Raw genomic sequence first — 71,752 nt, forward strand, 5'->3', positions numbered from 1 at the left:
CTCTCAGCAGTCATCTGCTTTAGAGCCGGGCTTCCGGTCATCTCAGAGCAGCCGAGAAGGGGAAGGTGTCAGCACGGCACCAACACTTCCTCCAATAGTGGGGCCAGCAGTCACGCCAACAGCGTCCCTGCCCCTGGTCCCAAGTAGAACGGAAAGCTCCAGCTTGGGAGAACTCTGGGATCCCCTAAGGATGTCGTCCTCAAAGCTCATTGACCGAGCCCCTTCAGTAAGATGTGTGTTACAACTAACTGCTGACATTTCCATGATTTTCTATTCTGCCTTTTCCATTAAAAACAAAAGCAGGGGCTCCTGGTTGGTTCAGTGGGTGAAGCCACAGACACCTGATTTCTGCTCAGGTCACGATCTCAGGTGTGCCGTGAGATCAGGCCCCGCCTCCGGGTCTGTGATGATAGTGCAGAGCCTATTTGGGATTCTCTCTCTCTCTCTCTCTCTCTCTGCTCCTCCCCCCACAAATAAATAACAAAAAAGCTTGCCACACTCAATAAGTAGAATTCACAGCTTGTGGATGGGTTATCACCTGCAGTTTGCAAAAACACCGGCTTAAGGCAACCCCTCATTTCAGAGAAGAAACGGAGGGCAGAGAAAGAACAAGCTTGTTTAATAGCAAATCAGGGGTAGATCCCGTTCTAGATCCAGTTCTAGAATTCTCTGGGCTCTTCTGCCATCACTCCAGGGCCTCCTCTGGGCCCTGTCCCAGGGCTCTCTTTGCACTGAAGCCCGGAGGCCTCACTCTTTGTGGCCCTGATCCATTTAGGACAGACTACCAGGATCTGACCGTGGGCTCCTTCCTGCCGCTGAAGTCAAGGGTTGTCAGCTGGTATGTCTCAGATCCTCCCAGATGAACTTCCCCTTTCCCAGCGCAAGGCGGCAGCAAAGAGAAGCAAACAGACTGGCTGGTTGAAAAAGGGTGTGGTAGGTTCCCGACAGGACAGGTGCTTTAACCTAGGAGGTAAGTGAATACCGTCTGCATGTTCGCTTGAAGTCAGAGGCTTGAGGGCAGTATTTTACCAAAGACCTGTGGAATTTACTTACTTACAAAGGTTCAAGGGTGTAGGGGATATGCTTATGACCGAATAATGCCCGATGCAATATTTGTTGAATGAGCGCTTGATGGAAATACCAATCTGTGCAATCTTCCTGAAAAGTATTTTCTCATTATGTTTTCAAAAATTTTTAATATTCAAGCCCACCGATCCAGAAATTGCACCAGTAGGAGTTTAACGCAAGGTGCCAATTATATATATAAAGATGCTTGCTACAAAATGATAGATCTTTAGTGGAAAATATTAAATAACATCAACGTGGAATTTGTTTTTAACTTCTGCTGCAACAAAAAATGTGTACTGTGCAACCATTGAGGCATAGTGGTGCAGAGTGTGGAAAAGGAAGTGTACAAAAGAATATGTGTTCAATGAGCCATTTGTGTTCAGTGTTCAGAGATTCTCTTTGTAGTGGGGTGAAGGTGGGGTGCCTCCCTAAGAAGCGTGGACATTCAGCATCACCTGGGGAGTTTGTCACACCACACAGCCTTCCCCAAGCCCTCACGCCCAGTGGACTGTGATGTGCCCCTCTGCGAGCGACAGCTTCCCTTTGAGAATCATTGCTCGGTGGGGGGTGGGGGGGTGGGGAAATGCTGGAGGTGTACACATCCCTCTTTGTGTGCAGGATGTGTGTTCATGTGGGATGTTGGTGGCGGGGGGTCACTAGTGTGGCAGCAGGAATTGTTTCTGGGTGGTGAGATTTTCAAGTGATTTTCAATAACAAAAACAATACTTTGAATGATCATGGTAAAAATACAGTTTGTTTCATCATTCATCTGTTGAAGGACCTCTGGGCTGCTTCAGGTTTTTTGTTATCACAAAGTTGCCGTGAGTGTTCACATCCAGGTTGTTGTGTGAGCATGCTATCGTATCGTTTCTCTGACATAAATGCCCAAGAGTGCAGTTGAGGCTTGTTTTATGGTCTAGCATATGGTCTATCCTGGAGAGTGCTCTGTGTGCACTGGAGAAGAAAGTATATTCCGTTGTTGGCGAGAGAGTTCCATAGATGCATGTCAGGTCTAGTTGGTTTATAGTGCTGTTGAAGTTTTCATGTCCTAGTTGGTCTTCTGTCTAGTTCTAGCTATTCTTGAAAGCGGGGTATGGAGATCTTCAGTAGTCTCCAGATTGTTGACTTGTCTGTTTCTTCGTTTTTGTTGGATTTTGCTTCATGTATTTGGTGCTCTGTCATCAGGTGCATATATGTTTATAATTGTTATGTCTTCCTGATGGATTGACCCTTTTGTCATTATGAAGTATCCTACTTGATGTCTGTTAACATTTTTTATTTTAAGATCTATTTTGTCTGAGAGGCGTCTGGGTGGCTCCATCAGTTAAGCATCTGACGTCAGCTCCCCTCATGATGTCACAGTTCATGAGTTTGAGCCCCATATCGGACTCTGTGGACAGCATGGAGCCTGCTTTAGATTCTCTCTCTCTCTCTCTGTCTCTCTCTCAAATATAAATAAGTAAACATTAACAAATATAAATATATATCTGGGGCACCTGGGTGGCTCAGTCAGTTAAGCGTCCAACTTCAGCTCAGGTCATGATCTCACGGTTCATGAGTTCGGCTTTCCACCATCAGCTTGGAGCCCACTTTGGATCCTCTGTCTCCCTCTCTCTCTCTCTGCCCCTTCCTGCCTTCACACGTGCACGTGCGCACATGCACTCTCTCTTCCCAAAACAAATATCTTTTCAAAATAAAAAAATTTACTAAAATTAATAAAAGATCTATTTTGCCTCATATCACTCTGCCCGTTCTAGCTTTCACGTGATTGCTGTTTGCATGATGTGTCTGTTTCCTTTCTTCCACCTTCCGTCCGTTTGTACCTTTCAATATGAAGTGGGCCTCCTGTAACCAGAATATAGCTGGATTGTGTGGGGTTTTTTTTTATCCATTCCGACAATCTCTATCTTTATTGAGATTGTTCGATCTACTCGTGTTTAATGGTTCATTAATATTGTTGGAGTTCCATCTGTCATTTTACGTTTCATTTTCTCTATGTTTCATGAATCTGTCTGATGTAGTATTTTAATTTTTTAATGATTTTTCACTGATTTTTTTAGCTATTATTTTAATGGTTTCCCTAGGCCTTACCATATACATCTTAACTCATGAGAATCAGCTTCGGACTTATACTAGCTTAATCCCAGTGATATACAGAAATGTTACTCTCCCGTAGCTCTATTTCATCCTTTCTCCCTTCTTTTTATGGTATTACTGTCATATAAGGAGGTTTTTCTTGAATTTAATTTTTATTTTTTTAATGTTTATTTTTATTTTTGTGAGCAGGGGAAGGGCGGAGAGAGAAGGGGACAGAGGATCCAAAGCAAGCTCCACACTGACAGCAGCAAGCCCAATGCCGGGCTCAAACTCATGAACGGCAAGATCATGACCTGAGCTGAAGTCATATGCTCAACCGACAGTTTCCTAGGCACCCCAGGAGCTTTTTTTAAGGTACAGATTTCTACATCAGATATCACATATCTGATAAGGGGTTAATATCCAAAATATATAAAGAACTCATACAACTCGATAACAAAAACCCCAAACAATTTGATTTAAAAATGGGCAGAGGAGGGGCACCTGGATGGCTCAGTTGGTTAAGCGTCTGACTTCAGCTCAGGTCATGGTCTCATGGTTCGTGGGTTCAAGCCCCGCATTGGGCTCTGTGCTGATAGCTCAGAGCCTGGTGCCTGCTTCGGATTCTGTGTCTCCCTCTCTCTCTCTGTCTCTCCCCGACTGTGCTCTCTCTCTGTCTCTCAAAAGTAAATAAATAAACATTAAAGAGAATGTTTTTAATGGGCAGGGGATCTTCCAGACAGCTTTCCAAAAGATATATAGATGGCCAACAGGTACATGAAATGGTGCTCAACATCACTAATCACCAGGGAAATGCAAGTCAAATCACAATGAAATATCACCTCATACGTGTTTGAATGGCCGTACCAAAAAGACAAGAAATTAACAAGTGTTGGTGAGGATGTGGAGAAAAAGGAACCCTCGTGCACTGTTGGTGGAAACGTAAACTGATGCAGCTGCTGTGGAAAACAGTATGTCAGTTCCTCAAAAAATTAAAAATAGAGCTACTATGTGATCCAGCAATCCCACTTCTGGGTATTTATCTGAAGGAAATGGAAAACTAATTTGAAAAGGTATCTGCAGCCCCGTGTTCACTGCAGCCTTACCTACAATCGCCAGGATATGGAAACTAAGTGCCCATCAGTGGATGAATGGATAAAGAAAATGTGGTGTCTGTATTTAATAGAATATTATTCACCATAAAAAGAAAGGAAATCCTGCCATTTGCAACAACATGGATAGACCTTGAGGGTGTTATGCTGAGGAACTAAGTCAGACAGAAAGATAAATACTATATGATCTCACTTACGTGTGGAAACTCAAATCACGAAAAACAGGAAACAAAAACACTGAACCCACAGATAGAGAAAACAAATTGGTGGTTGCTAGATGCAGGACATGGGAGGGTGGGAGAAATGGGCAAATGTGGTCAAGAGGTACAAGCTTCCAGGGCACCTGGGTGGCTCCGTTGGTTGAGTGTCCAACTTCAGCTCAGATCATGATCTTACAGCTCATGAGTTCGAATCCCGTGTTGGGCTCTGTGCTGACAGTTCAGAGCCTGGAGCCTGCTTCAGATTCTGTGTCTCTCTGCCCCTCCCCTGCTCATGCTCTGTGTCTCTCTCTCAAAAATAAATAAACATTAAAAAAAAAAAAGATGTACAAGCTTCCAATTATAAAATAAATAAGTCCTGGCGATGTAATGTACAACATAGTGACTGAAGTTAATAATACTTTCTTATATATTTGAACTTTGCAGGTGGGTAGATCATAAAAGTTCTTATCCCAAGAAAAATATTTCGTAACATATTTGAAAAATATTTATCTATGGTGATGAACATTAGCTAGACTTGTTGTAGTGATCATTTTGCAATCTATATGTATTTATGTTATATATATGTTATTATATATAATAATTATGTTACACACCTGAAACTAATATAATGCTACATATAAAATATATTTCAATTCTAAAAATTAGAAAACAATAAGGGCTTCTGCCTAGCTCTGTCAATGGAATATGTGACTCTTGGTCTCAGGGCTGTGGGTTCGAGCCCCAAGTTAGGTATAGAGATCACTTAAAAATAAAATCTTTAAAAAATTTAAAAATGGGATGCCTGGGTGGCTCAGTTGGTTGGGAGTCTGACTCTTGATTTCGGCTCAGGTCATGATCTCAGGGTCATGAGATCAAGCCCAAAATCGAGCTCCACACCGGGCATGGAGCCTGCTTAAGATTCTCTCTCTTCCTCTCCCTCTACCCCTTCCCCACTGCCCAGTCCCCACTCACTCTCTCTCCCTAAAAAAAAAAAAAAAAAAAAATTAAAAAACAATAAATAAATGAGTAGTTACACATGAAAAAAAAAACACAAAAAACCAGCCCTATTAACTGTTTTAAAAAGTCAGTGGTAATACAGTAAAACCTTGGTTTGTAAGCATGATTCGTTCCGGAAACATGCTTGTCATCCAAAGCACTTGTATATCAAAGCAAATTTCCCCATAAGAAATAACAGAAACTCAGATGATTCGTTCCACAACCCAAAAATATTCATATAAAAATAATGACAATACTGTAATATACTACAAAATAAAGAAATACAAAAGAACAAAATATAAAGAAAAATAAACAAATTAACCTGCACTTACCTTTGTAAACCTCCGTGAATAAACAAATTAACCTGCACTTACCTTTGTAAACCTCCGTGGCTGGTGTAAGAGAGACAGGAGAGAAGGGGATTATTGTGTAGGACGACTTTCACTAACAGAATCACTGATATCTATTGGCTCAATGGAATCTTTTTCTGCATGGGGGCCATTGTATATGCTCGCATGGATGTTGACTACAGTACAGTATTAATAAACTCTTGTCATATACTGTATTTGATGTAACTGGCAATGAGGCAGCAGAGGAAAGGGTCTGTATCTGCAGGCAGCTTGACCTAGAGTGAAGCAAAACATTCCTAGGCTCACTCTTGTAGGAAAAAGCAAAGGACTGTCCATAGGTGCTTTGAAGTGATGAAAAATACACAAGTGCCAGTTGTGGGCACCTTCCAACATTGTGAAACATCACTGATTTCTGCCGAACACCACGGCCTGAGACCGAGCGTCTGAGCGTGGGAGAGAATAACCCACAATCCAGCAGTGCACGCAAGAGAAGAACCATTGGCTCAGTTGTGATCATGTGACATTCAGCGTCACCTACTACTCGTATTGCAAGACATTGCTCGTTTTAGTTAAATTTAAAATAAATTTAAAATTTATTAGAAATGTTTGCTCGTCTTGTGGAACACTCACAGAAGTTACTCACAATCCAAGGTTTTACTGTATTATTATTAATAGTAGTATTAAAATCTAGTTCATTCTGACCTTCTTCCTTGTTGCCAATAACGTAAAATCTAACATTAAAATGCACGAAGCATAATACCTATATTTCTAAGTATTTATTCTATCACAAACATAGCTATATTCCTCTATTACCTATCACTATCTTGAAAATTCTGAAAATACTTTTTAAATTAAAAAAAATTTTTTAATGTTTATTTATTTTTGAGAGACAGACAGAGACAGAGAGAGAGACAGAGTGTGAGCAGAGGAGGGGCAGAGAGAGAGGGAGACACAGAGACTCCAGGCTCTGCGCTCTCAGCACAGAACCCGATGGGAGGGCTCAAACTCACAAACCGTGAGATCACGACCTGAGCTGAAGTCAGACGCTTAACTGACTGAGCCACCCAGGTGCCCCTGAAAAAATTTTTTTAAAGGTAAGATTTCTGCCCTCCACCCCAGACCTACAGAATCAGAACCTGTATTTTTTTAAAGCTTCCTGGGTGATTATGATGATTGGCAAGTTTGGGGATTACTTTTCTAGCAGGTGGCAAACAGATCCAGACAAAGCAACAGTCAGACACCCAGGGAATGATAGGCCTGTGTGCAGAGCCTACGTCTTACAGCTTCTACCCAGGGCTCTTTCTCACATGTTCTGCTGCTTCCTCAAATGGCCCTCTGTAGAAGTTTCTCTCTCGGTTTGAGGCTTTTAGCTCTTGCTTGCTTTCAGACAAAGAAGAGGAAAAATGTTTGGTAAACCATTGCGACCCCATGGGAATTTGAGGGGACAGTTGGGAGCCCTGCAGATTTGTCTGGGATGTCCAACCAAGAATTGGTCACAAGTCATTCCAGGAAGGGCTTCCTTGCCCTTGGGTTACCCACGAGGAAGTAATCTGGTAAACCAAAGGACATTTTGCCTATTCCTTTAGCATTTATGAAGTGTCCAGTGTGTGCCAGGAACTGGGGTAGGCATTAGGGATAAAAAGATAAGACATCATTCCTGTTCTCAAGGTGCTTATGAAATATATAAAGAATATATGGGAAATCTTTAACTTACTCAAAAAGCTTTATGAAATGATTTTTTTCCATAATTTATATGGTAGCAGCACCTAATTTAACCTGAAATCATTTGGTAGCAAAACCTGACCTGAACTGTCCTAAGGCAATGAATTCATCTCGCTTAGTGTGACTATTCATACACTTCACTGCAGAAGTATCGACGTGGTTTGACTTACAGCATGCTGCCCCAGATGTCACTGGGGTTGTTATATACAGTATCTGCACCAAATTATCTTTCTAAAATTGAAACAATTCTGAATTCTAAAACACATCTGGCCTAAGGGTTTTTACTCTCCCTAGGGCTTCTGATAAGAGATTGTGCACTTGTATTTCTTCAAGTCCTTTTTGTCCAGCAGGAATTCCAGAGATTTGAAGTTCATGGCCATGGTGAAGCCAGAACTCCCCATAAAGAGCCCCTGCTTGACCACGGAGACACAAATGTAAGAGCACCAGCATTTTTATGTGAGGCAGTCTTTGAACTTCTCCTGTTGCAGAGCACTGGACCCAGCTTGGCTGGGGAACCTTCCAGAGCATCATGATATAATCTGGGATATGGTATGACCAACTTTGACAACGGCGGCCAAGGGGGACAATCGGACTGCATTGACCTGCAAAGCAAGACAGTCCTTGTTGCAGCTGCTGGGCTGTGACCCTGAGCCTCTGTCCAGCTGTCAGTGCCCGAGTCAGGTCAGGGTCTGACAGGAGGGAACAATTCTCCCAGCAGCTGGGGGCAACCCAGGAATGGGAAATCCAGGGTGAGGACACGCAGAGTCCAGGCCAAGAGGTGGGCAACAAGGTCCAAACTTTAGCCAGAGGGTTCAGAGCGGGGCCCAGTCCCGGAGAAAGGCACAGGAAAGAGCAAGCACAGTCTCAGTCTGAGAAGCTTCAGGAAGGACATTTCCAGAGGGTTCTGTCCTCACTAGTGCTGGACAGAAGTAACAATTTTTGCGGATGTTTCCCGAGTCTCCACTTTCCTTAGAAAAGAAACATTTTGTCGTTATTTTGTCGTTAAGAAACATTTTGTCATTATTTTGTCGTTAGCAAAGAAACATCTTGAAGAAAGTTTGGAACACAGAATGAATGCTCCACATCATGTGTCATCGGGGAAACGCAAATTAAATCAACAATGAGATACCACTCCCTCCCTACTAGAGTAACCCAAATCCAGAATGCTGTCACCAAACCACTAAACGCCAGGTGCGGGGGACGATGTGGAACAAGAGGGACCCTCACTCGCCGCTGGTGGGAATGCAAAATGGTGCAGCCACTTTGGAAGACCGGTGGCGGTTTCTTAGAAGACTGAACCTACTCTTATCATATGATCCAGCAACTGTGCTTCTTGGTATTTACCCAAAGGAGCGGAAATGCGCGTCCGAACAAAAACTTCCACGCAGACGTTTATAGCAGACTTAGTCATAATTGCCGAAACTCGGAAGGAACCGAGATGGCCTTCGGTAGGCGAATGGACAAACTGTGGTCCAGCCACCCGACGGAATGTTATTCAGCACTAGAAAGAAATGAGCTGGGAAGCCATGAAAAGGCATGGAGGAAACTCAAACGTGAGTCGCTGAGTGGAGCTAGCCAAGCTAAGAAGGCTACGTACTGTGTGGTTCCAACTATATGACATTCTGGAAAAGGCAAAACTGTGGAGATGGTGAAAAGGTCAGTGGTTGCCAAGGGCTGCAGTGGGAGTGGGATAAACTGGTGGAGCACAGAGGATTTGGGGGACAGTGAAGACACTCTGTCAGATACCGTCGTGATGGACACATATCATTATACATTTGTTCAAATCCATACAAATCCACAACGCCATGAGGGAACGGAAATGTAAACTGTAGACTCTGGGTCTATAGACTTAGTGTAGTTTCCTCATTTATAACAAAAGCACCCCTCTGGTGGGGTGGTGATAACGGGCGAGGCTGTGCATGGGTGGAACAGGGCGGTTATGAGAAATCTCTGTATTTTCCTCTCGATTTTGAACCTATAACTTCTCTAAAACATAGCCTTAAATAGAATGTAGGGGTTCCTGGGTGGCTCAGTCAGTTAAGCATCCAGCTCTTGGGCTCTTGATTTTGGCTCAGGTCACGATCTCACGGTTCATGAGTTCAAGCCCCATGTTGGGCTCTGTGCTGACAGCATGGAGCCTGCTTGGGATTCTCTGTCTCTCTCTCTCTCTCTCTCTGCCCCTCCCCCGCATGCATGCACATGCTCTCAAAATAAATAAATAAACAGTAAAAACATAGAATGTGGAGGAACACATGCACTCATACTTTTCTGAGTTCCCTGCCTCTATTTCTTTATAAGCATGTTTTCAATTGGCATAGCATAGAGAAATGCTCTTTTCCCTTCACATTAAACATAACCCACTTCTCTCCTTTTCACCAAAGCAACTCAGGCTTGACCACCGGCTCCACTTTCACTGTGATCCCTGCCCCTTCCCCCATCATTCTAGGGGCTTTCCTGTCCCTTTGTCCCTTTCCGTGGTCACCCCAGCTGATCCCTGCATAGCACAGATACAGCACTCTCATTGGTGGAGGGTTTTTCCAGAACAACCACAGCCCAGGTGGTGAGATAGCCCAGGTGGTGACTGCAGCAGGTGCCCCAGCTTGATCCCCCCGCCCTCAATGTCTCTAATGAGCCGGAAAACAGAGGGAAATTAACTTCACAAAATGCAGATGGCATTCTCCCGATTGGGGTCTGTCCTTATTCTTTCTCAAGACATCCTTAATCCCTCCTCCATTTGTTCCCTCATCTTATTCCACACCCGGCAGAATGGACACCAGAAGGATGAAAAAACCTTTGTGCCTTACCACCCTTAGGTCATAGCAAAGTGACCACATCCCCACACCACCCCACCTTTAGGAAAAGAAGCAGCTCACAAAAAGCTAAAAACCTGAAGTTTTAGCTGAAATAAGCATCAGCTTTTGCTTTCTGCTTTAAAACAAGTCTGCATTTGCTTGAAAACTTCTAGTTTGGGTTAAAGGCACAGGCTCTGGGGGCGCCTGGGTGGGTCAGTCGGTTTAGCGTCTGACTCTTGATTTTGGCTCAAGTCGCGACCTCACAGTTTGAGCCCCTGGTCGGGCTCAGCGCTGACAGCAAGGAGCCTGCTTGGGATTCTTTCTCTCTCCCTCTTTCTCTGCCCCTCCCCCACTTGCACGCTATAAATAAATAAATTAATAAATTAATAAATAAATAAAGTTTATAAAAAAGAGGGTACCTGGGGGGCTCAGTCTGACTTCGGCTCAGGTCATGATCTTGTGGTTTCTAGGTTCAGGCCCTGCGTCAGGCTCTGAGCTGACAGCTTGGAGCCTGGAGCCTGCTTCGAATTCTCTGTCTCCCTCTCTCTCTGTCTCACTCCCACTCGTGCTCCGTCTCTGTCTCTCTCAAAAATAAATAAATATTTAAAAAAAAACCTTAAAAATAAAAAAGGCAGAAGCTTTGGAGCCATAGCACAGGGGTTTGCATCTGGCTCTTCGGTTTGCCAGCTGGGACCCTGGACAAGGTACTTTGCTCGGTTCTCAGCCTTGGTTTCCTCACAGCCTTGATGTAATGATTCCATGCATTTAATAGAAATCAAGTTCTTAGACCAGGGACAGGCACCCAGTAAGCACTACTGTGTTAGCTCTTATTACTTTAATATGAAAATGCATAAAATCACTTTCTTGCTAGGTTACTAAACTTCCTGCATCCCTTGTCTATCCCGATCAGATCCGAGCAAAAGAACGATGATCCCTAGAGATATACCATGTTCTAGAACCCTTCATACAGAACTGATGACTCCATGTTATAGAGCATGGAGGCAGAGGAAAGTTGACCCCAGAGCAGCTCCAGCCCAAATCCCTGCAGCTGGGTGTTCAGTGCCAACCGGCCCTGTTTCCTCCTGCACCCACTGAGGCTGCAACCCTTTTGCCTGGCACCAAAGCCCAGGCCAACCTTGCCTGACTGCGGGTTCTTACCATGGTTTCTCACTGCTCCAAAACACCCTAAGGGTAATCATGCCTTGACTAATCACTAAGGGAGCCTTCCCCAAAACTGATATTTTGAAACCTCCCTTTCAATGCACCATAGTAAAAGGGAAACTTTCCTTTCTTTTGCAAGGTGGGAGGACTATTTTGAAGGCAGGCCCCTTCTTAGACAATTTTAAGAAAGTGCAAATATGGAATTTGAGGACCTAGATACCAGTTCCCCTAAAACTAGGCTTGTGCACATACTTCTTGAAGTCTTCTGCTACCTACAAGGGTAGATATACTCTGTTTTGTTTTGTTTTTAAAATTTTTTAATGTTTATTTATTTTTGAGAGAGACAGACAGACAGACAGAGTGAGAGTAGGGGAGAGGCAGAGAGAGAGGGAGACACAGAATCTGAAGCAGGCTCCAGGCTCTGAGCTGTCAGCATGAGCCATCAGCACAGAGCCCAATGCAGGGATTGAACTACAAACCATGAGATGACCTGGGCTGAAGTTGGACACTTAACTGACTGAGCTACCCAGGCGCCCCAGATATACTCCATTTTGAAGACTGCTGTTCTCGAGTACAATGGCCTGAATTGCAGTAGGCATTTACAACATGTACATTTATTTGTCTTGAAGAAGAAACAACAGAATCAAAAGTTCAGACACAAGAAACCCAGGGCAGGTTTGAGGGACAGAAGGCAGTTGGCTGTGGTTGAAGTCACAGGTATAAGCAGAGAGAATCCTAGGATGCAAGGCTGGAAGAGAAGGGTGGAGGGGGGGCAAAGTGCTAGGGCCCTGAATGCCACACTAGGGTGTTTGGGCGTCAGTCTTTTCATAGTCGCTGAGGAGTCTTAATTAAAGTAGAAGCAGCAGCTGTGGGATGACTGTAAGAACACTTTGTTAGGAATCAGGAGTCTTGGGTTCGTTTTGCCTTGGTCACTGTGGGACATCAGGGAAGTCCCTCTGAGGCTTCATGTCTTTGGCCAAGTGGCCTAGAAGCAGAGCCTGAGACAGGAATTCAGATGCCTATGACGTGCGTACGTGGGGGGAGGGCTCTCGGAGGAAGGGAATGTGGGAAGCATGCTGAAGAGGAAGTTGCCAAACCAGGCTGTGTCTCAGGCGACGACCTTGGCCTCATCCACAGATGCTCTGGGTGTAACTCCCACCACAGCAGAGCCCTCCCTGAGGAAGGGGCCGGGCTTTAGAGCCTGTATGAGCTGTTGGCCACCATAACCTGCAGGCATCTCAGGGAGAGGTGCTCCCGTCAGCCAGAGCTGGCCTCCAGAGGACACAGGCAGGAGCCTTCGTCATTGCTGCCATCATCACGGTGGCGGGGGTGGGTACGCGCAGTTATTTCCAGTATCCACCGTATAAAACAGGCATAACACGCTGACCTCACTGAGGTTGCGGTGGGAGCCAGGAAATAGAAATTCTAAGCCGGGAAGTGACAACAGTGGGGTCGCAGAAGTGTGGCTAAGTGGCTGCAGGGCGGTAGCGTGCCGGGAGGCCAGCCCAGACGGTTCACGAGAGCCGACTGCCGAGTCTTTAAGGATCTCGGCAAGCTGGTGGTAAAACACAGCCATTGGGACAAAATTAAATTATGTAAGCTTACAATTAAATGACGGTATTAAACGCAATGGTAAAAAATAATTCGAAACTCATTTTAGTGCTGTGATCTTGAGGTCATTTGCCTCCACTGTATTGGTCCCGTGGAAATATTATGTAATAGTGAACTACTACACATCTTTTCTCACCCCCGTGTTCAAAGACGGAGTTGGAAAACGCCACAAATCAGGGCTTCTCTTTTTTCTCAGCGAACCAATTATTAAACATTTACCAGGGAGCGCATTGTGGCTTCAGAGCAACTCGTTCTCCCCCCAGCCCACAAAAATATGCACACAATGGCCTGCTTAAGAGAAGGTTCTCTCTGCAGCCAGGAGAGGGGTGGGTGTTTCTTCTGGGAATTTTAAAGCTGGGTGTTAGTAAGGGAGGAAACACTATGGAGGGAGGTTGGGGTGGGGGGTGGCTCTTCTCCTCTACCAAGCACACACCTTCGCAGGTAGGATCTACCTGGTTGTGACACTTCGTCCCTCTGAAGCCAAAAGAGCTCATGGCCTGTGAAAATTTCTCAGGTGCTTGGAACAATGTTAAATTATGACTATTTATCAATTCACTGAAAACGCGCTCGTGTGTCTGATAGGGTGTGGTACTGCTTATATGGGCCCCGGCTTCAAAGAGGGGGTGAATGAGAAGACTCTTTCCAAGCCAGGAAACCCCTAGCGGGAAGATAGCATTTTCCCCAGCTCCTAACCCTTAAAGAACCGAAGGAGTTAGTCCCTTTGGAGCCCTGAGGAGTAAGATTTAATGATTAAGGCTATTGTATTTATAAAGCCATTGTTATTTAACAGACAAATTCTTTGTTGTAGATGAGTTCTTAGAGAACCCTTAAAAGGACGCCTGCACAAACACTTATGAAGCTGTGACAAATCTTCTTGTGTTTAGAAGCACACACTATCCCCTCTGTCCAGGCAGATCCACTCTCCTGGGTCCACCCGTCCAGAGGAAGTAGGGAGGCAGGAGGCCACCCGTCTAGCACTGAGCTCAGGTGTAAAGCTTACAGACAGGAAATGCAGATGCTTATTTAAAACATCCTCCTGCTCACCTCCCAGGGGTTCTGTGCTAATAAATTGGCATTAATAAGATAAACTAATTGGGGGTGGCCTGGCTCACAGGCCAGGTTCTCAGCTGCTACCTCCTGGCTCCCGGCGCTGGCTGCCAGCGGGAATTGTGCTGGGGGGGAGGGGCGGGGTGGGGGATGGGGCAGAAACAGAGGAGCCTGGTGTCTGGGGCACAGGGCCCCTGGCTTGCTACAAAGAGTCAAGCAAAGCCTCCTCTGCCGTTCCCCAGCCTGCTGAGTCTGGTCCCGTGCAGAAGGAGGCACTCTTAACCACTTGGAGGTGTAGTTCCCTCGGGAGAGTAAAATCGTAGCCCGTAGGCAAAGTAACGTCTATTTCAAATGTAAGTGAGGAAACACATTCGTTTTCGGGCTGTAAGGACAACCAAACCTCTCTCTCTATTTTTTCCTTTGGTCGGTTTAATTGTTATATATTTGACAATGCCTAATCATAATCTATTTCATTCAGACCCTATTTATTCAAGGGGGCGTTCTTTATAGTTGCTAGATCGTCGCACGTCTGTCTTACACTATAAATATCTGTGTGATTCTTTGGCCAACAAGTAGCACAGCACCGCATTGAGGGAGGTCCTCTGAATGACACACGCTGAACAGTTTTTTATTTTAGTTCATTTAAATTTAAATGGTCACATGCGGCTGGTGGCTGCCCTCATTACACAGTACGATCTGTGTTCGTAACAGCTCTGCTTTGATTCGTACATTCATTCACCCATTCAAACAACTATTTACGGAGCTTCAGCCCTGAGCAGTGTGCTGTGCTAGGTTCTGTGGACACAGGATTCCCTGCTCTGAGGAAACTTCCAGTCTAGCAGGGGAGGTACGCTTATAAGGAAACACTGCGTGTTAAGTGCCGGGGAGGAGCACTTTTGGGGGTGCACTCACTGCTGCCCGGATGAGAGGCTGGGTCCAGCAGAAGAACGGGGTTTTTCCCACAGGAGTGACGTTTAAGCTGGATCTTAAAATAGGAGTACACCACAAAAATGAGCGAGAGGGTTCAGGAAGAGAAGTTGTTTAATATCTTACCCGTTTGATCATGATGACGCAGATACCTTTGGGGTTAGCAGTGCCTGGGCACTCTGGAGACCCTCACACAAATAAGTTTGCAAGACAACTGCAAAAGGAAAAGCTTTTTTGACAGGGGTTTTCTGAATGCCAAGATTCCCAGCTGGGGAGGGATTGTGTTCATTCTCCCGTCTGGGGACAAGATCAGGAAGCAACCTGCCGCGAAGATTAGTTCCTAAAGGCCTCTGGAAAACCTGTGTGGCTCAGTTGGTTAAGCGCCCGACTTCTGCTCATGTCATGATCTCATGGTTTGTGAGTCTGAGCCTTGTATCGGGCTTTCTGCTGTCAGCACGGAGCCTGCTTGAGATCCTCCACCGCCCCCCTCTCTGCCCTTCCCCCCTCTGAAAAAAAAATAAACATTAAAAAAAAAACCCGAGGTTTCATACATTTAGAGAGAGAAAGAGTCTGAACCTGAGGCTGTCTTCTTGCCAGTTGGCTGGCAGGAAGTAGGAGAGAGAAATGTTGTCTGCTTTCCCTACTATTACTGGTAGACAGGTGCAGAAGAGAATAGCTTCAAAAAATCCTTACCTCTCTAATACATCGATGCAGGTGAAATTTGCCCCAAGTGATCATTGCAGATAGTCTGTATAGGGGGAAATATGCCCTGTGTAAAAGCAGGAACCAGAGTGGCTTCACTCGGCCTTGCCCTCAGAGCAGGGACAGGGCTAAGATGTGCCTAAAGGCAGGCTGGTTACCTGCTGTTCCAGGGCCTCTCCTCCTCCCCACCTGCCTCCTCGTTCACTGCCCAGTCTACTGGGAATGGAGTTTCCCCTGCCTGGGGTCGGAGACTAATTCCATGTACTTGGGAAGGGCTCTGCATCTGGGAGCCGACAGCTTGAATGTGTGTATGTCTTCTCAAGTGATCTCAGAGGCTCAGTTCTGCCCTCAGCACTATTGGGCAGGAAGCTAATCCAAGGGAGATATTATTTTTATTTATTTAATTTAATTTTTTTTTAAAGAGAGAGAAAACAAGAGTGGGGGAGAGGGCAGAGGGAGACAGAGAGAAAGAGAGAGAGAGAGAGAGAGAGAGAGAGAGAGAGAGAGAGAAAGAGAATCCCAAGCAAGCTCTATGCTCAGCCCAGAGCCTAACGGAGGGCCAGATCTCATGACAGTGAGATCATGACCTGAGCCCAAATCAAGAGTCGGATGCTTAACCCACTGAGCCACCCAGTGCCCCTATTTTTTATTTTTTAATTCCAAAGTAGGAAGTGGGAAAGCAGGTGGAAAGATGCTCTCAAGCCTGGAACTGGGTGGGGGCAGAAAAGGCTAGGTACTTAAGAATGTGCTGGATGTGGGGGCAATAAAGGGATTGTGGAAACATGAGGTCTCTGTACCTGCCACTGAGGAGGACCACCAGTGCTGTGGAATGGCCAAAAGGGAGAAGGATCAAAGCTAGTCTCCTGGTTCCTTCCCTCCTTCCCTTAATTCTGTGTATAAATTGAAATGTGATCTTCTCTCCTGGCCTACAGTGAGCAGGGAGGAGGTGCTGGGTGGGAGACAAGGGAAGAGTCTTGTCTATCAGGGATCCTAGCTTCTTGGAGGACCTATAAGAAACTGGGGCTTCTGGTAGCTTCTCCCTTCAGCTTTCTCTGCACCTGCTTTCTTGCCATCTTGTGTCGTGAGGGTCAGAGATTCCTGGGACTTTCTAAAATGTGTTCCTTCTATTTTCCCTCTGAGCATGCTACTCAGCTTGCTTTTCTATGTCCTCATTCAACCACATTGCTATCGCTGAGTGTGGCCATCACTCTGTTCTCGTTCTTCCTCATGGTGCCAGAATTTCTTCCCTTCGGCACTTGTCCACGGTGGATCAGTGTAAGAGAAGAATGAACTGGGAAGAGGCCACATACTGGAGTCTCTGAGATCTTTGAGCAAATCCCAATACACCCCTTACCGTCTTCAAAGTTAGGGAGAAACCCTCAAGACTACCCTCATTTCTGACAGTGATCGCAGGCTTGGGCTTCTTCAAGACCATGCTCAGGTTCAATAATTATCTAGTGGGACATACAGAACTCACTGGAAGCTAGAGTACCCACAGTTATGCTTTATTGCAGCAAAAGGATACAGATTAAAGTCAGCCCAGAGGAGAGGTGCATGGGACAGCATTCAGGAGGGCTCCACTGTGGAGTTTCCAGTTGTCTGCCCCCCGAGATGTGTAGACAGCAGTACATTCCAGGAAAGATGTCTGGCGATATGCACAGTGTTGCCAACCAAGGAAGCTCACCCAAGCCTTAGTGTCCAGAGTCTTTACCAAGACTAACCAAGCTACACCCATGTAGCTACACTTAGTTTCTAGCCTCTCTGGAGGCTGAGTTGATACATGCCCAAAGCCCCCACCACAAATCACATTGTTAGCATAGACTGTTGAGTGTGGCCTCAGGCCCCCAGGTAAAGACACTTTTATTAGCATATCCCAAGGGTTCAGAGATGACATCCCAGAAACCAAACGGCTAGGCTAGACTTCCCTTTGGGCAAGGTTAAGCTTTTGCCACATCTCATCTGTGTGATGTTGAAATTTTACTAACCTCACTGGGCCTCTATTTCTTTATCAGCAAACTGGAGACAATGACCACCAATCTTATTGGGCTTTTGTGAGGACTAAGTGATATGACAGATGTAAAAGGAGAGCTGGTATATGAAAGGGTTCAACAAAAATTAGGTCCCTCCTGGTTTCCTCCAGGTTCTCATCTCCTAAATCGGCCCAGGGCATCATTCCCTCTTTCCTCTTCTTCCACCCCTTATACCAATTTGCTTTTATTTTTACCCCCAGAAAAGGGTACTACCCTACGTGTTGTTACTAAGCTGTTCTTTTAAAAGGGTGTGTGTGTGTGTGTGTGTGTGTGTGTGTGTGTGTGTTACTTTTTAAAATGGCTCCATACTTCTCCATTGCACAAGCATACTGGATCATTGCCGTCTGCGTGGGCTGCACAACATCCCGATGCACATGCATCTTTGTGACTTGTGTCAGTGTTTCTGCAGGCTGCATTCTTGCACCTGTACCCGAAAGGCATGAAGCAGCATGTGCAGGAGGGTGGCTTGGAGGGCATAACAGACACTGCTGCAGCCCGGTCCTGTCCTTGTCTTTCATCATCCCTGCCCGTGCCCAGTGTCCCACTGCATCTGAGAGTCAGTGCATGGGGGCTTTCTCTTGGCCTGAGTCCGGGGTTAGGCAAGGCTTGTGCCATTGCTTGGGAGCAATGAGTGGCTGGGGAATGTGAAAGTCATTGGTGACCTACCATTCACCATGAGAGAGGACACAGCGAGTGGGGTTTCAAGGCCAGGGTCAACAGAGTCCGTGCCCACTAGAGTTTCAGCCAGAACTCAAAAATACAAACCCAGGGAAGAAGAGGAAGCAGGAAGGCCAGATGAATGTCTGGAAAGAAAAAAGCAACCACTGTCTGCCCTTGGCACTGAGTAGCTTTGTTCCTGACACACTAGTAGAACAGCCTGCACCAGATCCAGGCCTGTCTCTGTCCCCAGAGTCCATCACCGGCAGGTGGTGTCCCTCCCCTGGTCAGGACAGGCCAGTGGCTGGGGACACGGAGGCCAAGGAAACACCTGCTTCTATCCTGTCTGGGCATCTGGCAGCCTTGGATGCCCATCAGGCCTGGACTTAATTTCTTTACACTAAGGCCATGAGATATGAGCTCCAGTTCTGTCTCAACCACCGAATCACTGCATGATTTCTATCTGCGTGATCTTGCACAGACTTAGTTTTCTCAGCTGCTAAAAAAATGAAGCAAAGGAAGAGAAAGTTGGGCAGTAACTAACATTTGTGCAGAGCATTTAGTTTACAAAGTGCCTTATCTCCTTGGCGCTCACTTTATCCCCACTTTCCATAGGAGGAAATATGTCTTAGAGGGGTTCGGTGATCTGACCATGTTCACCCTGCTGGTCGGCCAGGACTTTCTTGGAAAATCCTATGTTTCTTCAACTGACCATACTGGAAGATTCTAACTTTGTAAGTCTAAGATTTTTAGGGCCTGCCCTAAAATAGCAAAACAGTTTTGGGGCGCCTGGGTGGCTCAGTCGGTTAAGCGGCCGACTTCAGCTCAGGTCACGATCCCGCAGTCCGTGAGTTCGAGCCCCGCGTCGGGCTCTGGGCTGATGGCTCAGAGCCTGGAGCCTGCTTCTGATTCTGTGTCTCCCTCTCCCTCTGCCCCTCCCCCGTTCATGCTCTGTCTCAAAAATAAATAAAACGTTAAAAAAAAAAAAAAGAAAAAAAATAGCAAAACAGTTTTAAGTAGGAGCTTTCAGACACATCTGGGCTTTGAACCATTACTTGGGCAGGTTACTTGGAGCTTTGGTTTTCTCCTCTCGAATCATAATAAGGCAATATTTATTAAGTGTTTATTATATGACAAACACTGTGCTACATGAACTATTTTGCTTATCCTCACAACACCTCTATGAGGTAATATAATTATCCCTGTTTTACAGATGAAGAAACTGAGGCTTGAAGATATCAATAGCTGTATAGTGGGAATAGAGAAACCAAGAGAGACTGGAACTTGTCAGAAGGCTCTAGAGAGAATCTTCAAGTAGATAAAATTGATAGACTCTCTGAAAGTTCTGAACATATGGATATAGACAATTGATGGAGAATTTAGTGTTGAATTGTAATTGCTGTATGTAAGACAAGTAAACAAAACACGATAATTCTTAAGTCCAGAAAACATAAAAAGTTTGCAGGAAATGAAAAGGTCAGTTGTGAATAGGATTTGAGTAGTCATAATGAATACCTTTTTAAATGATTTTTTTAAGATGTTTATTTATTTTGAGAGAGAGAAAGAGAAAGCGTGAGCAGGGGAGGGGCAGAGAGAGAGGGAGAGAGAGAATCCCAAACAGGCTCTGCACTGTTGCAGAGCCTGACGTGGGGCTCGAACTCACAAACCCTGAATCATGACTTGAGCTGAAAATCAAGAGTCAGATGCTTACCTGACTGAGCCACAAGTTCTTGGTTTGAGTTGGTTCTCAAACCAAGGAATAGTGATCCACTTTAACAACCCTAAAGTGTAGGCATCCCTGGAAGCAGATACTTTCACCATCACAGGCCATGCTGAGACAAAGCAGCTGACAGAAATGCTCCCCAGTATCTCAAATGAGGCTTTAAGTATCTTTGGGCTGAAGCTCTGCCCAAACAATCTGTGGATGGAAAGGCACCCCTTGCTACTGGAGAGGATAATGATGATGAAGGTCCAGATCTCGTGGAGAATTTGGATGAAGCTTCCAAGAATGAAGCACACTGAATGGAGTCAACTTCTGAAGAAGATAAAACTTGAAGAAGTTACTGGGAGCTGCTATTGTATACGATGACTGCTTCTTACAAATTTTGTTCATGGATCTGATAAAATCTGGATCTCGAATATTTTTTAAGCCCAAGACCCTTGGACACTGCAGCTCTTTTCAGTTTTTGCTTATATACAATTCATTCTTCGCAGCTAATTAAGCTGAAGAAGCCTGGGAATAAAGTTTGAAACAACATTAATAAAGTTCTTTGCCTAGTTAAAAAAGAAAGAAAGAAAGAAAGAAAGAAAGAAAGAAAGAAAGAAAGAAATCTCATAGAATAATTTGACTCTGATTCAGCTACATGCTTGTATAGCTTTAATTATATATATATATTTTTCATAAAAAAATTTTTTTTACGTTTATTTATTTGTGAGACAGTGAGAGAGAGACAGAGCATGCGCGGGGGAGGGGCAGAGAAAGGGGGAGACACGGAAGCCGAAACAGGCTCGAGGCTCCGAGCTGTCAGCACAGAGCCCGACGCGGGGCTCGAACTCACGGACCGCGAGATCATGACCTGAGCTGAAGTCGGGCGCTCAACCGACTGAGCCACCCAGGCGCCCAACTTTAATTATATTTTTTAAAGAAATAAAAGGAAAATCAGCAAATTGCCCAAGTTGACCCAGATCTGATGTGGCGGAGGTGGGGTCTGAACCCTAGCCAGCTACCTCTAGGGCTGATCCCACAGCCACTATGCAATACGGCCTATAAAATATCTACCTGCTAGCACTGTAAAAAGCAAGTGACTGATATATACAAGAAATTGAGTGCTTAGAAAAGGAAAATTATCTTCTTTCTCCCACTGAGCCAGCCATGTGGACACTTCCGGTAGGGAAGGTAAGGGGGGATCCTGTCCTAGGTGCAGGCCTGAGGAGCCCTGGTGCTTTGAAGCACCTTCCTCCAAGTTTCCTAAGTGTCCCTCCAGTGCCTGGGACCGACTGGGGTCAGTAGTGTCATCTGGATGGGGCGCCTCAGTTTCCAGATTCTCCCCTTCGGAGAATTTTCCAACCCTGTACATTCTCTCCCTCGCCACACAGGGGTTGACCAGAAGCCCCAGGTTGGCCAGCCCCCCAGAAGCTCTAGGTCTGGCTGCCCCAGGGTCATCCCAGGGCCTTGTGGTCAGGCCCAGCTCCAGGAGGTAGACTACTTCATTCACAGGATTACATGAGGCCAGTCTGCCAGAAGAGTCCTGAGAAACAATTTTGAGTGAAATCAAATTGTGTGTATACACAGGGGCCCTGCAGAAACGTTTGCCCAGGGTCCCTGATGCCCGTGGGCAGCTACGCTTTGAGGCCCCGCCCTTTGGACCTTCCTCCGTTTCCCATTGTCTTTACCCAATAGCTCTGGTTGCAGATCTCAAAGCAGCCAACTGAAGAGTTCAACATTTTGTCGGTTGCCTGGAGGATTCCATCTACCATTAGTGGTCACTCATCCTTTCTGCAAGCATTTATGGAGCACCTAGTCTGTGCTAGGGCTGGGAAAGCATGGGGAACAGGATGACTTCCTGCTCTCCCACCTCCCACAAGCTGGAGAGGAGACAGGCAGGTAGGTGGGGACAGTGCAGTGAAGGTAGTGACAGGGCAGGAGCCGTGGGAGCAGAAAAGGCAGCTGCATGTGGCCTCGAATGAGACCTCAGAGGGTGTCTGTGGAGGGAACTGTGGTTCAGGTTGGGGGACGGGACTGGAAGCTACCAAAACTAAGGTTTTATGATTCCTCAGTTCAGATCTGTCCACTGTTTCAGGTAATAGCTGTGCTCACGTCTCCGCCTGTGCCCGACACGTTCTCCCTGTCGGCCCCAGAAGGGACCCGAAGGGATCATCCAATCAACTTTTCATTGTTCGGTGGAGGACAGTGAGGAAGTGCCCTGCGCTTGTGAGAGAATTAGTCATGGCACCTGGACGAACACTGAGATCTTGGGCCTTGCAGTCACCGGACTTCTTCCACCCTATCTCAAGACTGGGACAGGGCCTGAGCCCCCAGAGGGCGGGACACAATCTCCTATTTTTAAACGACCACGCAACCCCCGGAAGGAGTCACAACTTTCTCACGTCCTCAATTCGGGATTCAACAATCCTTCTATCAACTAACGTCCCTGGAGAGGCTACCACAAGCAAGTCTCCCTGGGAACACAGGCTCTCAGGCCCATTTCCGCCTCCAAGAAGTCACAGCCCGATGGTGGAGGGGGCATATACAGGACAAAACGTGATACGGTGGGGGCTTCAATTATGATCATTTTCAATGCCATTGGGCATTTTTTTTTTTTTTTTTTTACCGGCAAGGGCCCTGCGAATCGCTCCGCGACGCTCCAGGCGGGGCCCCGAGCATCTTGCCTCCTCCTCCGTCCATGTCCCCGCTCGGCGCGCGAAGGGAGGGGCGCGAGGGCGCGCACGCAGGGTGTCGGGGGCGCGCCGGCCGTCCGGGGACGCGCACGGGCTGGTCTCTGCCCTAATGCGGCGGCTGGCGGCGAGAGGCGCTGCAGGGGACGCGGGGGAAGTGGCGGCGCCGGCGGCGGACAGCACCGACTGCGCCCGGGGCCGGCACCCGAGCCCTCGGAGGTAGGCGAGCGCGGATACCGGAGAGATGGGGGTGGGGTAGAACGGGGGTCATGGAAACCCAGCTAGCGACACCCCCTCGTTCCCGCCCTCCTCTGTCCGTCTCCATCCCCCGACCTGTCCCCATCCCCCTCTGCTCACATCCCCGTCCTTTCTCGTCTCCACACCGTCACCTGCCCTGAATCCATCCTGTTCTGTGGATATCTGCACCCACCCCCGTTCAGCTCCCACCCCCCTGCCCACCCCAACAGCCTTTCTGTCTCATTGGCCGCATCCCCTCCCCCTTTCTGCATCCTCGACCTCTTTCCCCTTCCCTTCCGTCCCTGCCTCATCCACAGCCCTGCCCTTATACCTGTTTACCTCCACACCCCACTTGGTATGACCCCATCCCGTCCATCTTTCCTACCCCTCGCATCAGCCCCTCTCCTTGGCCTCCCCTGGCTTCGTCCCCACCTCCTACCCGCATCACTCCGGGTTCCTGTCTCTCCATCTGCTCCCTCAGTTTCTATCTTCCCCAGGTCCCCCTGCACACCCTGTCCCAGCCTTTTCCCAGCTGCCTCTTGGTTTCCTCCTGCACCATACATAGTCCCTCTCAAGAACCCCAGCTTCCCCCCTTGGCTGTTAGCTGGTCTGCCACCCATTACCTTTCTTTCTTGCCTTTCCTGGTGCTGTATGTAGCCCCACAGCTTGTACTGAGCCCCCATCACCTGCCTTGGGGCCCTCCTTCCTGCTTGGGGAGGCCTAGGGCTCTGAAGGCCCGATGTAGTCTCTGTTGCGGAATCCTCTTATAACCCCTTTCTGCATGTTTGACTCAATTCATGGCTTGGGGGTGAAGGATGCTGAGGGTTCGTAGGCCTCTTGTGTTCCTCCTCAGCCACCCTCTTCCCCTGGCTGTTCAGGTTTGTTTCCTAGATGGACTGGGGGGTGGGGGGGTGGGGGGAGTGCTAAGCATAGGGAATCTAGGTTGGGCAAGAGGCAGGGTCCAAGGGAATGGCTGAGGGCCTCTTCCTGGTCTTGTTCTGAGCCCTGGGATGGAAAGGCCTGGATGAGGAGCCTCACTGGAGCATTGCAGAATTTTGGATTTTAGAAAGAATTCTTCCTCAGCCTCCAAGTCAGCACTTTGGCATCAGGAGCTGTCATGAGTGTGGCCCATGGGCTGGGCTGAGAGAGGGCGGAGTGCTGAATCACCTAGACTCTGGTCCCCATGGCAGCCCCTCTCCTGCCCTGAGCCAGGTTCTGCTCCTGATTCCTTCCTTGGCATTTGGCACTGTGCTGTGTGTGTGTGTGTGTGTGTGTGTGTGTTGGACAGAGATGCCTCCTCCCTCAGTCTAGAGGAATGGATGACAAGTGCCCCTTTCCAGCCCGTCTGTCTCCCTGGGATGAGGCCCTGGAATGTCTTATCTACCCTTGGAACTGTGGTGAGCCCTGCTGGGGCCCAAGCAAATCTCCAGCAAGGGCAGACAGGCTTTTGAGACAGGTTGGGCAGGAGTTGAATTGTTTGTTTGGGGCTAGAGATGGGCAGGTTCAGAAGCCACTGAACTTGAGACATAAGGAGAAGCCCAGGGATAATGTATGGAGAGTGGAAGCCCCTGGGCATAGGGGCCATGCCAGCTGTGGGAGTCAGGGGCAGGGAGAAGAAGGAAGGCAGAGACCTATCCTCTCCTCTGGTTTGGGGATGATTCGATCTGGTGGGATTGCACTGCAGGAGGAATTGAAGGAAATTGGAGGGGGGGGGGCGGGGAGTATCATTCTAACCTTTTGTTTTGACTGAGTTGACACTTCTTTGTGTGTGTGTTGGGAAACTGATTGCTTTGCTTTTCTTTCTTTCTTTCTTTCTTTCTTTCTTTCTTTCTTTCTTTCTTTCTTGAGTTGGCACTCCTGAGGGATTAATATCTCCCTCTTTGGATTCAGCTGGAAATATGTGTGTGCGTGTGTGTGTGTGTGTGTGTGTGTGTGTGTGTAGATACAGAGAAAGAATGAGAATAACACAAATAAGGAAAGACACTCGTTCACATTTAACCCTACAAATTGTGGTTGCCCCCCTGAAACAGGGAATGACAGCCCAGTTCCTGTCTTGGTTCCCGTCTTGGGGACATCAGCTAAATCCCCAAGGCTTAAACTGGAGGCTGAGAGCGCATTGCTGTTGGGTTCTGTCCCGTCGCCATAAGGATCCCTCATTTTAGAAAACCAAGTGTTTGGACTTCAGCTCATGAGCAACAACTCTGTATGGGACTGAGGCACTGCCTGGCAAGGGAGGGGGTGCATACAGCTAGGGGATGGCTGTCCTCCACTTCGTCACCTTTCTGTGCCCCCTCCCATCATAGGGGGCGGGGCAGGAAGCTTCCCTAGGCATTTCCAGGTAGGGGGAGGAGGCATCACCTGGAGCTGTTGTGGAGAGCTGATTGGATTCAGGTTCTGACGTTGAAATGCTTGATTGGGGCTCAGGTTCAGTGGGGGCGTGGGGGGTGGGGATGGGGATTCTGATAACAATGTACATACTTTCTAGTTTTGTGCAACGAATCTCACCCCTCATCCTTGTCTGGCATCGCAGAGGCTGCACAGAGATAAACTGAGGCACGTAGAAAGAGGAGCCGGCTCCCGGAGAGCTGGAGCAAGACGTAGCTAGCTCCCTGTGGGCTGAAGCAGATTGGCTTCCGGGGCTGCTGCTTTCAGGGGCACATTGAGCCAGTGGCTGATATCTGGGGTAGGGGAGTTCTGGCTTGGATATCTGAGGGGGAGGTGCAGAAGAGGGTCCTGTGTCTGCAGTGACTGAGGGACAGAATTCCAAGCCCCCATTACGCTGTTGTTGTTGTGACTTGTTCCCTTCCCTTCGCACCACTTTGCTCCAAGACCATCCAAGAACTGGGATGTGAGGATGATCACTTAGTCTTTAGGGGGAAAAATCCTTAGGAAACCAGAAGGGGAGAAGGCAGAGAAGTTCAGTGCTCAGTTGGTTTGGCCTGGAGGCTGTGAGGAGAGGGAAGTGAGAGGAATGTAAGGTCGACTACGTACTTATTTATTTAGCAAATACTAATGAACCCTTGCAGTGTGCTGCTGTGCTCTGTGCGGGATTGTAGAGATGAAGAGTGAGACAGGGTCTGATCTCCCAGAGCTCTCAGTGTCATGGAAAGAGAGACAAGCAAGCAGACAAATACCATAGATAAGCTTGAGCGAGAACACCTGGACAAGGATGTTGGACAGCGGATCTTTCACTCCAGTGGCATCAGCTTCCTCTCCTCCAGAACCATGAGGAGGGCTGAATGATATTACCCGGAATGGTAGGTCAGGGCTGGCCCTGAAGTCGACTGTGAGGAGAAAAGGGTGGAGGAGGAGGTGAGATGAAAGATGTTAACAGATCCCTGGCTTTAGGGGGAAGAGAGATGTTCCTTGTGCAGCCGAACCTCACTGGGTTCTGCTTTAGCCTGATGAGGGGCACCCAGAAGGCACTCTGGGACAAGATCAAGGCTACTCAGCTCTCCCATGTCCATCTCCTAAGCCCTTGTGTTTTAGGGGCAAAGGGTGGTCTGGGTATGCTTAGAATGTTCAGAGGGAGTCAGAGGAAAAGAGGCCCAGTGTCTGCTCTCTGGGAGCTCCTCTCTGATGGGGAAATAGCAAGTACGTGTAAAAATGCATGGTCGGAAATAAGAGAAGTAGAAACACTGCAAGCTGTCATATGTGGGGAAGGGTTTTGGAGTTCTGGGGAGGTCAGAGTCAGTTAGGAGTCACCAGAGAAGTCCGGGTGGGGGAGGGGAGGTTTTTGAAGTGATACCCTTGAGCACAGGTCACCATGGACATCATAGTTGAACTGGGAAGGAATGTAAGGATAGAGACCCTCAGCCTTATCTGTCTGAGGAGCATCCTTCTTTCCCACACACCTAATTTAGTTCATTTCATTAGTGTGTCCTGAGTCTTTGAATATATCCCAGGAACCGTGCTAGGTGTTGGGTGTATAGGTTGAGTTGGAGAGACAGAAATGAAAACAAATAAAAATTCAGTACAAGAAATGCTGTAACAGAGGTTGGATGAGTTCCTAGCATTGTAGGAGCATGGCTGAGGGGTCACGGTGGGCAGTAAGACCTGAGTGATTGTACCCTTACTTCGGTCAGAGCATCTTGATGTCAAACTTTTGAGCATTTACTCAAAATACGCAGCTAGAGCCTGCACCTAGCTGCAAGGACAGATGTTGGATGCATATAGCCTGGTCCTTGGGACTGCAGTGGTGGGGGTGGGGTCGGGTGGCCTTTGGGAGCTAATGGCTATGCTGCGCACTTGACTAGGCACTTCTAAAGCTTTGCTGACCTGGGGCGCCAGTCAGATTGTGCCAGCCAACTCAAGAACTCTTGAGCCACCCTCCTTTCCTTAGGTCTTGAGGCAAGCCAAGAAAAATACAAGTGTCATCATATAATAGCCATTGTTAGAGATTGCTTGCTATGTGCTAGGCACTCTATTGTGTGCATTATAGCATCATTTTTGTTTAATCTTCATAAGGGTTTACCTACTAAAAGAAGTATCATTAGGATCCTGGTTTTACAGATAAGAAAGCAGGCTCGGAAACGTTGTTATTTAAGATTGTAGAGCAGGGAAATTGCAGAGCTAGAATTTAAACCTATATTTGTTTGACATCAAAGCCCATGCACCTCTCCTATGTATTATGCTAAGCTCCCCCTACCCCTGCGGAAAAATAAAAAACTGGGATGTTTTATTCCACTTGCCCAAGGCTCTCTAGGAAAATCTGTTAGAAAGGCTCAGTTAGCATGCACATTTGGGTACCTACTGTGTCCTTCTGAAGGATACAGAAACAGAAAGGTTTCTGCTTTCAAATAGGGAAAGCAGATGACATAAATGGAAACAGATGATGGGAATAAGGCAAGACAGTATATATTGAAGTCTTCAGACTCTGGATGGTAAAACTTCAGAGGAAGGAGTGATCCCTCAGTCTGGCTATTGGAGTCAGGGAGGTGATCAGCATAATAGAAACTATCAGCCTTTGAGGTCAGACAGACTTACGTCCACACCTTGTCTCTTCCATTTACTGGGTGAGGAGCTGCCGTTTCCCCATCTGGATCCTGGGGATATCAATATGAACCTTGCAGAGCTGTTACGAGGATTAAATATGATAAGGCAGTGAAGGCCCCAGCAGAGTACCTGGCTGGTAACAAACACTCATCAACTACTAGCTTGAACCTTAAAGAATTGGTAGAAGAGGAGAGTATTCTAGATGAGGGAACCCACCAGCCTGTATAAACAAAAACTTGATGGGTTCAGGTTCTCTGGGAAAGAAGTGACCTGCCTCATCTGGCCTCTTCTCTCCAGGTCCTTGCAGTAAAATCTCATAGGAAAAGAACAGCATCATGAAGAGTGAGGGGCTTATGTTTTACTTCCGGCCCCATCATTAGCAGAGCTTACGTGTGTTTCTTTCTCTCTGGAAAACTAGAAGATTGCTCGAAGTCTCTTGTCCCGGAAGCTCATGTCTCTGGAATTTATGTCAGTGATTAATTTCTTGCCCTGCCCTTCTTCTCCCAATTGTCATGCCTTGAAAAAGTTAGAGGGCCTGGGGTGTGGTGGGCTCATCCCCTTAGGCTGTTGCCAGCCCCTCCTCGCTCCTGCAGCTCCCTTCTCTGGGAAGCAGGTGCCTGAGCATCTGTCTTCTCCTCCTTCACCTGCTCCTCCACACTCCCAGGCTGGGCCAGCCCCTCCTGAAAGGCCTCCCTGGCAGCCCCTCTCCCCGTCATTATGATGCTAATCGTGTTGTTAATTTTTCTGAGATGCAGAAAGAAAGCCCCAATCTGTTCTAATGAATTTAATTAGAGAGGGGCTTGGAGGGCTTCGGAACCTCTTACCAGGATCACAATAAACAGAGTTAACGAGATAAACAGCCTGGGATCAGCGGCTCAGGGGTAGGAAGGAAGATTTCCCACTCAGTCCCAGAGCGAGGAAAGTCCCCTGGCACCCAAAGTTGGAGGAAGGCTGTGTGAGCTATTGTCTGTCATGTGGACTTCCTTTTGGGCTGTTTCTGTTGGGCCCACCCAGTCCCATGTATGTAACTTCACACCTAGCTCTGCCCTTCAGTGGCAGATGAACCTCTGGAGAAAGTCCTGTCGTTGTTATCATTCTCACCCAATATTTGTTGGGCACGTGCTGTGTGTATGTAGAGTACTGCGCCATCTTCTAGAGCAATGGGGAGGTTCAGGAGACCCTGTCTCCACCCTAAAGTAGAAAGGAGATGTATGTTCAAATATAAGAAACATCTGCTGATTCCAGACAGTTGGCAGGAGATGATATTGGGCTTGGGTGATCTGGAGAAGTCCCTTGCAAGAGGAAGTACTTGAGGTCTTGAGATACCAAGACTTGAAGACTTAATAATCAGAGCTCCTGGAGTAAGAATAGGAATGTGCAGCAGATCTTTGAGTCAGGATGAATAAATGGCATGGCTTGGGCGGTAGGTGCATTGAATTCATTAGTGAGGGCTATGTCTGGAGCAGTATACTGAGATGTAATTGTAGAGGACCCTGTGTGCTGGCGTCTTTACCCTTCTAACCCGGTTGTATTGGAGTCTCCCTGCTTTCCTTCTCTGAAAACTTAGGATGGCCGGCTCGGGGAAGGGCCTGAAACAGGATGGTCTTTGTGCTGAGCTCGCTGTCCTGGATCGAGTTTAGGCTAATGGGGGTGGATTGACCAGATGCTAAGTTTTGTTTTCTGATCTTGTGATTTTCTGGGATGAGAGTGAATGGCTGGCAGAACAATTCCAAGGACTTTTCCCGGTGAGAGTTCCCTCCTTCTTTACTGATGCTGGCCAATTTGCTCTGGCAATAGCATTTTTTTGCAAGCAGTCAGTGGAATCTTCCAGTTCCAGGCTCAGTGAGTTTCAGAAGTTGTCTCTTTATATTACGAAGAGTTCCCTGAGAGTGTGTATGTGCGTGTGTCCCTGTGCTTGTGTGTGCACCTGTGCTTGTGTGTGCATGTTGCCTATGTTAGTGAAATTTTCCCAGCTACCTTCAGATTGTAGTTTGATTTTTATTTTGCAACACAAAAGTTGTTAAACATTTCTGGGCCTTAATTTCTCCAGGTACAAAAGAGGATGAACCACCCTCATATCTTATTGTGTGTCGATCCATAAGCTGAATGCTTTGAGAATCAGATTTTAAACACCAGGAGGTATTATAATATCATTTTGTCAGGACGTATAATATTGAGGTGAAATTTTAAGCACTTCTCTGTCCCCCTTGGAACTTCTACCTGTGAGACTAGCTGGAGTTTTATTTTGGGGCATCACCAAAGATTATGTCTTTTGTTCTTTTCCAGAGTCTGTCTGGGCTTATGCATAATTAGTGGTGAAGCTAATACTGCTGTCAGGTGTTGGTTGATCTATACGTGTGTGTTTGTATGAGAGACATTGTTACATTACCCATTGTGTGGTGTTTTTCCACACGGTGGTGGCAACATGTTCTTTGTGAAGGAAAATGCCTTTGAGGCCACAGGCAATTTTCCTATGCTGATGTAGGTGAGGACAGAAATTAGATCTCTTTCTGATCGTCATCACACACTGGGTGGAATTGAAGGCTTTGAGACACATGCTGGGAGTGGAACCAGAGTTCTCTGACTGACTCAAGCCCTGCTGTGCATTGTTTATATATATATATATATATATGTATGTATTTGTGGCACCTGCAGTCAGTCTTCAAAGGCTCTACTGTTTGCATAGTACATTTCCAGATGGCTTCTTGTTTTGAAAGAATCCCTAATCTCATAGAATTTTAGAGATGGTTTAGTCCAAGATCATTATTTTACTGATCAAGAAACGGACTCAGAAGGGTTACATATTTTGCTTGTAGCTACATGGCTAGTTGCTGGCAGAGGTAGTTCTTCCATATACTGGACCACCAGGAACTTTAAAAACGACATATCAACCCAGTAATTTTGCAAGACAATAAGTAATTAAGCTCCCTAAAGCATTGTCTAAACCAATAATGCTTTGGGATATCAGAGAAGAGAGAAAATTAATATAGACTAAGTCCTTTGGTAAGGTTTTGAAGAGAAGCGGAGGCTGGTTTGGGGCTCTAGTGATGGACCTAGAGAAGTAGGATTTGAATAGGTAGAGGTAAGGAAATGGGCCTTTCTGGTGGGGGAAGGGGGCATAATCAGAGGTTTACAGGAGGAAAGCTTTGGTCAGGCATTGAACTGGCCAGGCTGGAGCAGTGGAAATTATAGCTGCAGGGATGGGCTGGGGCCAGACTGCAGAGAATCTTGACTCTGACTGAGTAGTTGGACTTTGTCTGGGAATTAGTGAGGAGTATTTGAAGCTTCTTGACTGAGTTTGCTCAATGTCTGGGGTGGTGTCTGGGAGGTTGTTCTTCTGAAGGGATGTTTGAGAAAAGGGGAATGCTGGAATTTTTCTTGGGTGCTGGCAGGGAGCTTGCTGCTGTCCAGGGTGCTGACCTGCCCTCTGAAAGATTTTTCTCCCCAGTGATGCCAGGTTAGAAGGTAAAGACAGAGAATGTTTAGAGTAACCCAAAGGGATCTAGAAAACACTTCTGGCTAGGACTAAGTAGTGTGACTTCGCAGTCCTTGTAATGAAAGCAAAAGTATGGATTGGGGGAGCTAGTAACAGCCTTCTTAAAGAAAGACCACGTGTGTGCACATATGCATGCTAAAATGACCCAATTTGTAGCCTTGTAAATTTTGCTTTAGAGTCTTTGTGTTTACATGAGAATCTCAGGACATTTCTTCTTTCATTGTGAAAATTCACTCCCTCTACTCAACATCTCAGAGTACCTAAAACCTCTCCAGCAAACATGGAGAGAGCAACAGAAGTTCCCAGAGTACCCTACTCATTAGTTCAAATGAAACATTTAAATGCTTGATATTAGTGCTGTCCAGTAGAGCTTTCTGTAATGATAGAAATGTTCTCTATCTGCCGTCTGCAACATGGTAGTCTAGACACATGTGGCTCATGAGCACTTCAAATGTGGCTAATGTGAGAACTGAATTTTTAATTTAATTTAATTTTAAAGACCTTGTGTGACTAGTGGGCTACTGTATTGGGCTGCACAGTTCTAGAATCAGAACCTTTGAGGGGTGCCTGGGTGACTCAGTTGGTTGAACATCCAGCTCTTGATTTCGGCTCGGGTCATGATCTCACCATTCGTGAGACTGAGCCCCATATGAGACTCTGCACTGACAGTGTGGAGCCTGCTTGGGCTTCCTCTCTCTCCCTCTCTCTCTGCCTCTCTCTTTCTCTGTGTCTCTCAAAAATAAATAAATAAACATTAAAAAATAAAGAACCCTTGGGTGTCTTCAGCTCAGGGCATGATCTCATGGTTTGTGGGTTCAAGCCCCACATCGGGCTCTGCACTGACAGCATGGAGCCTGCTTTGGAACCCCCGTCTCCCTCTTTCTCTGCCTCTCCCTCACTCATCTGTGCTCTCTCTTTCTCTCTCTCTCTCAAAGAAAATAAACATTAAAAAAATAACCCTTGTTACTGGTCTGTCATACCTAACCTTTTAGACATGGAGCAAAGTGGACTTTTGAATGTGGGTGAGTTTGATACATTGCTGGGAAAGCTCCATGCTAAATCTGACTGGAAGTCTGTTTCTGGCTAGAGTTTTTCCCTGGCTTTCTTATCATCACAGTGAGAACAACTATACATGATGTACTGTGGTTTTCCTGTTAAGAGCAGAGAGCATGTTCCTTATATTCTGGCTGGGGTCCCAGGGACCTTGTCCGAGACTTTTTGGAGCCTTGAACGGGCAAGCAATGCAGTGTGTATGGCTGTGGGGTGAGGTGGCAAACAGATGATATATTATTGTGTTGGATGTTTGTGGGCATCTAGCAGAGAGAAGTTTCTGGTCTTAATCCATCTCCCCTTCTAACTCTAGGCATCTTTACATCCTGTTTGTCTACTTTAGTGAACATGGCCCAGGATGGGGAGTATGGATGAGTGGTAGAGGGACCAGAGGGAAAAAATGCTTAAAAATGCCAATCAGTAAGTAAGTAAGAATAACCTGTCAGAAGACTGGAGTAGAAAATACCCATTGTTTTGGCCCATGCTGGTGTCCATAGACATGCCTAGCCTTATAAACATGCTTCATTCCCTTGGGTCTCTGGTCTTAGGCTTAGCACGTATAAATCTGATTTCTTAAACCAGAGTGCATGCTTTTTGAAGACGTGCCTTAGAGTTTTCTTGTATTCTCCCACAGAATGTCAATGTGCTGATAGTAATCCTTAATAAACGCCTGCTAGTGAGGAGTTCTTTGTTTTAGCCCGGAGCTATGGGTTTGACTCCTAGAAAATGTGTGCACATGAATACAAATAATATTTATTGAGCCCCTGCTGGGCGTAAGTCTCTGTACTTGGTACTGTGGGCAGCGACAAAGGAGGAGCAGGATGGCAGCTCTCAGTCTAATGAGAAAGCAAAGGCAGGCACGTGTGAAAACAACACACAGACACACAACTAATAGACAGCAACAAAGACAGAAGTGGTAGCAGGGATACGAAGCTGGGAGTGGGTTGCAGGATGCTGGCAGGGCCCAGATTTTGTGTGTGTCTTTGTCTGGCCTTCTCTCGAGGATTCCCTTCTTCATGAAGCGTAGCTGGTACCAGCCACCTCCATGCCTGCAGGGACAGTGCTGCCTTTATGGTTGGTAGGGCAGCTCGCTGTCTCACTGGGGCTGGGCTGAGGCGGTGCTGTCCTGAACTCGCCTCTTCCTTAAAGAGCCCTCAGGAAGGGGGAGAGTGATGTGTGGAAGGGGAAGAAATTCCTTTTTCTTCTGGTCACTGAAATGGTGACAGTGTCTAGCTCTCAGACTTCCTTCTAGCCACAGAAAAGGGTTTGTTGGGACTCCTGCAGCTCTTGTACACGGAGCCCCATGATGCAGGCCCAGGTGCGGCTCTGGGGGAAACAAGAAAAGCAGAGCTTGGTGGCATGGCTCCCTATAGTCACTTGAGCCCCCCTGCTTTACCCTCAAGGAGTGTGCACTGCCTGGCAGGGAGCAGGTGGGCTATATCTCCCAGCTGGGGCTGGGGCTGGGGCGGGAGGCACTTCTCTGGTTGACTCACTGGAAAGAGCCTGTGCTTTTGCATCCTCTGTGAGCACACAAGTCACGTGGGGTCTTGTTTAAGGGCAGAGGCAGAATGATTAGGTCTGGATTGGGCCCCAGTGTCTGCATTCCTTTCCAACCCTCAGGTAATGCCAATACTGCCTGTCAGCAAACCACACTCTGATTGGCAGGGCCCTATATGTGGATTCTCAACCTGGAAACATGTTCGTCTCACGTGGGGAGATTTTCAGATATGCTGTGGTGGGGACCCACTCTACAGCCAAATAATTCATAATCTCTGAGAGTTGGATCAAGGCACCAGAATGTCTTAAAAGGCCCCTAAGTGATTCTGATATACAGCTGAGGCTGAGAACCATTGGTTTTCTGGATGGTTTTTTCCCTCCCTCTGATATGCTTTTCACCTGGCTGTGCCTTCCTTAGCCCAAGAGACTGTAAATGCCTCAAGGGCAGAGAATGTCTTATAGAAGATTACCAGTCAGCATGTGGGTGGTCGGCTCAGCCGGTTACAGCAGGATGTATCACCATATATCACTCTGGCCACGGTTGCCATGGATGTACCATCAGCCATGAGGGATCAAAGAATGTGGCTGGCTTAGAGCAGGCCATTTCTACTCTTGGAGTGACAAGTCAAAGTGGGCACCCTGTCCTGGAACCATGCCTGGAACCGAGTACACTTTTGGGAAATCTATATTAAATGGATGATTATTCCAGTGTGGAATGGCAGAAAGGGCACTGGATTAAGGATCTGAAGACCAAAGGGACTAGGACAGGTTATTTAACCTTCCTTAGCTTTGATTTTCTCAGTTGTAAAATGAGAATAACAATGCCTAGCTAACAGGGCTATTTAAATAGAAAATAACATAGGAAAAAGGGCTCTGTAAACACTAGTGTTATGCAGACAAGTGATTGTGTAAGAATTCATTTTTTAAAGTGGTGAAACTAAGCTATAGGTATTGGTTCCAACTCTTGCTCTGGCAGATCCTTTCAGGTCCCACCATGTGTGCCTCTGTCTACAGAACAGCAAGGGAGCTCAGGGAAGTGCCATTGACTGGTCACCCACTCTGTGTCAGGGACTGTGTTGGATGTTTGGCTTTTGTCATCTCATTGATTCATCACAGCCCTTGGACCAGGTGTTATGATCCTGATTACACTGAGAAAATGGGGGCTCCGAATGGGAACCAGCTTGCCCCAAGTGGGACAGCTCTGTGTCGCAGAGCTGGGATTGGATCTGATTCCAGAGGCTCCTAATCCTGGCTCATTACCCCCACAGGCAGCTCTGGGTTCCAGCACAGGCTGATGGTGCCTTGGTTTGAGGAGCTTCCTTGTCTGTGGGTCACTTGTTTTGAAGGGTGAGATAAGAGCCTGGGTATCCCAGAAAATCCAGTCTTCTATGAGGGAATGTTTTAGTCGATGGCACCGGAGCCTTCTGAGTCTTGGCCAACGCTGCACTGTAGAGTCACTGCTCGGAATCTGCCTCAGGCCCCGAAGCAGAGGCTGTGTGACATCTTCTCTTGTAGAAGAATCACCATCTGCCCTCATGGTCCCCGCCCTGCTTGATAGAGCCACCAAACCCAGCTCTCCTCTGTTTTGCCTGCCTAAGTTTACCTTTCATTCTGGTACTAAAAGAAAATGGAAACACAAAAGGGGGGACAACCCCATGAGCTTCTCCTATCCACAGGTGTAATGTCAACAGGATATTTTCATCACCTGGTGCTAGTGCTCCCATCCTGGGGCGGGGGGTGGGGGGACCCATCTCCTCCAATGGCATCAGCACAGAGAGGAGGTCCCGTGCCTGCTGTCTTCCTGCTCACCTCTCTAGCTTCAGCTAGAAGTTGCCATGATAACAAGGATGCATCCTGGCAGAAGTCAGTCTGGCTAAGTTGTTCAAAAAAGAGGGGAGAGGGGGGCTGATTCGCATGGTTCGACCAGCTACAGAGGGATCCACCTCCTCCAAGTGCTTGTCTGTGTATTCCTGGAAGCGTTCTTTAACTCAGGGGCATTATCAGGTATTGGCTGAGACTGATTCCATACTGGGAAAACTAGATAGGAAACCCAGCATGACTTCACAGGCACTACAAATATGCCATGGTGGGCTTTGGGTGTAAATATCTCATGCTCCTCACTGAGATGCAACTTTCTGTTCATGTCTGGTCCACCTTCATCCTCTTGCTGTGCTCTAATTTGGCTGATTTCTCTCTTATGTATTCCATGAAATTCTGTGCTGGGTTGTTACTTTCCTGTATCAGGGCCAGTATTACAACACCCAAAACTTTCTTAAGCTCTGTGAATTGTCCAGAGTTTAGTTTTAAGTACAGAGTGTATGTCCACTGTGTTGCTTCGATATTTTTTCTGCTTAATCCTCATTTATTTTTTAAGCCATTTGGGCTTTTTCTCTCTCTCTTTTCTCTTTGAGTGTCCCCAGGGTTTTCTGTGTCTGAGAACCATGCTTCCTGTCTGTGGTTCTGCGTGGTCAGCACGCTGCCTGTTTGGTAGGAATAAAGATTCTCAGTTAGGCCTAGGCTAAAAATGAATCCCCTGTCACCTGGAAGGCTGGCTACCAATGACGCCTTGTCATAACACCATGAAATGCCCCCAACCAACTGCAGAGATTTGGCGTCTTTTCACTCAAAAGACTATGAAGGCTGTGTGCCTGGGCCTTACAGGAAGGTTCTAGAAAGCTGGTGTGAGAGCGAGTTCAGGGTCTAGATCATGTGCTGGCCCCATTCTGAGTCAGATTGGGAAAACCCTGTCTGAACATATCCTCTGGGTTGTTTGTGTTCTTAAACCTTGAGAAATAAAGAGAGAGCTCGTAGATGGCACCCCAAGAAGTTGCAGCTGGGGCTTCTGAGAGCAAGAATGCCTTGTTTCTCAATGGGCTGGTGACATCATCCGGGGCCTACCCAGATGCTGGCATGTCAGAGATAGACCAAAACGGACCAAGGAGCACTCAGAGGTGGCTAAAGATACTCTGCTGGCTTGAGTATGTTTGCTCCTGATCAATTGTCTGCCTCCTCCCCTTTCTTCCTTCCCCAGGTTTGTTTTTCCCAAATCCCATTGTGGAATGTCCAAGGGCATGCGTTTGCTCTTAGAAGGGGAAAATAGCACAAGAAATCAGGTTCTTTATTCACTAGTTGTATGACCTTTGGCAAATGACTTAAATCTTCCCACTTTTCATCTGTAAACTGGGGAGTTAAGTGGTGCTTTCCCTGCATGGAGTTGTTAGAATGAAATTAGATAATGCACCTTTGCCCAGCACCTGCCAAGTAAGAAGTGGCCCATGAAAGTGAGTTCTTGATACCTCCCCCTCCTTCCTTATATTAGCTTCGTGCCCTGCCTTATTCTGGTAGCCCTAACGCCTTGCGTGAACGATAGAAAATATTTTTGAACCTCAGAAAGGTGCTCAGTTGTGTGCCAGGTACCGTGAGAATTATAGGGAGAAGAAGCGGCAGTCTTTGCTGGTACCTTGGTTGCACTTGGCATTCTAGTTGACGAAGCACACACCTGTGCCTGGTGAACATAGCTAACTGCACAAGTCATAGAGGATAGATGCAGATGGCTGGTTCTGACCACAGAGCTCTTGCAGTTTAGCAGAGGGAGTTCATTTACTCTATGGCAACCTGGACAATTTCAAGGAGGAGATTTGGAGCAGAACTTCGAAAGATGGAGTTCTTACTCTTCCTCTGCTCCAGCAAGCTTGTTAGGGAGTGCCTCCAAAAGTGGAGTGGGGGGAGCAGAAATTGGGAAGAAATGGACTGTCTTGTTATCCTCAAGACCAAATTTCCTAATTTTCATGCTGGCCACGCCCACAGGGCCAATGGGTAGCAGGGAGGAAGGGTGACTTTTCTGAGGCTCAGAGATGGTGAGGAAGCGAACACAAGGTTAATCAGCAAAACAGAAGTAGATGTGAGATGCATATCTGAGGCCTGGGAATGTGAGTTCATTTCTCATAATTCATTTTGGTCCCCTTGTCTTCCTCTGATCTAACTGTATCCTTATCATACCCCTGACCATACCGACCAGGAGTATATCATTTCCAGGTGAGGAAATCGAAGCAGAGAGTTGGGTGATCAGTTGAGGAAGAAGCATGAATCAGGGCAGAGTCAAGGCCATGTATCCACCTCCTGACTCTTGGCCTATGGATTCCTAGTCTAGCTTTCTCCTGGACTTCTCCTGTGACTCAGGTCTCAGCTGGTGTCTAGCATAAGGCAGCCCTGGATCCCTGGGTGGGGGATGGAGAGCCATCCATCCAACACAAGACCTCTTCCAGTTCAAGCAGCGTTGGTCCAGAATACCATGTGACCATCACTGTACCCTGCCAGCTCTGGCTGGGTTTCAAGTCCTAGTCTCAACAGCCACGGGACTTGGTGGCCAGGCCTGGGAAGAGCCCATTGTCTTCTTGCATCATCACTGGTTGTGTGGCTGCTGGCTAGCTTGCTTGTTCATTTTCTATTTGTTTTGTGCAGGCTGTTCTGAGCCCTATAGTCAGGCACAGCTGGGTAGCTGGCACCTGCTCAACCTTTGCCCCAGTCTGTCATAGAATTCTCCATGGTACCGATGGAAGACCCCTGACTCTGTGTGTGTGTGTGTGTGTGTGTGTGTGTGTGTGTGTGTGTGAAAGAGAAGATGGGGAAAGGAAGGTGTAAAGCTTCCTGAAATAGTAAGAGACCTCTTTCTCCAGTGGCACCTGGTTCTGGGTTGAAAGAACCAGGACAGATATGTAGCTGTCTCTTAGGAGCCCCCGTGGTTGAAAGAACCAGGACAGATATGTAGCTGTCTCTTAGGAGCCCCCGTGGTTTTCTTCTTGCAGATGTGTGTAAGTGGACCATGGCTAGCAGCCTGACCAGCAGCAGGAGGACAGGAGGTGTGCTGTGTTCGAAGCATGTGTGGCCCTGACCTCTCCCATCCCTGGTTATTGTCATAGCCAGAACAGTAAAGAAGAGTGAGGCTAGGATAATGGCAGCTACCAGACAGTCAGAGCCGACTATATACTAGGCAACGTGCTGTGGGCTTTTAACACTTCACTTCACTTATGACGTATTTTCAGTAGCCTTGTTTTACAGGAACGTGAAGCCCATGTACTTGAGCGGCTTTTTCCTGAGGTCTCTCAGCTAGTATACTGTGCAGTTAGGGCTTCAACTCAGATCCTTCTGATTCCAATCAGATTTCATCAACGTCCGTGCTATCGTGAACACTGAGAAGATCCTTCGCAGCCACAAACTCCACTATAACTCTGAGTAGAGGCCCTATTCCCTCCTGTTGGAGTAAGAAATGCACAGATATGAGAAGCTAATAGATTCCTGGGTTATGAGGAAGCCCTTTAGTATCTCATGAGATTCTTAGAAGTCTGAGTTTGGGGAGACTTTGGGACCTCGTTATGTCAGGTCCCTCATTTTTCATAGGAGGAAATGAAACCCAAGGAAGGGCCTCACTCAAAGCTGTGCAACAACCCAATGGCAAGCCAGGGGCAGAACCCAGCCTCCCAGCTGTTACCCAGGAATTTCTCACCACCTGTCTTCTTGTAGAATAACTTTGCTGCCCCACGCCCCACCAGTCATTTACCAGAGATGACAGTGTGAGACAGTATGGAGGAAGGAGGGCCAGACCGAATTCTCTTTTTACCATGGGGCTGCTGACTTGCTCTGGGCTGCAGAGGCAGGGGGGCGTCCCAGCTGGCCCTTTCCCTGGGAATCCACCAGCCTCCTTTCCTTTATGTCTCCTCACCCACTGGTGCTCTTAGGAATTCCGGGTTTGTAGAGGACTTGACTCCCTCCTGCCACTCTCCACTCCCTTCTACCCATTCTTTCTAGAAAATCCTGCAAACCCTGTAGGTTACGAGTGACTCCTTCTAGCCCCATGTTCGATGTACCTCCATTTCCACTTGAAGACAAGCCACTTTATATTTTGCTTCTTTCCCTATAGACAGTAGGCATGGGGAGCAAGGAGCGGGGGCAGTTTTCAGGATCGTCTGTTTGTCCTGTTTTGAGGTGAAAGCTCACAGGATCTCTAGAGGCAGAGGAATTCAGCTGTTAGTCACAGGATGCTGATAACATAAATTCAGAGATGGGGTGGAGGGCAGTTTGGGGTCTGGGGGACCCACCTCTGGCTCTGCCTTTGTCTTCCCAAGAACGCACTGGACACAGTGATAATTTCCCCATTTCCTAGAGGGACACACTGAGACTTGGAGGGAAGAATTTATCCTGGAGAATTCATCCTCTCCTTGCCACCCGCTTTTGGCCAGGAACTAACACCTAGCACTACCCCTTAGAAGGTCGCCAGGGACTCAGGGAGTTGGAGGCAATCCCCTTTGCCATTACTTTTTTGGTAATTTTTATTAAAGTAAAGCATATAGTAAAGTACACTTTACTATACTTTTTATTTCTTTTTTTTTATATGAAATATATTGTCAAATTGGTTTCCATACGACACCCAGTGCTCATCCCAGCAGGTGCCCTTCTCAATGCCCATCACCCACTTTCCCCTCCCTCCCACCCCCCATCGGCCCTCAGTTTGTTCTCAGTTTTTAAGAGTCTCTTATGGTTTGGCTCTCTCCCTCTCTAACTTTTTTTTTTCCTTCCCCTCCCCCATGGTCTTCTCTTAAGTTTCTCAGGATCCACATAAGAGTGAAAACGTATGGTATCTCTCTTTGTATGACTTAGTTCACTTAGCGTAACAGTCTCCAGTTCCATCCACATTGCTACAAAAGGCCATATTTCATTCTTTCTCATTGCCACGTACAATTCCCTTGTGTGTATAAACCACAATTTCTTTATCCATTCGTCAATTGATGGACTTTTTATTTCTTAAACATTAGTTTTCTGGTGATAAAGGTAAAAGTTGTAAAATTGAAAACAAACAAACAAAAACTCCACAAACAAGAAAGCCTGATCATTTGGAAATGGCAACCATTAAGATTTTATGGGTGCGTTTTCAGTTAATCTTGTTCTGACTTGAGGGTGTTGCTAACGTTGGCTGTAGGGGTTGGGGAGGATACAGACAGGGGCTCACGGAGGGTCTGTGGCCCTCCTAGGATGTTTCACTGCTGCCAGGCTACAGACCCCCTTCTGATCCTTCACCTACAACTGAGAAACACTATCACTCTTGCCCTGACTGCTAATAAGCCAGATAATCAGTGATAACACCATGCAGGCCATTATTTATTGAACAGCCTGCATTGTTTAAAACACAAAAGTCCGGTCTGACACGTTGGGATGAGAATCCTGGAGTGCCTGGGGGCAGGCATGTCCCCAGGGAGACCAGTTGGCCAGGGGAAATGCTGTGTGTTTGCACACATCTGAACTGGTGTCTGCCTCCAGCCTGCTTCTTAGGCTTCTATTCTGGGCCTATAAACGAGGCTCGGAGGGTGGCAGCCAGGGCTGGGAAGATACGGCCTCATTCCTGGCCACATATGTGTCTGAGCCTCCCTACTGAGATCTGCTAGGCATGGAATTCTTTGATGTGAAGCGCTCAGGGGAGCGTTTGGTGCTGCAAAAGCTCAGCAGGTGTTTGCTGTTGTCGTGCTCACCTCCTTGTGCTGGCTGGGCCAGAAACTGTCAGAGCTGCAATGGACCTTAAAGACGGGCTAGTCTGTGATGCTCAGACTTCAGCCTGCATCAGAGTCCCCTGGAGGGCTTGCTAGAACACAGGTGGCTGGGCCCCACCTTCACGGTTTCTGAGTCGGGAGGTGTGGGGTGGGCCCAAGAATACGCATTTCTGACAATTCCCAGGTGATGCCACTCTTGCCGGTTCAGGGCCCACACCCGGAGAATGGCTGAATCCAGTCACTTTTGTAAGCAGGGGCCTGCTACGGTCTGAATGTGTACATCCCTGCAAAATTTGTGTGTTGAAAATCTAATGCCTGAGGTGAGGCGTTAGAAGGCGAGGCCTCTGGGAGGTGAGCAGGTCATGTGGGCAGAGGCCTCGTTCATGGGATAATTGCAATTACAAAGGAGACCCCAGAGGGCCAGGTCACCCCTTCCAGCAAGTGAGGACACAGTGAGAAGTCAGCAGTCTGCAGCCAAGAAGAAGGCCCTCTCAGAAGCTGATCACGCTGGCACCTGATCTTGGACTCTCAGCCTCCAGAACCGTGAGAAATAAATTTCTCTTGTTTCCAAGCCACCTAGTCTGGCGCTGAGTTATAGCAGCCCAAACGGACTGGGACAGGGCCTGAGGGAAAATAATAATGGTCTTAATACTGTTTGGTTTCAGAGCTGGGATCATACCCAGGTCTCTGGATGCCCAGCCCAGTGCTCCAGACATATTGTCCATATCCTGGTCACCTGTTCTCTGGGAATTTCCAGCAGCTGCATGGTAAGGGACAGTTTTCCTGACAAGACTGAAACTGTCCCGACTTTATGGAAAGCGGGGGACAAGAGCAGGCAGTGTACGACTTGGGACGGGGGGGCACTGAGAACACAAACCCTGACCCTGCTACAACTGCATCCATATATTCATCCGATAAACATTTACTGTGTATCTCCCGTGGGGAAAGAGCTGGGCCTGGCACTGGGTGGGGTAACCAGGCAAACAGGACACAGTCTGAGTTCTAGGGCCCTTTTCCCATCTCGTCCTGTCTGGTCCCTTGACCTTGCCTTACCCTTGAATGGGCTCCGGTGCACAGTGAGAGGAGGGCGCTCAGGCCCCCCGATACCAACCCTTGCTCTGTTCGCACTTGCCAGGTGACCTCCACCCAGCCTTTCTCTCCAGGCCTCAGTTTCTTCATTAGAAAATCCAGTGCGGCCCCAAGTGAGGTGACGGTTAAACAAAACTCCTCTCCCAGCCTGTGATTCTAAAGCTCTGGGGGCTCTCCAGGGGCTAAAATGGCACCTGACTCCAGCTCAACTGATTAACACCTTTATTCCATTTTCCCCTCCTTACTATGAAACAGATTGGGGCTGTCCTAGCGTGTGAAGTGTGACGCGTTCCAGGAGATTGGGTGGTACGCTATGTGCCAAACACAGCCGCCGACTGACTGCAGGGGTGGGTTTGGCCTCTGGGTTTTAATTTGCTTTTCGTCTTAGCCATCTATTGTTTAGTTTATCCGTGATGAGCCATGAATGGAGATGGGAGACATATGGAACCTTACAGAGTTAATGAGGAGCACGATGATGACGATAATAATAATCCTGCAAATTTGTCTGATCATTATGGTTACCAGATTGTATTCACCGGACCAGAGTTTTTATATAGCACATCAAGATGTTTCCAGTATTCAAAAAGTGATAATTATACTGGAAGTAGATTTTCATTCACTGAGAATAAACACTGTCTACACCGGTAACAGAGAAGTGCATGTAAATCAGTCTGAAGGCTTCTCTCTTTGAGAAAGAAAATTTAAAACTTACAGAGGACCAAGGATAAGAATTTCCAACTTCAGGATGGGAGAGCAGCGTTTGACTTTTTTTTTTTAATTTTTTTTTTTTAACATTTATTATTGAGAGACAGAGAGAGAGACAGAGAATGAGCATGGGAGGGACAGAGAGAAGGGGAGACACAGAATCCGAAGCAGGCTCCAGGCTCTGAGTTGTCAGCACAGAGCCCGACGCGGGGCTCGAACTCACAGACCGCGAGATCATGACCCGAGCGGAAGTCGGACGCTTTACTGACTGAGCCACCCCGGCGCGCCAGTGCTGGTCTATTTTTATACCTCAACATTTGATTAAATTATTTTAATGGAATTTGATCCCCCAGGGCTGACATAATATAATGCGACATCTACAAATGTGTTAACAAATCATGCTGCTTCTTCTCTAGTTAATCCGAACTAAATTGGACAATCTGTGCCACCTGCGAAATGAGGGGGAAAGTTGAATTTGTGCATGTGATAGCCATTATTAAAGATTGTATTAAAACGACATGTTAGGGGCGCCTGGGTGGCTTGGTCGGTTAAGCGTCCGACTTCGGCTCAGGTCATGATCTCGCGGTCCGTGGGTTCGAGCCCCGCGTCGGGCTCTGTGCTGACAGCTCAGAGCCTGGAGCCTGTTTCAGATTCTGTGTCTCCCTCTCTCTGTGACCCTCCCCCATTCATGCTCTGTCTCTCTCTGTCTCAAAAATAAATAAACGTTAAAAAAAAAATTAAAACGACATGTTATAAAATTTATAGTAATGGAAGCATGGGTGGCTCATTCAGTTGAGCGTCCAACTCTTGATTTCAGCTCAGGTCGTGATCCCAGGGTCATGGGATTGAGGTCGTGGGATCGAGCCCCGCATCAGGAGCCTGCTTAGGATTCTGTCTCTCCCTCTGCTCCTCCCCTGCTCACGCTCACTTGCTTTCTCTCTCCCTCTCTCTCTCAAATTAAAAAAGAAAGAAAGGACAACATTATAATAACAAGCTGACCTAAAATGGCATATTTTAAACTTCAGAACATGCAAAAATAACCAAATAATGTTAACATTTCCTTAGGGTGATTACAAGCTAAAGGATGGAAAGCATTAGCAAGAACAATCTCTGAGATTCCTTCTGGCTCTGACACACTAGGGTTCTAGAATAGTGCAGGCTCTGAAAACCATGATGAAGAACAGGAGAGTGTAATAATTTGGCTGAGGGTGGGGGACACAGTGTGCCCCCTTCCCTGCCCGCTGTTGTTGGAAATGGGATTAGACATGTTCTTTGAAAGTCCAGATGTCAGAACTGTAATCAGAGAGCAGCCTTCTGTCCAGTTTACCCGAAAACTGTCTAACCATTAGAGTCACCAGATCGTAGAGTGGGAAGGGACATTAGACATCACCTGGTCTCTTAGCGCTGCCCCCGAATAGAAAGGGGAGTGGGAAGGGACATTAGACATCACCTGGTCTCTTAGCGCTGCCCCCGAATAGAAAGGGGAGTGAGAAGCCCCTTGAGGATTGAGTTCTGGGTTTTCGGGTGTGTTTAAGCTGAGGCCGGTTGACTTCATTGCTGGGGTGATGGCCTGCTCTGTTGGCCTCCATGGGTGGGGCCTGCCAGGGAGGCTCAGAAACCAGGACAGCCAGGTGGACCTTACACCCTTTTCTCTCTTGCCAGCTGCAAGTTGTCTTTGCTAGAGGTCAGTCCGTGGACAGATGAGCTTGGGGCCTGGTCCTAGGATTCCCAGGAACCCTGCTGTGGCACTGTGGGGACGCTCACTGGCCTTGTCTGGTGAGCTAGCTGGTGTGTCTTAAATGGCATCAGATTTTGGTTACATGTTTGGGGGAGAGGAGGCAGCAGCCTTTGGAAGAGTCACGGATGGCCTGGTCTGGAGGAAGGGCCCTTGGACTTGGGCTCGGGACACACCTGAGGCCTCACCCGGGCCAAAGCCTCCTCTGCACTGTCAGTGGACACCTCCTCTGTGCCTCTTCCTTGCAGCCTGGCTCGCTGCTTATGACCACCTTAACAGATGGGAGCAATGCTACAGAAAGCCCAAACCCCAGATAATCTACAACCTACATTTGGTTTAGGAGCGATATTTATTTTTACACAGATTAACCTTCCTGGTTTGTCTTTTGTTGAGGCTGAAAACAAATGCTTTTATATACTCGGAGTTCACAGCAGAGGTGGGTAGCCTAGAAGGCACTCAGGCTCAGAAAATAAGCTGGCCTTGGTCCGAACATTTGCTGCAGATAATTGATTGCTTTTAGTTCCCCATAATCACATTAGCTTATATTTTTATGTTAATCCTTTTCAACTGTGGTCATTTCCTATGTGTGCGTGTGTGCGTGTGTGTGCACGTCCCATTGTCCCATTTACTCCATTTAGGCTTGACTCGCCTCCTGGAGCCCTTGCCAAGACCTTCCTTCTGCACCTGTCTATAGCAGGGCTCAGGAACTGGCTCCCCTACCATTTTGAGGGTGCAGTTAAGATGAGGCCAACGGAAGCATAGGATGTGTAACCCTGAGCCACTTCTTTGTATTCTGTTCCTGTCTAGGGGAGACATTGGCTGTGTATGTGTGTATCCCAAATACAACTGTCCGTACAGCCCATACCTCCTGGTATTGTGTCAAACCCGTGCCAGCCCCTCCATATCTCACTGGCAAGTTGAGAGAAGTCTCTGATGCTCTTGGCTTGCCCACTTGGAGAGTGCGAAGAGGAAAGGGAATCCCCATGGCGAGGGTGTGAATGAGTTTCTCAGCTGGGCTTCTCGGGACACACCCTCTCTGCTTGCTGCTCCCACTATGGGGTGAGGGGAGTCTGCTAGGCACACTGATCTCTGCTGCCAGTGGGGAGCCCACCTGAGGGACGGGGGAAGGGCTGGAGAGAGGTGGGCTGCAGGAGAGCTGATTGGCTTCTCTGCTCTTCCTTTCTAGGGGCTCTGGGCAGGCTTCCTGACTGTCTCTCAAACCTAGACTAGACCATGAGCATAATCTTGCAGCTAGATGGTTCACTGACTGCCATTAGGCTGACCATTCCCTGCTCCCACCCTCTAGCCTTTCTGTCTGACCTCTTCATAGACTCAGCAAGAGCCAAAATCCTTAGAGTCCTCTCGTTCATTCCCTTCCTTGGGCGGTGGGCTCATCCAGGGGACCTGTGAGTCGGGGCCTGTGTGTGGGCAGCCCGCTTTCCTCCATTTACCCCACGCCAGGTCCCTTCATTTTGTGGCCGACATTTCACACAGCAGTTGAGTGCCTGTCTTGGGGGAGGGGGCCAGCTCCACATGTGGGAGCTTGACCGAGACACTGGAGCCTGGTTGAGCTGCCGCCTCCCACCCTCCTCCTGACCTGGGAAATCCTCTAAGCTGACCTAATTACCTGCAGTGAGGGACAGCATACTGATTCCCAGCAGGCTTGCAGTTCGAGGAGGGAGGGGATCCTCGGACAGGTGGGTGTATGCCACTCTGGGATTAACCTTCCGGTTGCTGCTCCTTAGGACGAGTGTCTCCTTTCACTCTGCCATCCTTAGGAGTGGTTCCAGGCCAGACAGCCCTCCCCTCGATGCTCCTTCATCTCAGCCACACAAGGAGCCACAGTCCCAGTTTAGCACAGACCTGCCCGGCCCGGGGGCATTTCTGCACCTCTGTCTTGGCAGGAGATCATCGGGTGATGGTGTGTTTAGCCAGAAGCCCTGGTCTTTTCTCCGCCAGGGTCCCCTCCCAACCCTGTCTGAGCAGGAGCCGTTCAGTCCCCTGATGAAGTCCTTGGTGAGAAGCTCTTTTCCACTACCGCCTCAGACCCACCGCCTTCTGAGAAGGCATTCTAGAGGGTTGGCGTGCAAGGCACGTTCACCCAGCTCATCCAACAGCTGTCGAGCACGTGCATTACCGATAGTGTGTTACGTTATCTCACGCTTTACAGTGTGCAGCGTTCTTGTACCTGCAGGGCCTCCTGTGTGCTTCCTTACAGCCCTGTGAGGACTCCGGGAGCCTGGATGAAGGCCTCTGGGACTCAGGCTCAGTGAGTGAGTGAGGAATAGAGCCCGGTGTGTCTTAAATGGCATCAGAATTTTAGTCACATGTTTGGGGGAGAGGAGGCAGCAACTTTTGAAGGAGTCATGGATGGCCTGGTCTGGAGGAAGGGCCCTTGGACTTGGGCTCGGGACACACCTGAGACCTCACCCGGGCCAAAGCCTCCTCTGCACTGTCAGTGGACACCTCCTCCGTGCCTCTTCCTTGCAGCCTGGCTCGCTGCTTATGACCACCTTAACAGATGGGAGCAATGCTACAGAAAGCCCAAACCCCAGATAATCTACAACCTACATTTGGTTTAGGAGCGACCTGTTGGATGTCCTCCTGACTCCAGCAATGGGCTGTCCTAGCTCCGCATTAGCAGAGGGCAGATAAAGCATGTGTAGGAAACTGAGCCCCTTCCTCAAGTTTATAATTTCATTGTAGGAGTAAGATCTACACCTGCAGAAAAAGACTCAGGAACGCTATTCTGTGCTCGGACATAACTGAGTATAACTGGGAGTCGCTGGACAGTAATGGGATTAGGAGGGAGAAAGGCCATTATTGACTGGAGTCCTTGGGGAAGGCTTTGTGGAAGAGGCAGGCTTTGAGGTGGGCCTTAAAGGATCAATATTTTGACATATGGAGAAGAAGGAGAGAGATTTTTAGGAATAAGGAGGCTTGGGGAGGAGGCTTCTAACTGCAGGGTGAGGTGTCTCTGTTGAGTCAGGGGAGCCGGAGTGATACCTGACCGTGGAGGGTTGAATCCCAGGCTCTGAATCAAACCTAGTTACACTCAAAACTGGAAGGAAAGAGGCCAGAGAGACACAGTTCTAACCCGGCCTTGCTTGGGAGCACGCTATCTCCCTGGCCCTCCAGCCTTCGCTGCCCGGGGCCCCAGCCCGACTGCCGTGAGGCCCGGAGCCTCCACTTGCTGACGTGACTGGCCACGCGGCAGCTACTATGGGACCGGCCAGTGAGGCAGCCGGAATGGAAACCGTGCGTATCTGGGACTGGCCATGAACGAATCTTCAGGAGGGAGGAGTAGAAGGAGGGTATTTGCTAAAGACCATTTCTGTTGGGCCTTTCATGTATGTTTGTCTTGTTCACCTTCACAAGGACACGACGAGGACACTGTAATTATTATTTTCTGTTTGCATGGGGGAAACAGAAGCTCAGAGGGATGAAAGTATCTTGCCCTTCTCCACACCGCCAATAAATGGCTCTGGTCTGTTTGGCGACAATAGGCTGACACTCTGGCTCCCTGCTTGTAATAAAAATGAAAAGTGGTGGCCTTTCTCCTCAAGGACTTCTAGTCCATTTGGAAGAATCAGTTAAAAGTCAGAGTGTTGGACAACAGAGGGGAAAAAAAGTGAACATAGAGACAGAAAATGTTAGCAGCGGGGAGTCAGGGTGGGAGAGCTACCTTGAGCTGGTGCAGACAGAGCTCCACAGACAAAGCTGGGCTTCAAGGACATCAGTGCGGGCTGCTAGACAAGGAGGAGACCAGTCCTGGCAGGGGTGGTCACAAAAGTGCCAAGGAGAGATGAGAAGAGTGTGTGTGTGTGTGTGTGTGTGTGTGTGTGTGTGTAAATGTCTGTCAAACATACACAAAGGTAGAGAGCCTGGAATGATCTCCCATACACCTAATGCTTAACTTAAAAAAATGATTCAGGTGCAATTTGCATGTCATAAGATTAACCATTGAAAAATGGGTTAATATTTATTTATTTTTGAGACAGAGAGAGACAGAGTGCCAGCAGGGGAGGGGCAGAGAGAGAGGGAGACACAGCGTCCGAAGCAGGCTCCAGGCTCCGAGCTGTCAGCACAGAGCCTGACGCAGGGCTCGAACTCACAAACCGCGAGATCATGACCTGAGCCGAAGTCGGACGCTTAACTGACTGAGCCACCCAGGCGCCCCTAAGATTAACCATTTTAAAGTGAACAATTCAGTGACGTTTGGTAGATACACAGTGTTGTGCCGCCACCACCTCTCTCTAGTTTCAATACTTTTTCATCACCCCAGACCCCATATCCATCAAACCCTCGCTCCCCCTTTCCCCTTCCCCGACCCCCTGGCAACCGTTGACCTGCTGTGTGTATGGATTTGCCTGTTCTGGGCATTTCGTGTTAAAGAACTCATACACTGTGGAGCCTTTTGTGTCTGGCTTCTTTCACTTGGTTTTCACTAATCCATGTTGTAGCAGGTGTCAGGACTTCATTCCTTTTTGCGGCTGAATAATATTCTGTTGTATGGAGGTATCACAATTTGTTTCATCCGTTCATCCACTGACGGACTTTGGGGTTGTTTCCACCTTTTGGCTATTGTGAATAGTGCTACTGCGAACATGTGCGCGTGTACTTAATTTGAGTTACTTGTTTTCCGTCTTTCTGGGTATATCCCTAGGAGTGGAATTGCAGGGTCGTATGGTATCTCTGTTTCAATTGTGGAGGAACCGCCGGGCTGTAGGAACACCCTCTGTAGCTGCACCCCTTACATCCCCACCAGCGAGGCACTAGGGTTCCCGTTTCTCCGCTTCCTCCCCCAGTGCTTATCTTGTGACTGAAAGATCCCCCCCTCACAGTTTTACATACCGGACTCACTACAGCAGGTGCTTTCTGTTATTCGAAACAGGCCCTGAAGTCCACCCACCTTGGGCCAGCAGCCTTAGCTGCTTCGAGCCCTTCCCATTCCGTGGCTCGCACTGGTTCTACCTTCATTCAGCCGCGGGTTCCCTGAGGGTAGGGGTTGGACCCTGAGAGGTTGGATGAGTCTGCTCTGGTCATCCTGAGTGGAGGAAGCCGGGACAGCTGCAGCGTCCTGCCCCACCTGCCCTGGCTTCCCAGCTCCAGGTCTGCTGGCTGGTTTGTGGCTGGGCTGTCCTCCCTCTCACATGCCCTGTCCACCAGCTCCAGACCCCTGAAGCCCATTGTGTGAACACAGGTGATCTCAGAGTTCTCCGGCCCCTTTGGGCACCCCCAAACCGATAGCTGGCTTTAAGAGGGTCCTTCTTGGGGTGGCGATTAATTAGTTGGCTAGGGCTGCCATAACAAAGTGCCACAGACTGGGGCCTGAAACAACGGAGATCTATTTCCTCACAGTTCTGGAAGCTGGAAGTCAGAGGTCAAAGTATCAGCAGGGTTGGTTTCTTCTGAAGCTCCTCTCCTCGGCTTGTAGATGGCCGTCCTCTCCCTGTGTCCTCCCACGGTCCTCCCTCTACTCATCTGTGTCCAAATCTTCTCTGCTTATAAGGACACCAGTCGTGTTGGATTCGGGCCAACCCTAGTGACCTCACTTACCTTAATTACTTCTTTAAAATACCCTGTCTCCAAACTCAGCCACATTCTGAGGCACTGGGAGCTAGGGCTTTAATGTATGAGTTGGGTGTGGGCACGGTTCTGCCCATAGTGGGGGTAGGGCAGCAAGGGTGCATGATGGCGAGGGAGGCAGAGAGGCTGGGAGGAGATGGGGGGCTGGGGGGGCACTTGTGGTTCTTCTGGGCTCCTGTTTGGTTTCAGAGAGACCAGCTTTCAGGCACATGCAGAACAGGTGGAGGAGGGGAGAGAAATGGTGGCAGCGAAGAGGGCACTGGGGGCTTCGGGGAGGCGGGAAAGCAGTGTCCACAATCAATAATTTATTCCTGGATGCCACGCAGGAGGGCGTTGTCATGGCAACGGGCGGGCTGGTCGGCCTGACAGTTGCCTCTCAGAGCTGCCTCCCCTCCCCCGGCTCGTCTCTCCCTCCCCCTCGCTTTTCTTGTGTGTCTCGGGAGCTTTTTTGTGGACTGGAGGCTGCCCACGCCTGGGATGACACCACTGTGCCCGCTCTCGGCGTCGGGACCCTGGGCTCTCGACAGCGGTCCTTCCCCAGCCCTGTGTGGCCCCGGACAGATGACCAGGGCCGTAGCCTGACTCCCTCGAAGGGTTGTCTCCCTCGCTTCCCAGCCACCAGGCCTCTTGCCTCCGTGCAAGCGCTCTGAGTGCTACTGCTCGGAGCCTGTTTTATGCCGCCTCTCGACCTCTGCTAACAGGTTCAACGCATTGCCTTCTCACCACCCTCGCCGCGCTAGGTGCCTGCTTCCCCAGAGAGATGCGCCCAAGCAGGGCAACCGGACAGGGCCTTCCCCAGCCTTACCACCCCCACCCCCCCGCCCCCGGGGTGAGTCATTCTTGGCTCTGCCGTCTTTGGCTACAGCGGTTGATCCTTCCTTCCTTCCTTCCTTCCTTCTGGCCTCGGTGGACAGGAAGACGCCAGGAGCACGCCGCTGGCCAGAAAGTCTGCCCTCCCCACCATAAGCCCCAAGGTGCCACACAGTAGGTGCACTGTGCATACGCGCGCTTTGTTGTGTAATGAATGAAAGAGAGGTCTGAAGGAGGCCCCGGGGAGTCAGGAGCAGGCCCTCACACCATGCAGGCTCCCTCTGGGGGCTGTCCCGGTCTTTCCCAGGGACTGAGTCTTACGTCCACCAGCTGCACGGAGCCTCAGTGATTGAGACCGTTGAATTTTTAAAGTTATTTTTCATACACATTACAATTCACCGTTCCCCTGATTCACTGGCTGTCATGACTAATAAGGGATCTGGGTCTGTAATAACCATTTAAGACTTAATGTTATTAGTCTTGTAATTGCTGCCAAGAGTCTTCTCTGTTCTCCGAATTTGTAAATCCTCATGCACAGAGATTAGGAAAACATACCCCTAAGCTGGAGGCTGCCAAGGGGGCTGGGTGGTTGGAGACCAGCCTCAGCTGCCCGGCTGGGGTGTGAGTTTCCTGATAAAGCCTCAAGCCAGAGCTGCAGACGTGCCTGGGGAGCATCTGTGAGCCTTCTTGGGGAGTTGCGGAAGGCGGGGTGGTGGCCTGCGGAGGAGTGTGGCCCGGGTTGCCCGCACGACAAGCAGCTGCTGGTGGAGAGAAGAGCTTTATCTCCAGGGAAAGGACACTCCTTTCCTGCCCCCTCCCCAGCCCAGAGGCTCACAGCCCTGATGGCCCGGAGGAGATGGCAGTGGTGTCCTAATCAGATGGTCATGATGCTGTAGGCAGAGATTAGAGTCGACAGGAAAACCGGCTGTATTAGAAATGTCCTTCTCTGGCTCTATGTCGGGAACTGTCCCTGCCTCTTCGCACGGGGCATCTTTTTCCACACATGGCCTCATTGGGAAGGGGCTGTCACAGGGTTGAGTGTACTGCTGTGGTGAAGGGCCAGGGCACATGGCTGATTGTCCCTGGTTTGAGGGCCAGTGTCCCTGCACCTCCCTTTCTGTTCTTCTACCTGGGAAGGTCTCAACACTGCTGCCTGAGCGCACTCCCAACCAGGGCTGGCACCCCTGCCCTCCGCCTACCACCCCCCACTTTCCTGCCAGGGATTAGCATGGAAACTGCCCGCGGCTTTTTTCTTTTTCTTTTTTTTTTTTGTAATAAAATACGCATAGCATAAAAATTTGCCATTTTAATCATTTTAAAGTGTACAATTCAGTGGCATTTAATACATTCACCGTGCCATGCATCATCATCACTGTCTGGTTCCAGAGCACTTTTATCACCCTCAAAGGAAACCCCCTACCAATTAAGCAGTCACTCCCCATTCTCCCTCCCCCCCCCCCCCCCCAGCCCCGAGCAACCACTAACCTATTCTGTTCTAACTCTACCAACTTGCCTTTTCTGGACATTTCATATAAATGGAGTCATATAATGGGTGGTCTTTCCGCGTGTCCATCATCTGCTGATGGATGTTTGGGTTGTTTCTTGTGAAGAGTGCTGTTATGAACATTTGCGGACAAGTTGTTGGTCGAACACGTGTTGTCATTTCTTTTAAATTTTTTTTTTTAACATTTATTTATTTTTGAGACAGAGAGAGACAGAGCATGAGCAGGGGAGGGTCAGAGAGGGAGGGAGACACAGAATCCGAAACAGGCTCTGGGCTCTGAGCTGTCAGCCCAGAGCCTGACGCAGGGCTCGAACTCACAGACCACGAGATCATGACCTGAGCCGAAGTCGGACGCCCAACCGACTGAGCCACCCAGGCGCCCCTGTTTTCATTTCTTTTAAGTGTAGACCTAGGATTGGGATTTCTGGGTCTCGTGATAATTCAATGTCTAGCTTACGGAGGAACTGCCAGACTTCGCCCCCTTCTTGGCACATGCCAGACTTGATCTTCCTTTGAGAGAGGGGGCCGTCCTCCCCATGCCCACTCTAGGCTATGGCCTTTAGCAGCTACTTTCGGAAACTTTCTAGTTCCTAACCCCTGGTCAAGACACAGTGACATGAGTGGACAGAACAAAGCAATCTAGTGGCGGCAACTGTCTTTAATGATGTTACCAGATCTTGTGACCCATGCATGTGCTGCCCTCCAAAGCCACACCGTTTGGGAGCTGTACATTTGTTCCTGTCATGGAGCCAGTGCTCAGAAAACCTTGTTTCATCCTCCCCGGGCATAGTCTTCAGAGATCTTTCCTTGATAAGCATTCTTTGCTTTTGACATGAAACAGTATTCCCGTCTGCATCACCCACCATCGTTTTCATTCTTGGCCTGATCTTTCAACTTAAGAAAAATAAAATCAAATCTATCCTCATAGGATAGAAATTTGCCACCATGGGGGCCCATCAAAAGAATATGCTATAGGCTTTGAAAGCGCTTCTAAAAGAGAAGCTTCAGAAATGTTCTAAGCATGGGCGGGAGCAGTATTGGAATATGGATGTAGCCTCCCGAGGGGATGTCTTTGAAAGAGGCGGTGCTCATTTAAATGTATGAATTCTGGTGTGTTCATTTAAATGATCAGTCAGAAGGCTTTATGGGCATACAATGAAAAGAAGACGTGAATGGTTATTGACTTATGTACACCTCCAGGAAATCAAAGAAAGATACACATTTTAGGAGTTTTAAGAAGATGAAGTTCAAATTATAGCCTGGGAGTGTGGTGGGATGGTTAACATAAAATGGTATTGCCAAGCTGCTGGGGAAGAGAAAGGTCAGTGGGGGAACCCAAAGGCTTGGAATAGCATCCCCATCTTCCTAAGGGTTAGAAGACAGGTTTTTACTGCCATCAGTGTGGCTAGGAGGGGGCCATTCTCCATCTCTGGGGACAGTGAGGAGGAGGGAGGCTGGTGAGAAGTATAGGTGAACTAGTGTCTTTGGTGAGTTGAGTTTTAAAATTTTTAAATAGCCATGTCTCTTGCTGTGACCTGCACAACCCAGGGCTTCCCTTTGAAGGTTAAATATTGTAGCCAGCTTTGGAAGTCTGGCAAAGAAGCTTTGGGCACAGCCCCTAGGCCAATGTCCTGGGACTCTTTGACCTACTGGGTTGTGGTGTTTTTCCTCCTCATTCAAAAAGGTGGAGTCAGCAGTGAAAGGAGTGGAACTGAAGATATCTGAGAGAGGCCTGGAGGGAAGGTGGGCGGTCAGGGCAGCCTAGTCTGGCTCTTAGATTTCAGAGACAGGTTGGAGGCGAGTGTCACTGTCCCCACTTTACAACTGGGCCCCAGAAGTGGATAAGATCAGTGGAATTTCAGAGCCAAGAATAGATCCCCTCTCACTCCAAGGTTTAAAGAATATCCCGTCTGGGAAAATAGCACTTCTGAAACCTATTTCACGTCTTTGTCTCATTTATCTCCACAATCACTTATTTGGGGTCAGATATTGATGAATTTGACAGCAAAGCAGAGCAAGATGCTGCAGTGATTTTCAAAAAATATTTCATTGCAGTAAATAAATAAATATATAAATAAATTGAACTGAATATGTGTATACACACACACACACACACACACACACACACACACACACAACCTGCCATTTGAACAATTTTAAGTGTCCAATTCAGTGGTATTTAGTGTTTTCACCATGTTATCCAAACATCACCACTCTCGATTTCCATACTTTTCCATCACCCCAAGTAGAAACTCTGTCACCATTAAGCACAACCCTTCATTACCTGTTCCCCAGCCCCTGGTAACCTCTAATTTGCTTTCTGTCTGTATGAATTTGATGATACTGGATACCTCCTATAAATGGAATCATATGAGCTTTGTCCCTTTGTGTCTGGATTATTTCACTTAGCATGATGTTTTCAGGATTCATCAATATTGTGGCGCGTGTACCAGAGAGCCATTCCTTTTTATGGCCGAATACTATTCTATTGTATGGATGTACCATATTTTGTTTACCCGCTCATCCATCCGTGGACACTTGGGTTGTTTTCACCCTTTGCCTATTGTGAATAATGCGGTGATGAACACTGGTCTGTAAGCATGTGTTTGAGTCCCTGTTTTCCATCCTTTGGGGTGCATATTTAGGAGTAGAATTACTGGCTCATACGGTAATTTTATGTTTAGCTTTTTAAGGAACTGCCAAACTTGCCTCCTGGCTATTTGTACATCTTCTTTGGAGCAATGTTTACTCAAGTCTTTTGCCTGTTTTTAAGTTGGGTTGTTAGTCTTCTCGTTGTTGAGTTTTAGGAAGTCTTTACCAGATGTATGATTTGCGAATATTTTCTTCCATTCTGCAGGTTGTCTTTCCATTGTCTTGATAATGTCCATTGATGCACAGGTTTAAATTTTGATGAAGTCCAATTTATCTGTTTTTTCTCTTGTTGTTTGACCTTTTGGTGTCACATGTAAGAATCTGTTATCAAACCCAAGGTCATGTAGATTTATCTCTTTTTTTCTTCTAAGAGTTTCATGGTTTTAGCGCTTCTAATTAGGGGTCCAACTTCATTCTTCCACATGTAGAAATCCAGCTCCCCCAGCACCATTTGTTAAAGAAACTGTCCTTTCCCCATTGAGTGGACCAGGCACTCTTGTCAAAAACCAGTTGGTCATAGATGTATGGGACTCTCAATTCTATTCCATTGGTCTGTGTGTCTGTCCTTATGCCAGGGCCACACTGATTTGACGGCTATCGTTTTATAGTAAGTTTTGGAATCAGGAAATACGAGTCTCTGATTTGTTGTTCTTTTTCAGGGTAGTTCTGGCTATTCAGGGACTCTTGCAATTCTGTATATATTTCAGTATAATCACTTTTGGGTATATGTTTTCATGGATATAAGTACTGATTTCTGTTGGGTGAATACCCAGAGATGCCGCTGTGCCATAGGATATAAGTATGTTCAGCTTTAATACCCAGTGTCTATTTTACAAAGTGATCATGCCAATATATTCTTGTACCAGCAATCCCTGGGAATTCCAGCTGTACATCTTTTATCAACATTTGGCAATGTCAGTTCTTCTGTAAGATTTTAGCCTTTCTGGTGGGTTGCCCCCAGATTATGAGTCACACATTGCTGCATTTTTCAAGGACCGTATAGGCATACCCATCTTTGTTCAGGTGCTCCTTCTGCTGGCACCAAGTGTTGGAAAGTGCTGCTTGCTTCCTGCCCCAGCAGCAGCAGCAGCAGCCAGCCGCCTCAGCTCCAGAGCCCGGAGATCTGGCTGGTGGGCTGCATCTTTCCAGCACCAAAGCTCAGCCTACAGGAGAGAACATTGGAATTTGGAATGTGCGTGTAGAATTGCCAAAGGAAAATTGGTAACTGGACTCTGTCCTGGCTGCAGCAGTCAGCCGTATGAATGCCAGTGTGGATGAAGCTTCTGGAGCTGTGCCTAGTTCCTGAGAGAGATTGGTGCTTAGGTAACTGCCTCCCAAGAATGAAGAAGCTAGCAGAGCTGTTCCATCTGACCTTCTTTGGCTCCTAGAAGAAGCTCCTTCAGACGCAGCCTGAGTCCAAGGAGGGTAAATGGCTGTTCCTAGCCCTGCAGGCTCTCAGACCGGGGCTTGTGTTTACCCAGTTTACCCAGGGCAGTGATTGCTGTCTTCCTTTTTCAGCTTGCCGGGTAGCCAAACTCAAGTCATATATTTCAGTAAACATTTACTGCAGGCCTCTGTGTACCAGACGTGGAACCGGGCACCTTGGGAACTGCAAAGGTCAAGATGAAGCCCCTATGTGTTGTTCATCGTCCAATAGGGGAGGAAATACTTGCACGTATCATTGTAATAAAGGAGGGCAAGATCTGTGCCTAGCGAGGGGTATACATAATGTGCTTTGGAAACCAGAGGCCGAAATGTTCTTGTCCAGCCAAAGGGCTGAACTGGCTTCCTGGAGGAGGTGGCATTGACAGTGGACCTTAGAGGATGAGTAGGATTTTGTTGAGCAGAAATGAAAAGAGGGAACGCCAGGAAAAGAAACATAAAAAGCAGGGGTAGAGGTGGGCTCTTCCAGGCATTTGGAGAAAAGCAAGTGTAGTCAGATTACTGGATGCTGACAAGGAGTTTCCTAGATATCAGCCTGGGGGAGGTGAATTTTATTCTGCAGAAACAGGGAGCCCCTGCAGGGTTTGCCTGGGGATGAGTCATTCAGTGTCGTTCCTGACCAGAGAACATTCTGGTAATGCAGGGAGACCACGGGATTGCCCCATCCTCTTCTGCTTCTGCTTCTGCACACACATGCACACACATGTGCAGAAACACAGATACAGTTCACACATCAAAGGAGACATACACACTTGCAAACATACATATAGGAACCAGGACAAACACATGCAAGACACCCACACATCAAAACACATGTCCATATATGAGACTTACTGAACACACACACACACACACACACACACACACACACACTCACATTCACATAGACAGAAGATACTATCCTGAAAACTGAAGGACACCTGCATTCAACACCACGTACATGTCCTGGAACACCTGTAGATACACTAACACAGGTACCCGCACATATCAAACCACACTAATAATATAAGTCACACATACAAGACACACACTATGGGACAGACATACACATATACCCACCAAGCCAAGCAGGTAGACTTATCCATACCGTGAAACACTTTTAGTTACACATACACAGCCAAGCAGACTGCTCCCACTCACTGGGCCACACACTTGAGAACTGAAGTGTTCAGGCTCAGGGAACTGAAGAGGTTCCCAGGGGCGCAGAGGTTGTGTGCTTCCCCGCGGACTCCCAAACGCATGCTCAAAGGCACAAGCACAGACACACCCACGAAGCAGTCACACCACAGCAGAGGCAGACACAGACTCAAGTGGGTGCGGGCTCGGGCCGTGCTGCTGTGGGGGTTCCTCACTGTGTCCTCCCAGCTCACTGCTGAATGGCTTCCTTCTGGACGGCCACTGCCAGCCCCGTGTGATCCTGGGGTCTCAGCGCCGGGTGGGCCCACAGAGGGGCTCTCCCGCTGGGATTTCCACAGCTCCTCTGACAGGGGCCACCCGCAGTGCTGCTCAGATCCTTCAGACGAAATACTTCACGACTGCAAATTTCCTGTTGTGATGGAATTCACTTTCCATCCCAGGAAGTGATCATGAGGCACCCAGAGAGGAAACTAGACCCTTAGCCGGCACAGTCAGTCAGCAGTCAGCTAACGACTGCAGTTTGAGGGCCCCAGGTTCACCCAGCCTGTCCCTGTAGGCAGTCCCTTGGCCACACTCTGGCAAGGTCAGCCGTCCCCCAGATCATTTTATTGCTGATCTCTTCTGGTGTGGAAGAGCGGGCGGACTGGGCTTGGCACACGTGTCCTCTCAGGGGAGGGCAGCGGGTGGCAGGGGGGTGAGCCTGCGGGGCGTGGGGGTGGGGAGCCCCGCCTGGGACCTGGGATGGGATGGAGCTCTCCTGCAGGCACACCAGCTGTTTCCACGGCCCCAGCCATCCTGTCCTGGTGTGGGCTGTCCTCTGCAAATGTGACCCACATTCAGGCCGGCCAGCCTGAGCAGCTCCCCCGGCTCCCTACTGCCTTCCTTCCTTCTGGCTGCCACCCCCTTCCCACTCCCCATTCTGCACTCGGTGGGCGGGGGGGGGGGGGGGGGAGGGGGCACCGCCTTTGGTTGAGAAGGAGGCTGTGACACAGCTGGCTCTGAGCGATTGGCCAGTATGGCTGCCTCCAAAGAAGCCTCCAGAAACCAGGAGAACTCCAAAGCAATGGGACAGCCCTACCCACTGGGCACCCCCCATTTGGATGCTTGCCTGATCCTCAGAATCTAACCTCCTTTTGTTCCTCTTCAATGTGGGACAAATCTGGTCTCTCCCTTAACCCCGTCTACCCTGCCGATATGGAAAATGGGCTCCCTCTGCCCCCCCGCCCAGCCTGGGGTGCTCCCCTCTTCTGACTCTGAACCTAAGGGCCAACACCTTCCACTTTGGTTGTGTCTTTCTCAGCTCCCCTTCCCACATTCTTACAAACTCCACTAGCCCGAGTTCATTATAAGGATGAGAAATGGCTCAACAGTAGCCCCCCTGGGAAAAGGCCAGTCTGGGGCCAGGCTGTGGGGCAGGAGGGAGCTGGGGCCAGGGGGCTACACTGTTGACTTAAAGCTCAGTATGAGGCAGTAATGGGACTCGATGGTCAGAGAGGCACTCACTGCAAGGTGAGCTTCCCCAGAGGAACGGCAGCATGCGGAACCAGGGCTGTCTTGTGCGCGGGCGATTGCACCATACTGTTAAGATACCTTTGCCTATTAATGAAAGTAGCTTGTGTTCTTTGCAGAAAATTTAGAAAATATAAACAAGCGCAAAGGAAGAAACGCAAATTATCCATAATTTCGCCACCCAAAAAGCCATTCTTACTGTGTTTTTGCAATCTGCTCTTTTCACTTAATAGTCTTTCATATCATTAAAATAGTATTCTGCATTGAGGAGGGTACTTGTTGGGATGAGCACTGGGTGTCGTATGTAAGCGATGAATCACGGGAACCTATCTACCCCCAAAACCACTGCATGTTAGCCAACTTGACAGTAAATTATATGAAAAAATAAAATAAAATAGTATTCTACATTATCTCATCATTTTAATAACTATGTAATATTTCCTGGCTTATGATAGTAGTAAGAATCCAACTTTCTTTCTTTTTTTTTTTTTTTTGGTATTTGTCATATGTGTCCCGAACTATCATTCATCGAATTTTGTTACTTGAGATTGATACTATCATTAACCCAATTATACAAATAAAAAGAGTGAGGCACAGAGAGGCTAACTAACTTGTCCAAGGTAACACAGCCTGTAAATGGCAAAGCCAGATTTTGAACCCAGGCCTCTGGCTCTAGAACCCTTATTGTCACATGCTACTTCCTGCCAAACCATGGACATGCCAGTTTATCATTTCCCCTGGTGATGGCTGTTTACACGGTTTCTGACTTTTTACCATTATAAACAATATTTTGATCAACATTTGTGTGACTCACTTTTATATTCTGGTTATCCATGATTATTTACCGAAGATCTACTCTCAGAAGTAGAATTTATGAAACAAGGCATAAACATTTTTAGACTTTTAGATCCATTTCCAGATTTCCCTCCAGAAGAATGTTAGCAAGGCACACTCTTACCATCAGGATGGGGGGGGGGGGCTGGCCTTTACACTTTAAGAGAAAGCCTGAGAGATGCCTGGGTGGCTCAGTCAATTAAGCGTATGACTTCGGCTCAGGTCATGATCTCACGGTCTGTGAGTTCGAGCCCCGCGTCGGGCTCTGTGCTGACAGCTCAGAGCCTGGAGCCTCCTTCGGATTCTGTGTCTCCCTCTCTCTCTGCTCCTCCCCCACTCGTACTCTGTCTGCTTCTGTCTCTCAAAAATAAATAAACGTAAAAAAATTTTTTTTAAAAAAGAAAGGCTGACCGTCAGAAGTGTGGCATCACAAGGGGAACAGGACAGTGCAGGGATGGAAGCAGCTGCATGGGGGGCAGCCGGCAGGACTGGAGATGTGCGGTCTGGACAAGACTTGGAGTGTTGGATGGAGGGTACATGGCTGCAGCCAAATGTAGTGATGGGCTGTTGAGCAGAAGAGAGAGAAGTTTGTCCTGAGGCCCTAGAGCAGAAGTGGACGAGTGGGCTGATGTTGACCTTGAGAGAGCCCCGGTCCTCTGTGGGGCCTTGGATGGGCGGGGTGGGTGTTGGATAAATGTTACATGACCTGCTGTCATCCGGCTTGGGTTGGGGTAGGGCATGCATATGGGGGGGGGGGGCCGATACCACCCACAAAACATTACATCTCCTCGTCTTAACTGGGGGGTCTGCTCCTCCTCCCACCCCTGCCTCGGGGAGCCTGGCCCAGCCTGGTACTTCTCTCGGTCTATCCCTTCAGAGCCTGAGCAGCACAGCCTGGCTTGTGCCATGGGCCACATAACTCCTCCATTATGCATGAGGGGGACCCGGCGGGGAGCGAATGAGCAAGCCGTGGTGGGGGCGGGGGGCTGAGTGGTTATTAATAAACGAGTGTATTGTGTGGGATTCCATTCACAGCACTTTCGGAGGACGCGGTGGGCTTGAGATAATAAAGCCCTGTTTCTGCCACGGAGGGCTGGGGAGGTGGCAAGTGGGAGGTGGCAAGGAGCAGGGAAACCAGGAATTATTTTGATTCCACCCAGGGCAGGGCTGCTGCGTCTGCTCTGAGACCAGCACCCAGGGTCCAGCTGGGATTTTGCTCAGGCCTCCATCTGCCCACTGGAATGGCCTGGGGTCTAAGAAACGCCTAGCTTTCCATCCCCACCTGTCCCCATGGAGGGAGACTGAGACGACACTGGATGAACCGGAGCTCGACTCGTTCAGGAGACAGGTGGGGTAGTCCGTTCCCCCCTGCTCCTGGCCTCCTGCCCCACCCCGTTCCTCCTTCCGGGTGAGTCCTTCTGCTGTGCCCTTCAAAGACTCCAGAGTGGCCTGTGCTAGGACGGTTCCTCATTTCCTGACGATGCTGGAGTTGTGTTTGTGTGCCAGGTCTTCGTGCAAGAAGCAGACCGGCCTGGTGTTAGCATGTGGAACATGAAGCGAGCAGGCCAGAAGGGGGAGAAGCGATAATGGGGGATTAGCTGCAGTTTCAGGGCAGAGCGGCAAGGGACAAGGCTGCGCAGGGGAGCTTCGGCCTGAGGAGTGACGACGGGTGTCTGGGAAGGTGAGGTGCTGAAGAGCATTTGGCGGAGGGGGGACTCGGGCTGTGCCTCTGATTGCAAAGCCCGTATTACCTCTGTGACCTGTCCCTCTGGGTTAGCCTTCCTGAGCCCCTCCCTTTCTCTCCCCCAGCCCTTGGCTCTGGGCCCCACCGTCCCAAAACAGCCCTCTCCCTCCGGCCGAGCCTGTCCGTCTCAGTCTTGGCGTCTCTGGATCTCAGCCCAGGAACGCAGAAGCTGCTGGTTGGGAAGGAGGGAGACCAAGCGGTTTTGCTTTCCGCCAGCTTCTGGGGATGCCGAGCAGGTTCTGATTCAGGGAATCCCGGTCCCCCTTCACTTAGAGTTGAGCCAAAAGAAGAGGAAAGCAGGGCCCGGGGCAGACGTGGGTCACCCGACTCTGTCAGGAGCTAATGGTGCTCCCTTTGGCTTTTGTAAGTGGCTCTGGCCCGGAGCTCCCCTGATTTAGGAAACATTTCCTTCTCAAACCAACTCGAAGGACTGCGTGCTAGTTTGGTTGGGAGTTGGGAGGGAGAAGGAGGCCGGTGGCAGGGACTGTCTCTCTTGCCCTCCTCATGGATACACGGCTCCTTGGGGCAGGGCTCGGACTCAGTGACTTGAACTTTTTGTTTGAATTGAGGATTCTGTGACCTTACTTAACCCAGGAAGGTTTGAGGCTGCATTAGAGCCAGAATGGGCTGATTCTAGGTTATTGGAGGCTCAAACCGGAAAGGGAAAATCTCCCCAAAGGCAGGCCAGACCTTTCCCTAGGGCAGTGTCAGGGTCTCGGAGCTGTGCAGGCCCCTCCCTTACCCGAGTGCACAAAGCAAACAATGCAGGCTTCCTTGAGCGCACTGCATCCCTGGATGGCCTGCCCTGATCCTGGTCGCAGGGCTGTGGGGTGAGGAGGTGGCCCTGCAGGGAATTATAGCTCCAACTTGGGCTCTCCACGCCTGCAGACACTGTGGACAGTCACTTCCCTTCCCCTCCCACGGTCTGAAGAGGCGGTGACTATTTTTAGAAGCATCTGCGTGCTCCTAGGAGCACTGTTCTGTGATTTATGTGCCAGCCTGGATGCTGTTGTACTAAGAGAGGGCACCAGAGCTGGAGACACCTCTGGAGGTCAGGAGTGGGAGTGTGCATGGTCAACCCAACTACAGTCCACCCGGCTGGGCACCTGGCCTGGAGGAATGACCTGGCGTCTTCCACCAAGATTTTGGGGGGTTCCTACTGACTGTTTTATGGTTGTCAGTTGCTGCAGGAGGTTCCTGGACGATCCAGGAACAGGGACAAGGACCTTCCTCAGAGAGGCAGGCAGGCTGAGTCATGCCATGGCGACTCCTGTCTCGAGAAGACATACCCGCTGTGTACCAGGAGGGGTAGGCAAGGTGGCCTTTCCCAGGGATGGGAAAGCCATTGGCAACTGTAACTGTAACAGGCGACTACTCCCTGAGAACTTATCCTGGGACAGGCACTTCTCCGAGTACGTGACATCTGTTGTCTCCTGCAACCTCCCAACAAACAATCTGTGCTGCTGTCCTTTTAGAATTGAGGAAACCGAGACCCAGAGAAGTTAAGCGTGTTGCCCAGTGTCCCATTGTCCATGACCAAGCCAGTGGTCTATCCCGGCTCAAGCCCCTGCTCTCTTGAGCCCTTGGGCTGGGCTGCCTCCCAGTAGAAGGCAGCCACATGCTTTGTTTTGGAAAACAAGACGGACTGAGATCAAATGCAAAAAAAAAGGACTTCCCAATAGCAGAGGGGTCGTGTGGAATCTTCCTTGGAGATCTTTGAGGAGCATCTAGCACTTCAGGAGGGGGCCATCCTGCAGCCTGGACTCTGAATTGATGACCACGCCAGGGATTTTCTGTCAGGGGCCTGTCCATGAGAGATGCTGGACCACGCATCAGTAGCATAGGGTGTGACCAATCAGCAGCCTCCGGGCACGCCAAGCACCCAGCTGGGATTTGGCACCTGGAAAAAGGGCTGGCAGGGGGGAGGTTGCTGAGCATTCACCAGGTAGGGAGAGGAAGCCAAGAGATGCCAAGAGAGGCGTCTCTGGAGCAGCCTGTTGGTTAATAGGCTTTTCATTTTGGTCTTTAGGTCAGATGTGCCTCGTTCACCCAGAAAGAAATCCATGGCTTTGCTAGGGCTCCGTTCCTGGAACCACACCCCTTCCATAGGATGTAAGCATCTATAGTTCACGTGTGCTTAGGGACCGCTGCTGGGGGCTCTCCGAGCTGAGGTGGAATTGACGAGCCATCTGGGTGGGATGGGGGCTCCTTCAGCCAGGCGCCTGCAGGGCCACTCACCCCATTTCTTGCCCTCTGTCACCCTGATCTGTACCATGGGGGCAGCCTCAGAGAAGGACGTGCGGGGGTGGGAGTCCTGTCTCTTCTCCCTTGATTTGTGCAGTGAGGAGCGAGTGCACCAGCACCTGGAGGTGGTGTGTGGGAGTGGTCAGACACATGGGTTCCAGTGTCGGGCTTCCTGGGCTCCTGTCCAAGTTCTACCCCTGGCGGGTTGACCTCCCAGTTTCCTCATCTGTCAAGTGTGACATTAATAGCACCTGTTTCTTGGACTCTGTGAAGGTAAATGAACTAATCCGTGAAGTCATTTAGCACAGGAGGAGGGAGGAAGACCCCTCTATCCAGGGCCGTACAGCCATTTTGGTCTCTCTCCCACCCAGCACTGTCCTACACCGGGTCCCAGGCCTGCATGGGGGAGGTGGCCTCACCGAGCGCTAGGAGTTCTGCTCCTCACCTTGACTCGGGTTAAATAACCCAGCGGTCCTCTGGCTGCGTCCCGCTGCCATTCCCTTTAGCTGGAGGAGCCAGTGCTAGGCCCGTGCTCAGGGTCCAGGACCCCTGCTCCCTGGGCTGCCTTCATCGCCATTTATTTTGGGTCTACAGAGATAAGAGTCCACTTCTGGTTTATTCCCTGTTTCTGACTTCGCACGTCTTCCCCACAGCTCGGCCGTTACCAGCTGTTTCGGGGGCCTGGGATTGAATCATGGTTTTATTCTGCCCTCCCTTCTGCCCCGTGATGGGCTCTCCAGGGCCCTGCTTCCAAGCACTGCACATCCAGCCCACCGTCCCGCATCCACCTTCTTCTCTCCGCCTCTTCGGCCCCTTGTCCTGATTGCATCTGCCCCAGACCCTTTCCTTTCTCTGCCAGCATCCTTCTCCTTTTCCCACCTCTCCCCTGTCCCTGGGCTGAACGTCGCCCAGTTTCTACTTCTCGGGGATTCAGGGACACTTTGCACGACTAAAGCAAACATCTGTTGATATTTAAAAGTTCTTAAGGACCCACATTCTCATCTCCGGGCGAATGCTGCATACTGCTCCTCTGGCATAGGAAGCTTAAAGCAGGGCCCTGTGATAGAGTCAGCCCCACATTGATGGTCATTTTTGAAAAGGAGAGGTAACTTTCCACTTGGCTCCAGACTGAGCAGGGTCAGCATGAGGGAGTTAAGTGAGGAGGGTGATACAATGCTTTCTGGCCGCCCCAGTCACTGCCCTGTGCTTTTGATGTATCTCCTCATGCAGTCTCATGGACAACCTGATGAGTCAGATACCACAATCCCCATTCTACCTGTAGAAGGGAAAACAGAGAGGTTAAGTGATTTGCCTTCGGTCACACAGTGATTAAGTGGGAGAGCCAGGATTTGAGTGTGGTTCTGTTTTTCCTAGAACCACGTATCCTCAAGAGGAAGGTGGGTTGGACAGGACATGTTAATGTATGAAGACACATCTAAATTTTGACTACCCTGGAGCTGGATTTCTGACTGAACAAATCCAAGTGTCCTCCTCATGTCCCTTCCTCCTAACTCCCATTCCCTGGTTGTGGACCTCTGAAGGGAAAAGGGGAGACCCCCCCCCCCCGACCTTGAACCACTGTCTATCAGCCTCCAGGGTGGGCCAGCAATGCGGCCACACTGCTGAAGCCATCAGCTTCCCACAAACCACACATGCTGGAAAACACTGCGTTTTGCTGGGAGAAGAGGAATAAAAAACAGAATAAGGAATCTGGAAGTACCTGAATAATACAGTATTAGAAAGTTAAAGTGCTTTTCCTCCCTAAAAACAGTCTGTGAGGGAACATTCTGCAAACTGTTTGCAGATGCGCCAGAGGCCTGAGGGCCAGAAACCTGCACAAGCCATAGCAGTAACTGCCTCCAATCTCCAGGCTCTGGGCTGTTCTCAGGGCTCTCTCCCTCCCCATGCCCCTCAGCTCCCCTGCTGGGGGCTCTTTGTAGAGGAAGACGTTGTAAGTGACATGGTAATGGGCCTAAACATACCCCAAGAGCCAATGGTAGGTGCCAGCTGCCCTGTTCCCCCCCACCCCCAACACACACACAAATCTCTACCCAAGACAGGATGTGATTAACCAGTTCTGAGGAGCGTTTGGAACTCAACTTTCAGCAGCCTGAGGAGAGGTCTGATGGGGTCTTTGTTTGCCTGAATGTGAAATTCTGGGGTTGGTGGGGAGAGGTGGAGGGAGGAGGGGTCTTCAGGCCCTTTAGACTCAGCGTAGAATCATAGAATCGCCTGGTAAATGCACGGTCATTTGGGATGCATTGTCTTCCTGCGTAAGCCTTTAAGATCTGCCTTCTAAATTACTACTAAAGCATGTGACTCTTGTACCCAAGCTCTTAGGTTTTTTAATTTTTTCACTCTTAAATTCAACTGTATTGGGGTATAATTTGCATTCAATAAAATGTACTCATTGTTAGGGTATAGTCAGATGAGATTGACATATGCATATACCCATGTAACCACCATTCCAATCAAGTTATAGAATATTTCATCACCCCTGAAAATGCCCTCATCCCATCTGCAGGCAGTCTCCCCCCCAGCTGCTGGCCCCAGGCAACCACAGAGCAGCTTTCTGTCACTATAGATTGATTTGCCTGTTCTGGATATCGATGTGTGTGCAATATGGTCTTTGTTGCTGCTAGGGATAGATAAGCCTCAGGGGAGAATAAGTTATTTGAGACTCCTGCACAGGCGTGGCCCCTGCCAGGGGATCTCCCATCTCTGCACCCTCTCTGTCCCTCTTGAGCCCTTTAGCCCACTGCTGCCTTGGGTCTGTGGCAGGAGAAAGATCACTCTCTTCCCTCTGCTTTGGCACTGACTCCAGGGAAATGGTAGGGAGAGGAGGTTTGGGGGAATTCTGGGCTGTGGATGCAGAACTCAAGATGTGGGGGATGACTTTCAACCATGAGAAATGGATGTGGGGTTCTGAGAGGGAAAGCCTGGGTAATGTGGCGGTAGACAGGCAACTGAGCTGGCCTCTCTCCTGCCACAGGCTTTGTTACCACTGTCGCTGCCATTCTTTGCATCTAGGTGGGTGTGAAAGCTGCTCCCCTGAAACTCAGGGGTTCTTTTAAATGAATTGAGAGTCAAGGAAGGAGAGGAAGCAGACTTCAGGTCCAGCCTGTGTGTGTCCTGCCTGGCAAGGATGTGTTGGAGGACAAATAAGGAGCCTGGCTTGTTGACTGTCTTGGGGACGGGGGCTGACCACACCACACCCTTCTCCTTGTGCTCAGGTCTGCAGCTTCCCCTCTCCTGGGGCAGGAGGGAAGGGTAGCACATGACACTGATTCTTACATAGTGGCAAGACCCAGTGCCAACCTGGTAGAGAAGGACACAGTGCTAAGGATTTGCTGCAATTTGCATAACCCTTCTGGGATCCCATCATCTCTGCAAGTGAGCGTATTTTAAGCATATTTTAAGGGTGCTTTTATCTCTTGGGGAAAATGGATAAAAACTAAAGCCAAGATGCTGTCGTTATGGTATTTTTTCTTTTCTTCTTATTCTTATTCTTATCATCATCATCATCATCATCATCATCATCATCATCATTATTTCTCTGTGGTAAAATACACTGTTGGGGAGGAAGAAATTTTTCCATGTCCGTCAAGATTCTTCTAGCTGAAATGAGAATTAAATTGAGATGAAAGAGAGTAACAGGAGAACATCAAATTTAATTTCATACATATAGGGAATCCACACAGACGTGAAAATCCAAAGACAGTCAGGCAAATATATAAGGAGAAGGGGTAGGGGTCTGGGACTTCAAAGGGAAGGAATGCAATTCACAGGAAGATGAAAAAGGAGTTTGGTAAACAAATGTTTGCTGTGCCACTCAGAAACAATGGGACATGGAAGACTTTGATCAATCAGGCCTTACTAAGTTCCTCCCTGTCTCCCCTATCTAGTTTATATCATAACGTAGTTGTCTGTGGTGATAGAGCTTCTCCTGGAACATCTTTGTTTCTTCAAGGAGAGAAAAGAAACTAAATTCTTTTAGGCAGTTGTGTATATGTAGGAGGCAGAGATCAATGTTTCTTCCAGAGTCTTCTGGGTCTTGATTGTTTTCAGCTTAAGAACCTTTTTATAATCTGCATGCCAAAGTTTACCATTGTCAGCATTTTTGGTTGTACAGTTCAGTGGCATTAGATACATTTTCATCATTGTGCAACCATCACCACCATCCATCTCCAGAACTATCATCTTCCCAAACTGAAATTCCATACCCATTAACTCCCCCTGCCCCACTCCTCCTGGCACCTGGCAGCCATCATTCTACTTTCTGTGTCTAGGAATCCCACTGCTCTAGGTATGTCATATAAGTAGGATCATGTAGTGTTTGCATGCCTGCCTTGGATCACTTAGCATAACGTCTTCCAGATTCATCCATGTTGTAGCAAGTGTCAGAATTCCATTCCTTTTTAAAGCAGAATAACATTTCATTGTATAGGTAGACCACATTTTGTTTATCCATTCATCTGTCAATGGACATCTGAGTTGTTTCTGCCTGTTGGCTGTTGTGAATAATGCTGCTATTATGAACGTTTGTATACAAATACCGGTTTGAGTCATTATGGTATTTAAATGCTCAGCAGCCCCTCCTAGCAGCTCCTCCTGCTTAAATTCACTGCTGCCCAAGGCCCAGAGTGGTGTGCATTCATGCTCCCCTAGCCTGGTACCCTGTCTCCTCTAAGTTGGTGCCTGTGGCAAATGGTACCCTTCAAGTACTTCAGTGTTTGATGGGTAGTGGGCACTTAGGTTTTCCAGGCAATGGAATTTTGAGTTCTTTTTTCTAGAAGCTTTCTTTTTCAGTGTGTTTTAGTTACTCTTGGCCCCTGCCAGACTTTTGCAGTTTGAGTCCGTTAAGCTTCTTAATATAAGAATACAGTAGAACATCTTTGTTTCTTCAAGGAGAGAAAAGAAACTAAATTTTGTCAAGTATCTATTATGTGCTATCAGATACCTGTGCTATTAGGTACCGTTCAAGGTGCTACCAAAGTACTGCTTGCTTTATATCTTTTTATAGGGCTGTCCTATGAGATAGGTCACAACCGGAGTTTTAAGGGTAAGGAAGCCGAGGAGAGGCTCCAAGAAGTTAAGTCACTTGCCCAGGCTCACTGAGGCCAACACTCTTTCTATACACCACCTAAATACCTCCCTGGTCTTTCAGATGAAAATGAGCCACAGAAATTTCCTGGACGTTTTCTTTACAATGGAAATCCAAGCCTGGAGTTTCCCCTATGATTTGAAAAGAGCAGTCCTTTAGGCTTCCTTGCCCTAGTTTTGGTAAAATATGGAATTATTAATTAAGGTTTTGGGTTGTTTTTCAGAATATACAAAAGTAGAGAACACTATCATGAATCCCCATATACCCATCTCCCAGCTTCAATAATTATGGACACTTGGCCTGTCTTGTTTCATCAATCAGGTTCTTCTTTTTGATCCGTGGGGTCCTCCCAAGTGGTATGGCAGCAGTTGGTGTTTTCTGGAAGAGAGAAGGGGACTCTGCAGGTCTGGGAATCGCAGAGCTAAATCTCTTCCCAGCTGGAAGAGTGTTAATTGCCACCGGTTGGAATCCCCTCTGATGGTTCATTATTCAGCTGGTTACTGAACACCGTCCAGGAGGCAGGGGGAGGAGGGCACATCTTTTGAGAGGCCTGGCGGGACCTGGCAGGGTGGTATGCAGAGAGGCTTCCCTTTCTTAGAGCATTTTCCTCCTACTGTTTGATTTTATTGGAATTCTCCTGAGCGGCAAGAGAGAAGGTTATGTGAGGATAACTGTCCCCTTAGGAGAACAATGCTAAGCCAAAGCTGTCTTGCGGTGGAACAGGGACTGGTGGGAAATAAGCCTAGAGCCTCTTCAACTAGATTTATTTAGCAAACATTTTCCCTTTTTATTTAATGAATATCCACAGTGTGCCAGGCACCGTGCTAGATGCAGCAGACCCAACCAGGAAACCTTGGTATCTGCTCTCAAAAAGTTTGTGGTCCACAAAAATAAGGACTGGTAACAACCAACACTTGTATGTGCCAGATGCTGCCAAAGTACTTTATGTACATTGTCTCACTTAGACCCCCCCACCCCACCCCAAGCGATCTGTAAGATGGGTACAATCACGTCCATTTTACGGATGAGGAAAGCGGGGCTTCATGCTGCCCTGTCTGTGCACCGTGAGTATAGGCAGGGGAAGACCCAAGGTCAGGAGAGGGCCGAGGGGGCCGGGACCGTCTCTTAGGCTGCAGGAATGTGCTTCTGTAAAACCCCGCCAGATGTGCTTTCTCATAGGATTGAGGGCAGCCAAATGGCACATTTTCCCTCTGGACTTTATAGAGGACTGTGGGATTGATTTTTATTTCAAAGACAGGGCAGTTCTTTGGGAGGAGGGGAGGAGTGAAGACTGGAACGTGAGAAAGAGTTCTTTCCTGAGGCTGTGGCAAGGGATGAAGAGTTTGAGTTTTATTTAAAAAGGTTTGGTGTCTTTCAAGCTGGTGGGACGGAAAGAGGTAGTTTTAAGGAGAGGAGAGGAGCAGTTTCGGATCTGGGCTGACCCTGTCCAGCGATCAGGTGATTTGGGGTTCTCGGGGCGAGTGGGGCCCCCGGTCACAGGAGCAGCTGGTGGTGCCATCCCTGTCCTTCTGGGGTGAGGCCGGCTCCGTGTGCCCAGTTTCTGCATGGAAGCCTGCTTTGTGAGTTTGAACGTATTTTCTATGATTAGCTTGGCTAGTGTCTCTAGCAGGGGGCAGTAAATGATTTATTTAACAATTTTTTAAGTTTATTTTTTTATTTAGAGAGAGAGAGAGAGAGCAGGGGAGAGGCAGAGGGGGGGCGGCGGGGGGAGAGAGAATCCCAAGCAGGCTCCACACTGTCAGCACAGAACCTGGACGTGGGGCTCGAACCTACAAACCTTGAGATCATGACCTTAACCGAAATCCGGAGTCAGACGCTTAACTGACTGAGCTACCCAGGCACTCTAGTTAATGTTTTATTTTAAAAGACAACCTATGAACCTCTTTCCACTCACCCCAGGCAGCTCTTCAGCCCTGCCCACGTGTAAGCCATAACCTGCAGGGTTAAGGTAAACTTAGAAGGCTCTGTCTGCC

At 48.5% G+C, this 71,752-nt stretch overlaps 1 pseudogene; it reads left to right on the forward strand.

Moving 5' to 3' along the window:
• The first annotated feature begins 8,727 nt into the window (after positions 1-8,727).
• On the forward strand, positions 8,728-20,473 carry LOC122211542 (annotated as a pseudogene).
• The last annotated feature ends 51,279 nt before the right edge of the window (positions 20,474-71,752 follow it).

The sequence above is a fragment of the Panthera leo genome, chromosome F3, assembly GCF_018350215.1.
Source record: "Panthera leo isolate Ple1 chromosome F3, P.leo_Ple1_pat1.1, whole genome shotgun sequence".
Taxonomy (NCBI): domain Eukaryota; kingdom Metazoa; phylum Chordata; class Mammalia; order Carnivora; family Felidae; genus Panthera; species Panthera leo.